This window comes from Ochotona princeps, chromosome 4 (genome assembly GCF_030435755.1).
Source record: "Ochotona princeps isolate mOchPri1 chromosome 4, mOchPri1.hap1, whole genome shotgun sequence".
NCBI classification, from domain to species: Eukaryota; Metazoa; Chordata; class Mammalia; order Lagomorpha; family Ochotonidae; genus Ochotona; species Ochotona princeps.
This window is the reverse complement of record NC_080835.1, coordinates 101,684,957-101,755,639: the sequence shown is the minus strand read 5'-3', so window position 1 is coordinate 101,755,639 and position 70,683 is coordinate 101,684,957.

The following is a 70,683-nucleotide window of genomic DNA, read 5'->3' as shown; positions in this document are numbered from 1 at the left end:
CGGTTTGTAAAGTTCATGACGCATGGGGAATTTTTTGGGACTGGAGGAGCTGTGCTGCTGCTTCAGGCATTTGCCATTCACCACTGCCCTGAGTTCCCTAGGTGTCATATACACTTTCAGACATATGTGGTGCCAGAGCACTTGGTTTCCATGGCAGCGGGAAATGGCTTGGGTGCTGAACTTGTGTTTGGCTGTGGAGTTTTGAGTGCCTTGAGTGAGGAGCTCCATGTTAGTTTAGTGTGGGTGCTCAACCTGCTTGATTCCATCCCACTGGGCTCAATGGGCATTGGACCGGAAGTGACCAAACAGGGTTTCCTAGATAGCTGCTAGCACAGCTGATGGTTTGTGAAGTTCATGAGGCAGGTGGAGTTGTTTTGGCACTGGAAGAGCTGTGCTGCTGCTTCAGGCAGTTGCCATTCACCAGCGCCCTGAGTTCCCTAGGTGTCATATCCACATTCAGACATATGTGGTGCCAGAGCACTTGGTTTCCATGGCAGCGGGAAATGGCTTGGGCGCTGAACTTGTGTTTGGCTGTGGAGTTTTGAGCGCCTTGAGTGAGGAGCTCCATGTTAGTTTAGTGTGGGTGCTCAACCTGCTTGATTCCATCCCCCTGGGCTCAATGGGCATTGGACCACAAGTGACCAAACAGGGTTTCTTAGATAGCTGCTAGCACAGCTGATGGTATGTGAAGTTCATGAGGCAGGTGGAGTTGTTTTGGCACTGGAAGAGCTGTGCTGCTGCTTCAGGCAGTTGCCATTCACCACCGCCCTGAGTTCCCTAGGTGTCATATCCACTTTCAGACATATGTGGTGCCAGAGCACTTGGTTTCCATGACAGCGGGAAATGGCTTGGGCGCTGAACTTGTGTTTGGCTGTGGAGTTTTGAGTGCCTTGAGTGAGGAGCTCCATGTTAGTTTAGTGTGGGTGCTCAACCTGCTTGATTCCATCCCACTGGGCTCAATGGGCATTGGACCGGAAGTGACCAAACAGGGTTTCTTAGATAGCTGCTAGCACAGCTGATGGTATGTGAAGTGAATGAGGCAGGTGGAGTTGTTTTGGCACTGAAAGAGCTGTGCTGCTGCTTTGGGCAGTTGCCATTCACCACCGCCCTGAGTTCCCTAGGTGTCATATCCACTTTCAGACATATGTGGTGCCAGAGCACTTGGTTTCCATGGCAGCGGGAAATGGCTTTTGCACTGAACTTGTGTTTGGCTGTGGAGTTTTGAGTGCCTTGAGTGAGGAGCTCCATGTTAGTTTAGTGTGGGTGCTCAACCTGCTTGATTCCATCCCACTGGGCTCAATGGGCATTGGACCGGAAGTGACCAAACAGGGTTTCTTAGATAGCTGCTAGCACAGCTGATGGTATGTGAAGTGAATGAGGCAGGTGGAGTTGTTTTGGCACTGGAAGAGCTGTGCTGCTGCTTCAGGTAGTTGCCATTCACCAGCGCCCTGAGTTCCCTAGGTGTCATATCCACTTTCAGACATATGTGGTGCCAGAGCACTTGGTTTCCATGGCAGCGGGAAATGGCTTGGGCGCTGAACTTGTGTTTGGCTGTGGAGTTTTGAGTGACTTGAGTGAGGAGCTCCATGTTAGTTTAGTGTGGGTGCTCAACCTGTTTGATTCCATCCCACTGGGCTCAAAGGGCATTGGACCGGAAGTGACCAAACAGGCTTTCCTAGATAGCTGCTAGCACAGCTGATGGTATGTGAAGTTCATGAGGCAGGTGGAGTTGTTTTGGCACTGGAAGAGCTGTGCTGCTGCTTCAGGCAGTTGCCATTCACCACTGCAATGAGTTCCCTAGGTGTCATAGCCACTTTCAGACATATGTGGTGCCAGAGCACTTGGTTTCCATGGCAGCGGGAAATGGCTTTTGCGTTGAACTTGTGTTTGGCTATGAAATTTTGAGTGCCTTGAGTTAGGAGCTCCTTGTGAGTTTAGTGTGGGTGCTCAACCTGCTTGATTCCATCCCACTGGGCTCAATGGGCATTGGACCGGAAGTGACTAAACAGGCTTTCCTAGATAGCTGCTAGCACAGCTGATGGTTTGTAAAGTTCATGACGCATGGGGAATTTTTTGGCACTGGAGGAGCTGTGCTGCTGCTTCAGGCATTTGCCATTCACCACTGCCCTGAGTTCCCTAGGTGTCATATACACTTTCAGACATATGTATTGGCAGAGCACTTGGTTTCCATGGCAGCGGGAAATGGCTTGGGCGCTGAACTTGTGTTTGGCTGTGGAGTTTTGAGTGCCTTGAGTGAGGAGCTCCATGTTACTTTAGTGTGGGTGCTCAACCTGCTTGATTCCATCCCACTGGGCTCAATGGGCATTGGACCGGAAGTGACCAAACAGGGTTTCCTAGATAGCTGCTAGCACAGCTGATGGTTTGTGAAGGTCATGAGGCAGGTGGAGTTGTTTTGGCACTGGAAGAGCTGTGCTGCTGCTTCGGGCAGTTGCCATTCACCACCGCCCTGAGTTCCCTAGGTGTCATATCCACTTTCAGACATATGTGGTGCCAGAGCACTTGGTTTCCATGGCAGCGGGAAATGGCTTGGGTGCTGAACTTGTGTTTGGCTGTGGAGTTTTGAGTGCCTTGAGTGAGGAGCTCCATGTTAGTTTAGTGTGGGTGCTCAACCTGCTTGATTCCATCCCACTGGGCTCAATGGGCATTGGACCGGAAGTGACCAAACAGGATTTCCTAGATAGCTGCTAGCACAGCTGATGGTATGTGAAGTTCATGAGGCAGGTGGAGTTGTTTTGGCACTGAAAGAGCTGTGCTGCTGCTTCAGGCAGTTGCCATTCACCAGCGCCCTGAGTTCCCTAGGTGTCATATCCACTTTCAGACATATGTGGTGCCAGAGCACTTGGTTTCCATGACAGCGGGAAATGGCTTGGGCGCTGAACTTGTGTTTGGCTGTTGAGTTTTGAGTGCCTTGAGTGAGGAGCTCCATGTTATTTTAGTGTGGGTGCTCAACCTGCTTGATTTCATCCCACTGGGCTCAATGGGCATTGGACCGGAAGTGACCAAACAGGCTTTCCTAGATAGCTGCTAGCACAGCTGATGGTATGTGAAGTTCATGAGGCAGGTGGAGTTGTTTTGGCACTGGAAGAGCTGTGCTGCTGCTTCAGGCAGTTGCCATTCACCACTGCCCTGAGTTCCCTAGGTGTCATATCCACTTTCAGACATATGTGGTGCCAGAGCACTTGGTTTCCATGGCAGCGGGAAATGGCTTGGGTGCTGAACTTGTGTTTGGCTGTGGAGTTTTGAGTGCCTTGAGTGAGAAGCTCCATGTTAGTTTAGTGTGGGTGCTCAACCTGCTTGATTCCATCCCACTGGGCTCAATGGGCATTGGACCGGAAGTGACCAAACAGGGTTTCCTAGATAGCTGCTAGCACAGCTGATGGTATGTGAAGTTCATGAGGCAGGTGGAGTTGTTTTGGCACTGAAAGAGCTGTGCTGCTGCTTCAGGCATTTGCCATTCACCAGCGCCCTGAGTTCCCTAGGTGTCATATCCATTTTCATACATATGTGGTGCCAGAGCACTTGGTTTCCATGACAGCGGGAAATGGCTTGGGCGCTGAACTTGTGTTTGGCTGTGGAGTTTTGAGCGCCTTGAGTGAGGAGCTCCATGTTAGTTTAGTGTGGGTGCTCAACTTGCTTGATTCCATCCCACTGGGCTCAATGGGCATTGGACCGGAAGTGACCAAACAGGGTTTCTTAGATAGCTGCTAGCACAGCTGATGGTATGTGAAGTTCATGAGGCAGGTGGAGTTGTTTTGGCACTGGAAGAGCTGTGCTGCTGCTTCGGGCACTTGCCATTCACCACCGCCCTGAGTTCCCTAGGTGTCATAGCCACTTTCAGACATATGTGGTGCCAGAGCACTTGGTTTCCATGGCAGCGGGAAATGGCTTGGACGCTGAACTTGTGTTTGGCTGTGGAGTTTTGAGCGCCTTGAGTGAGGAGCTCCATGTTAGTTTAGTGTGGGTGCTCAACCTGTTTGATTCCATCCCACTGGGCTCAATGGGCATTGCACCGGAAGTGACCAAACAGGCTTTCCTAGATAGCTGCTAGCACAGCTGATGGTATGTGAAGTTCATGAGGCAGGTGGAGTTGTTTTGGCACTGGAAGAGCTGTGCTGCTGCTTCAGGCAGTTGCCATTCACCACTGCCCTGAGTTCCCTAGGTGTCATATCCACTTTCAGACATATGTGGTGCCAGAGCACTTGGTTTCCATGGCAGCGGGAAATGGCTTGGGTGCTGAACTTGTGTTTGGCTGTGGAGTTTTGAGTGCCTTGAGTGAGGAGCTCCATGTTAGTTTAGTGAGGGTGCTCAACCTGCTTGATTCCATCCCACTGGGCTCAATGGGCATTGGACCGGAAGTGACCAAACAGGGTTTCCTAGATAGCTGCTAGCACAGCTGATGGTATGTGAAGTTCATGAGGCAGGTGGAGTTGTTTTGGCACTGGAAGAGCTGTGCTGCTACTTCTGGCAGTTGCCATTCACCAGCGCCCTGAGTTCCCTAGGTGTCATATCCACTTTCAAACATATGTGGTGCCAGAGCACTTGGTTTCCATGGCAGTGGGAAATGGCTTGGGCGCTGAACTTGTGTTTGGCCTTTGAGTTTTGAGAGCCTTGAGTGAGGAGCTCCATGTTAGTTTAGTGTGGGTGCTCAACCTGCTTGATTCCATCCCACTGGGCTCAATGGGCATTGGACCGGAAGTGACCAAACAGGGTTTCCTAGATAGCTGCTAGCACAGCTGATGGTATGTGGAGTGAATGAGGCAGGTGGAGTTGTTTTGGCACTGCAAGAGCTGTGCTGCTGCTTCAGGCAGTTGCCATTCGCCACCGCGTCTCTGAGTTCCCTAGGTGTCATATCCACTTTCAGACATATGTGGTGCCAGAGCACTTGGTTTCCATGGCAGCGGGAAATGGCTTGGGCGCTGAACTTGTGCTTGGCTGTGGAGTTTTGAGTGACTTGAGTGAGGAGCTCCATGTTAGTTTAGAGTGGGTGCTCAACCTGCTTGATTCCATCCTACTGGGCTCAATGGGCATTGGACCGGAAGTGACCAAACAGGGTTTCCTAGATAGCTGCTAGCACAGCTGATGGTATGTGAAGTTCATGAGGCAGGTGGAGTTGTTTTGGCACTGGAAGAGCTGTGCTGCTGCTTCGGGCAGTTGCCATTCACCACCGCCCTGAGTTCCCTAGGTGTCATATCCACTTTCAGACATATGTGGTGCCAGAGCACTTGGTTTCCATGGCAGCGGGAAATGGCATGGGCGCTGAACTTGTGTTTGGCTATGAAATTTTGAGTGCCTTGAGTGAGGAGCTCCTTGTTAGTTTAGAGTGGGTGCTCAACCTGCTTGATTCCATCCCACTGGGCTCAATGGGCATTGCACCGGAAGTGACCAAACAGGGTTTCCTAGATGGGTGCTAGCACAGCTGATGGTATGTGAAGTGAATGAGGCAGGTGGAGTTGTTTTGGCACTGGAAGAGCTGTGCTGCTGCTTCGGGCAGTTGCCATTCACCACCGCCCTGAGTTCCCTAGGTGTCATATCCACTTTCAGACATATGTGGTGCCAGAGCACTTGGTTTCCATGGCAGCGGGAAATGGCTTGGGTGCTGAACTTGTGTTTGGCTGTGGAGTTTTGAGTGCCTTGAGTGAGGAGCTCCATGTTAGTTTAGTGTGGGTGCTCAACCTGCTTGATTCCATCCCACTGGGCTCAATGGGCATTGGAGCGGAAGTGACCAAACAGGGTTTCCTAGATAGCTGCTAGCACAGCTGATGGTATGTGAAGTGAATGAGGCAGGTGGAGTTGTTTTGGCACTGGAAGAGCTGTGCTGCTGCTTCAGGCAGTTGCCATTCACCACCTCACTGATCCCTGTGTGTCATATTCACTTTCAGACATATGTGGTGCCAGAGCACTTGGTTTCCATGGCAGCGGGAAATGACTTGGGCGCTGAACTTGTGTTTGGCTGTGGAGTTTTGAGTGCCTTGAGTGAGGAGCTCCTTGTGAGTTTAGTGTGGGTGCTCAACCTGCTTGATTCCATCCCACTGCGCTCAATGGGCATTGGACCACAAGTGACCAAACAGGGTTTCCTAGATATCTGCTAACACAGCTGATGGTATATGATGTGAATGAGGCAGGTGGAGTTGTTTTGGCACTGGAAGAGCTGTGCTGCTGCTTCAGGCAGTTGCCACTCACCACCTCACTGATCCCTGTGTGTCATATTCACTTTCAGACATATGTGGTGCCAGAGCACTTGGTTTCCATGGCAGTGGGAAATGGCTTGGACGCTGAACTTGTGTTTGGCTGTGGAGTTTTGAGCGCCTTGAGTGAGGAGCTCCATGTTAGTTTAGTGTGGGTGCTCAACCTGCTTGATTCCATCCCACTGGGCTCAATGGGCATTGGACCGGAAGTGACCAAACAGGGTTTCCTAGATAGCTGCTAGCACAGCTGATGGTATGTGAAGTGAATGAGGCAGGTGGAGATGTTTTGGCACTGGAAGAGCTGTGCTGCTGCTTCGGGCAGTTGCCATTCACCACCGCCCTGAGTTCCCTAGGTGTCATATCCACTTTCAGACATATGTGGTGCCAGAGCACTTGGTTTCCATGGCAGCGGGAAATGGCTTTTGCACTGAACTTGTGTTTGGCTGTGGAGTTTTGAGTGCCTTGAGTGAGGAGCTCCATGTTAGTTTAGTGTGGGTGCTCAACCTGCTTGATTCCATCACACTGGGCTCAATGGGCATTGGTCCGGAAGTGAACAAACAGGGTTTCCTAGATAGCTGGTTGCACAGCTGATGGTTTGTGAAGGTCATGAGGCAGGTGGAGTTGTTTTGGCACTGGAAGAGCTGTGCTGCTGCTTCGGGCAGTTGCCATTCACCACCGCCCTGAGTTCCCTAGGTGTCATATCCACTTTCAGACATATGTGGTGCCAGAGCACTTGGTTTCCATGACAGCGGGAAATGGTTTGGGCGCTGAACTTGTATTTGGCTGTGGAGTTTTGAGTGCCTTGAGTCAGGAGCTCCATGTTAGTTTAGTGTGGGTGCTCCACCTGCTTGATTCCATCCCACTGGGCTCAATGGGCATTGGACCGGAAGTGACCAAACAGGGTTTCCTAGATAGCTGGTTGCACAGCTGATGGTTTGTGAAGGTCATGAGGCAGGTGGAGTTGTTTTGGCACTGGAAGAGCTGTGCTGCTGCTTCGGGCAGTTGCCATTCACCACCGCCCTGAGTTCCCTAGGTGTCATAGCCACTTTCAGACATATGTGGTGCCAGAGCACTTGGTTTCCATGGCAGCGGGAAAAGGCTTGGGCACTGAACTTGTGTTTGGCTGTGGAGTTTTGAGTGCCTTGCGTGAGGAGCTCCATGTTAGTTTAGTGTGGGTGCTCAGCCTGCTTGATTCCATCCCACTGGGCTCAATGGGCATTGGACCGGAAGTGACCAAACAGGGTTTCCTAGATAGCTGCTAGCACAGCTGATGGTATGTGAAGTTCATGAGGCAGGTGGAGATGTTTTGGCACTGGAAGAGCTGTGCTGCTGCTTCGGGCAGTTGCCATTCACCACCGCCCTGAGTTCCCTAGGTGTCATATCCACTTTCAGACATATGTGGTGCCAGAGCACTTGGTTTCCATGGCAGCGGGAAATGGCTTTTGCACTGAACTTGTGTTTGGCTGTGGAGTTTTGAGTGCCTTGAGTGAGGAGCTCCATGTTAGTTTAGTGTGGGTGCTCAACCTGCTTGATTCCATCACACTGGGCTCAATGGGCATTGGTCCGGAAGTGAACAAACAGGGTTTCCTAGATAGCTGGTTGCACAGCTGATGGTTTGTGAAGGTCATGAGGCAGGTGGAGTTGTTTTGGCACTGGAAGAGCTGTGCTGCTGCTTCGGGCAGTTGCCATTCACCACCGCCCTGAGTTCCCTAGGTGTCATATCCACTTTCAGACATATGTGGTGCCAGAGCACTTGGTTTCCATGACAGCGGGAAATGGTTTGGGCGCTGAACTTGTATTTGGCTGTGGAGTTTTGAGTGCCTTGAGTCAGGAGCTCCATGTTAGTTTAGTGTGGGTGCTCAACCTGCTTGATTCCATCCCACTGGGCTCAATGGGCATTGGACCGGAAGTGACCAAACAGGGTTTCCTAGATAGCTGCTAGCACAGCTGATGGTATGTGAAGTTCATGAGGCAGGTGGAGTTGTTTTGGCACTGGAAGAGCTGTGCTGCTGCTTCGGGCAGTTGCCATTCACCACCGCCGTGAGTTCCCTAGGTGTCATATCCACTTTCAGACATATGTGGTGCCAGAGCACTTGGTTTCCATGGCAGCGGGAAATGGCTTGGGCGCTGAACTTGTGTTTGGCTGTGGAGTTTTGAGCGCCTTGAGTGAGGAGCTCCATGTTAGTTTAGTGTGGGTGCTCAGCCTGCTTGATTCCATCCCACTGGGCTCAATGGGCATTGGACCGGAAGTGACCAAACAGGGTTTCCTAGATAGCTGCTAGCACAGCTGATGGTTTGTGAAGGTCATGAGGCAGGTGGAGTTGTTTTGGCACTGGAAGAGCTGTGCTGCTGCTTCAGGCAGTTGCCATTCACCACCGCCCTGAGTTCCCTAGGTGTCATATCCACTTTCAGACATATGTGGTGCCAGAGCACTTGGTTTCCATGGCAGCGGGAAATGGCTTGGGTGCTGAACTTGTGTTTGGCTGTGGAGTTTTGAGTGCCTTGAGTGAGGAGCTCCATGTTACTTTAGTGTGGGTGCTCAACCTGCTTGATTCCATCCCACTGGGCTCAATGGGCATTGGACCGGAAGTGACCAAACAGGCTTTCCTAGATAGCTGCTAGCACAGCTGATGGTATGTGAAGTTCATGAGGCAGGTGGAGTTGTTTTGGCACTGGAAGAGCTGTGCTGCTGCTTCGGGCAGTTGCCATTCACCACCGCCGTGAGTTCCCTAGGTGTCATATCCACTTTCAGACATATGTGGTGCCAGAGCACTTGGTTTCCATGGCAGCTGGAAATGGCTTGGGCACTGAACTTGTGTTTGGCTGTGGAGTTTTGAGTGCCTTGCGTGAGGAGCTCCATGTTAGTTTAGTGTGGGTGCTCAGCCTGCTTGATTCCATCCCACTGGGCTCAATGGGCATTGGACCGGAAGTGACCAAACAGGGTTTCCTAGATAGCTGCTAGCACAGCTGATGGTATGTGAAGTTCATGAGGCAGGTGGAGATGTTTTGGCACTGGAAGAGCTGTGCTGCTGCTTCGGGCAGTTGCCATTCACCACCGCCCTGAGTTCCCTAGGTGTCATATCCACTTTCAGACATATGTGGTGCCAGAGCACTTGGTTTCCATGGCAGCGGGAAATGGCTTTTGCACTGAACTTGTGTTTGGCTGTGGAGTTTTGAGTGCCTTGAGTGAGGAGCTCCATGTTAGTTTAGTGTGGGTGCTCAACCTGCTTGATTCCATCACACTGGGCTCAATGGGCATTGGTCCGGAAGTGAACAAACAGGGTTTCCTAGATAGCTCGTTGCACAGCTGATGGTTTGTGAAGGTCATGAGGCAGGTGGAGTTGTTTTGGCACTGGAAGAGCTGTGCTGCTGCTTCGGGCAGTTGCCATTCACCACCGCCCTGAGTTCCCTAGGTGTCATATCCACTTTCAGACATATGTGGTGCCAGAGCACTTGGTTTCCATGACAGCGGGAAATGGTTTGGGCGCTGAACTTGTATTTGGCTGTGGAGTTTTGAGTGCCTTGAGTCAGGAGCTCCATGTTAGTTTAGTGTGGGTGCTCCACCTGCTTGATTCCATCCCACTGGGCTCAATGGGCATTGGACCGGAAGTGACCAAACAGGGTTTCCTAGATAGCTGCTAGCACAGCTGATGGTATGTGAAGTTCATGAGGCAGGTGGAGTTGTTTTGGCACTGGAAGAGCTGTGCTGCTGCTTCAGGCAGTTGCCATTCACCACCGCCCTGAGTTCCCTAGGTGTCATATCCACTTTCAGACATATGTGGTGCCAGAGCACTTGGTTTCCATGGCAGCGGGAAATGGCTTGGGTGCTGAACTTGTGTTTGGCTGTGGAGTTTTGAGTGCCTTGAGTGAGGAGCTCCATGTTACTTTAGTGTGGGTGCTCAACCTGCTTGATTCCATCCCACTGGGCTCAATGGGCATTGGACCGGAAGTGACCAAACAGGCTTTCCTAGATAGCTGCTAGCACAGCTGATGGTATGTGAAGTGTATGAGGCAGGTGGAGTTGTTTTGGCACTGGAAGAGCTGTGCTGCTGCTTCGGGCAGTTGCCATTCACCACCGCCGTGAGTTCCCTAGGTGTCATATCCACTTTCAGACATATGTGGTGCCAGAGCACTTGGTTTCCATGGCAGCGGGAAATGGCTTGGGCACTGAACTTGTGTTTGGCTGTGGAGTTTTGAGTGCCTTGCGTGAGGAGCTCCATGTTAGTTTAGTGTGGGTGCTCAGCCTGCTTGATTCCATCCCACTGGGCTCAATGGGCATTGGACCGTAAGTGACCAAACAGGGTTTCCTAGATAGCTGCTAGCATAGCTGATGGTATGTGAAGTTCATGAGGCAGGTGGAGATGTTTTGGCACTGGAAGAGCTGTGCTGCTGCTTCGGGCAGTTGCCATTCACCACCGCCCTGAGTTCCCTAGGTGTCATATCCACTTTCAGACATATGTGGTGCCAGAGCACTTGGTTTCCATGGCAGCGGGAAATGGCTTTTGCACTGAACTTGTGTTTGGCTGTGGAGTTTTGAGTGCCTTGAGTGAGGAGCTCCATGTTAGTTTAGTGTGGGTGCTCAACCTGCTTGATTCCATCACACTGGGCTCAATGGGCATTGGTCCGGAAGTGAACAAACAGGGTTTCCTAGATAGCTGGTTGCACAGCTGATGGTTTGTGAAGGTCATGAGGCAGGTGGAGTTGTTTTGGCACTGGAAGAGCTGTGCTGCTGCTTCGGGCAGTTGCCATTCACCACCGCCGTGAGTTCCCTAGGTGTCATATCCACTTTCAGGAATATGTGGTGCCAGAGCACTTGGTTTCCATGACAGCGGGAAATGGTTTGGGCGCTGAACTTGTATTTGGCTGTGGAGTTTTGAGTGCCTTGAGTCAGGAGCTCCATGTTAGTTTAGTGTGGGTGCTCCACCTGCTTGATTCCATCCCACTGGGCTCAATGGGCATTGGACCGGAAGTGACCAAACAGGGTTTCCTAGATAGCTGCTAGCACAGCTAATGGTATGTGAAGTGAATGAGGCAGGTGGAGTTGTTTTGGCACTGGAAGAGCTGTGCTGCTGCTTCGGGCAGTTGCCATTCACCACCGCCGTGAGTTCCCTAGGTGTCATATCCACTTTCAGACATATGTGGTGCCAGAGCACTTGGTTTCCATGGCAGCGGGAAATGGCTTGGGCGCTGAACTTGTGTTTGGCTGTGGAGTTTTGAGCGCCTTGAGTGAGGAGCTCCATGTTAGTTTAGTGTGGGTGCTCAGCCTGCTTTATTCCATCCCACTGGGCTCAATGGGCATTGGACCGGAAGTGACCAAACAGGGTTTCCTAGATAGCTGCTAGCATAGCTGATGGTATGTGAAGTTCATGAGGCAGGTGGAGTTGTTTTGGCACTGGAAGAGCTGTGCTGCTGCTTCGGGCAGTTGCCATTCACCACCGCCCTGAGTTCCCTAGGTGTCATATCCACTTTCAGACATATGTGGTGCCAGAGCACTTGGTTTCCATGGCAGCGGGAAATGGCTTTTGCACTGAACTTGTGTTTGGCTGTGGAGTTTTGAGTGCCTTGAGTGAGGAGCTCCATGTTAGTTTCGTGTGGGTGCTCAACCTGCTTGATTCCATCCCACTGGGCTCAATGGGCATTGGACCGGAAGTGAACAAACAGGGTTTCCTAGATAGCTGCTAGCACAGCTGATGGTATGTGAAGTTCATGAGGCAGGTGGAGTTGTTTTGGCACTGGAAGAGCTGTGCTGCTGCTTCAGGCAGTTGCCATTCACCACCGCCCTGAGTTCCCTAGGTGTCATATCCACTTTCAGACATATGTGGTGCCAGAGCACTTGGTTTCCATGGCAGCGGGAAATGGCTTGGGCGCTGAACTTGTGTTTGGCTGTGGAGTTTTGAGCGCCTTGAGTGAGGAGCTCCATGTTAGTTTAGTGTGGGTGCTCCACCTGCTTGATTCCATCCCACTGGGCTCAATGGGCATTGGACCGGAAGTGACCAAACAGGGTTTCCTAGATAGCTGCTAGCACAGCTGATGGTATGTGAAGTTCATGAGGCAGGTGGAGTTGTTTTGGCACTGGAAGAGTTGTGCTGCTGCTTCGGGCAGTTGCCATTCACCACCGCCCTGAGTTCCCTAGGTGTCATATCCACTTTCAGACATATGTGGTGCCAGAGCACTTGGTTTCCATGGCAGCGGGAAATGGCTTTTGTGCTGAACTTGTGTTTGGCTGTGGAGTTTTGAGTGCCTTGAGTGAGGAGCTCCATGTTAGTTTAGTGTGGGTGCTCAACCTGCTTGATTCCATCACACTGGGCTCAATGGGCATTGGACCGGAAGTGACCAAACAGGGTTTCCTAGATAGCTGCTAGCACAGCTGACAGTTTGTGAAGTTCATGAGGCAGGTGGAATTGTTTTGGCACTGGAGGAGCTGTGCTGCTGCTTCGGGCATTTGCCATTCACCACTGCCCTGAGTTCCCTAGGTGTCATATACACTTTCAGACATATGTGATGCCAGAGCACTTGGTTTCCATGGCAGCGGGAAATGGCTTTTGCACTGAACTTGTGTTTGGCTGTGGAGTTTTGAGTGCCTTGAATGAGGAGCTCCATGTTAGTTTAGTGTGGGTGCTCAACCTGCTTGATTCCATCCCACTGGGCTCAATGGGCATTGGACCACAAGTGACCAAACAGGGTTTCCTAGATAGCTGCTAGCACAGCTGATGGTATGTGAAGTTCATGAGGCAGGTGGAGTTGTTTTTGCACTGAAAGAGCTGTGCTGCTGCTTCGGGCAGTTGCCATTCACCACCTCACTGATCCCTGTGTGTCATATCCACTTTCAGACATATGTGGTGCCAGAGCACTTGGTTTCCATGGCAGCGGGAAATGACTTGGGCGCTGAACTTGTGTTTGGCTGTGGAGTTTTGAGTGCCTTGAGTGAGGAGCTCCATGTTAGTTTAGTGTGGGTGTTCAACCTGCTTGATTCCATCCCACTGGGCTCAATGGGCATTGGACCGGAAGTAACGAAACAGGGTTTCCTAGATAGCTGCTAGCACAGCTGATGGTATGTGAAGTTCATGAGGCAGGTGGAGTTGTTTTGGCACTGCAAGAGCTGTGCTGCTGCTTCAGGCAGTTGCCATTCACCACCGCCCTGAGTTCCCTAGGTGTCATATCCACTTTCAGACATATGTGGTGCCAGAGCACTTGGTTTCCATGGCAGCGGGAAATGGCTTTTGCACTGAACTTGTGTTTGGCTGTGGAGTTTTGAGTGTCTTGAGTGAGGAGCTCCATGTTAGTTTAGTGTGGGTGCTCAACCTGCTTGATTCCATCCCACTGGGCTCAATGGGCATTGGACCGGAAGTGACCAAACAGGGTTTCCTAGATAGCTGCTAGCACAGCTGATGATATGTGAAGTTCATGAGGCAGGTGGAGTTGTTTTGGCACTGGAAGAGCTGTGCTGCTGCTTCGGGCACTTGCCATTCACCACCGCCCTGAGTTCCCTAGGTGTCATATCCACTTTCAGACATATGTGGTGCCAGAGCACTTGGTTTCCATGGCAGCGGGAAATGGCTTTTGCGCTGAACTTGTGTTTGGCTGTGGAGTTTTGAGTGCCTTGAGTGAGGAGCTCCATGTTAGTTTAGTGTGGGTGCTCAACCTGCTTGATTCCATCCCACTGGGCTCAATGGGCATTGGACCGGAAGTAACGAAACAGGGTTTACTAGATAGCTGCTAGCACAGCTGATGATATGTGAAGTTCATGAGGCAGGTGGAGTTGTTTTGGCACTGGAAGAGCTGTGCTGCTGCTTCGGGCACTTGCCATTCACCACCGCCCTGAGTTCCCTAGGTGTCATATCCACTTTCAGACATATGTGGTGCCAGAGCACTTGGTTTCCATGGCAGCGGGAAATGGCTTTTGCGCTGAACTTGTGTTTGGCTGTGGAGTTTTGAGTGCCTTGAGTGAGGAGCTCCATGTCAGTTTAGTGTGGGTGCTCAACCTGCTTGATTCCATCCCACTGGGCTCAATGGGCATTGGACCGGAAGTAACGAAACAGGGTTTACTAGATAGCTGCTAGCACAGCTGACGGTTTGTGAAGTTCATGACGCAAGTGGAATTGTTTTGGCATGAGGAGCTGTGCTGCTGCTTCAGGCATTTGCCATTCACCACTGCCCTGAGTTCCCTAGGTGTCATATACACTTTCAGACATATGTGGTGCCAGAGCACTTGGTTTCCATGGCAGCGGGAAATGGCTTGGGCGCTGAACTTGTGTTTGGCTGTGGAGTTTTGTGCGCCCTGAGTGACAAACTCCATGTTAGTTTAGTGTGGGTGCTCCACCTGCTTGATTCCATCCCACTGGGCTCAATGGGCATTGGACCGGAAGTAACGAAACAGGGTTTCCTAGATAGCTGCTAGCAAAGCTGGTGGTATGTGAAGTTCATGAGGCAGGTGGAGTTGTTTTGGCACTGGAAGAGCTGAGCTGCTGCTTCGGGCAGTTGCCAATCACCACTGCCCTGAGTTCCCTAGGTGTCATAGCCACTTTCAGACATATGTGGTGCCAGAGCACTTGGTTTCCATGGCAGCGGGAAATGGCTTGGGCGCTGAACTTGTGTTTGGCTGTGGAGTTTTGAGTGCCTTGAGTGAGGAGCCCATGTTAGTTTAGTGTGGGTGCTCAACCTGCTTGATTCCATCCCACTGGGCTCAATGGGCATTGGACCGGAAGTGACCAAACAGGGTTTCCTAGATAGCTGCTAGCACAGCTGATGGTATGTGAAGTTCATGAGGCAGATGGAGTTGTTTTGGCTCTGGAAGAGCTGTGCTGCTGCTTCGGGCAGTTGCCATTCACCACCGCCCTGAGTTCCCTAGGTGTCATAGCCACTTTCAGACATATGTGGTGCCAGAGCACTTGGTTTCCATGGCAGCGGGAAATGGCTTGGGCGCTGAACTTGTATTTGGCTGTGGAGTTTTGAGTGCCTTGAGTGAGGAGCTCCATGTTAGTTTAGTGTGGGTGCTCAACCTGCTTGATTCCATCCCACTGGGCTCAATGGGCATTGGACCGGAAGTGACCAAACAGGGTTTCCTAGATAGCTGCTAGCACAGCTGATGGTATGTGAAGTTCATGAGGCAGGTGGAGTTGTTTTGGCACTGGAAGAGCTGTGCTGCTGCTTCGGGCAGTTGCCATTCACCACTGCCCTGAGTTCCCTAGGTGTCATATCCACTTTCAGACATATGTGGTGCCAGAGCACTTGGTTTCCATGGCAGCGGGAAATGGCTTGGGCGCTGAACTTGTGTTTGGCTGTGGAGTTTTGTGCGCCTTGAGTGACAAACTCCATGTTAGTTTAGTGTGGGTGCTCAACCTGCTTGATTCCATCCCACTGGGCTCAATGGGCATTGGACCGGAAGTAACGAAACAGGGTTTCCTAGATAGCTGCTAGCACAGCTGATGGTATGTGAAGTTCATGAGGCAGGTGGAGTTGTTTTGGCACTGGAAGAGCTGTGCTGCTGCTTCGGGCAGTTGCCATTCACCACTGCCCTGGGTTTCCTAGGTGTCATATCCACTTTCAGACATATGTGGTGCCAGAGCACTTGGTTTCCATGGCAGCGGGAAATGGCTTGGGCGCTGAACTTGTGTTTGGCTGTGGAGTTTTGAGTGCCTTGAGTGAGGAGTCCATGTTAGTTTAGTGTGGGTGCTCAACCTGCTTGATTCCATCCCACTGGGCTCAATGGGCATTGGACCGGAAGTGACCAAACAGGGTTTCCTAGATAGCTGTTGGAACAGCTGATGGTATGTGAAGTTCATGAGGCAGGTGGAGTTGTTTTGGCACTGGAAGAGCTGTGCTGCTGCTTCAGGCAGTTGCCATTCACCACCGCGTCACTGAGTTTCCTAGGTGTCATAGCCACTTTCAGACATATGTGGTGCCAGAGCACTTGGTTTCCATGGCAGTGGGAAATGACTTGGGCGCTGAACTTGTGTTTGGCTGTGGAGTTTTGAGTGCCTTTGGGTGAGGAGCTCCTTGTGAGTTTAGTGTGGGTGCTCAACCTGCTTGATTCCATCCCACTGGGCTCAATGGGCATTGGACCGGAAGTGACCAAACAGGGTTTCCTAGATAGCTGCGAACACAGCTGATGGTATATGATGTGAATGAGGCAGGTGGAGTTGTTTTGGCACTGGAAGAGCTGTGCTGCTGCTTCGGACAGTTGCCATTCACCACCGCCCTGAGTTCCCTAGGTGTCATATCCACTTTCAGACATATGTGGTGCCAGAGCACTTGGTTTCCATGGCAGCGGGAAATGACTTGGGCGCTGAACTTGTGTTTGGCTGTGGAGTTTTGAGTGCCTTGAGTGAGGAGCTCCATGTTAGTTTAGTGTGGGTGCTCAACCTGCTTGATTCCTTCCCACTGGGCTCAATGGGCATTGGACCGGAAGTGACCAAACAGGTTTCCTAGATAGCTGCTAGCACAGCTGATGGTATGTGAAGTTCATGAGGCAGGTGGAGTTGTTTTGGCACTGGGAGAGCTGTGCTGCTGCTTCGGGCAGTTGCCATTCACCACCGCCCTGAGTTCCCTAGGTGTCATAGCCACTTTCAGACATATGTGGTGCCAGAGCACTTGGATTCCATGGCAGCGGGAAATGGCTTGGGCGCTGAACTTGTATTTGGCTGTGGAGTTTTGAGTGCCTTGAGTCAGGAGCTCCATGTTAGTTTAGTGTGGGTGCTCAACCTGCTTGATTCCATCCCACTGGGCTCAATGGGCATTGGACCGGATGTGACCAAACAGGGTTTCCTAGATAGCTGCTAGCACAGCTGATGGTATGTGAAGTTCATGAGGCAGGTGGAGTTGTTTTGGCACTGGGAGAGCTGTGCTGCTGCTTCGGGCAGTTGCCATTCACCACTGCCCTGAGTTCCCTAGGTGTCATAGCCACTTTCAGACATATGTGGTGCCAGAGCACTTGGTTTCCATGGCAGCGGGAAAAGGCTTGGGCGCTGAACTTGTGTTTGGCTGTGGAGTTTTGTGCGCCTTGAGTGACAAACTCCATGTTAGTTTAGTGTGGGTGCTCCACCTGCTTGATTCCATCCCACTGGGCTCAATGGGCATTGGACCGGAAGTGACCAAACAGGGTTTCCTAGATAGCTGCTAGCACAGCTGATGGTATGTGAAGTGAATGAGGCAGGTGGAGTTGTTTTGGCACTGGAAGAGCTGTGCTGCTGCTTCGGGCAGTTGCCATTCACCACTGCCCTGAGTTCCCTAGGTGTCATATCCACTTTCAGACATATGTGGTGCCAGAGCACTTGGTTTCCATGGCAGCGGGAAATGGCTTGGGCGCTGAACTTGTGTTTGGCTGTGGAGTTTTGAGCGCCTTGAGTGAGGATCCCATGTTAGTTTAGTGTGGGTGCTCAACCTGCTTGATTCCATCCCACTGGGCTCAATGGGCATTGGACCGGAAGTGACCAAACAGGGTTTCCCAGATAGCTGTTGGAACAGCTGATGGTATGTGAAGTTCATGAGGCAGGTGGAGTTGTTTTTTCACTGGAAGAGCTGTGCTGCTGCTTCAGGCAGTTGCCATTCACCACCGCGTCACTGAGTTCCCTACGTGTCATATCCACTTTCAGACATATGTGGTGCCAGAGCACTTGGTTTCCATGGCAGTGGGAAATGGCTTGGACGCTGAACTTGTGTTTGGCTGTGGAGTTTTGAGCGCCTTGAGTGAGGAGCTCCATGTTAGTTTAGTGTGGGTGCTCAACCTGCTTGATTCCATCCCACTGGGCTCAATGGGCATTGGACCGGAAGTGACCAAACAGGGTTTCCTAGATAGCTGCTAACACAGCTGATGGTATGTGAAGTTCATGAGGCAGGTGGAGTTGTTTTGGCACTGGAAGAGCTGTGCTGCTGCTTCGGGCAGTTGCCATTCACCACCGCGTCACTGAGTTCCCTAGGTGTCATAGCCACTTTCAGACATATGTGGTGCCAGAGCACTTGGTTTCCATGGCAGCGGGAAATGGCTTGGGCACTGAACTTGTGTTTGGCTGTGGAGTTTTGAGTGCCTTGAGTGAGGAGCTCCTTGTGAGTTCAGTGTGGGTGCTCAACCTGCTTGATTCCATCCCACTGGGCTCAATGGGCATTGGACCGGAAGTGACCAAGCAGGGTTTCCTAGATAGCTGCTAGCACAGCTGATGGTATGTGAAGTTCATGAGGCAGGTGGAGTTGTTTTGGCACTGGAAGAGCTGTGCTGCTGCTTCGGGCACTTGCCATTCACCACTACCCTGAGTTCCCTAGGTGTCATATTCACTTTCAGACATATGTGGTGCCAGAGCACTTGGTTTCCATGGCAGCGGGAAATGGCTTGGGCGCTGAACTTGTGTTTGGCTGTGGAGTTTTGAGCGCCTTGATTGAGGAGCCCATGTTAGTTTAGTGTGGGTGCTCAACCTGCTTGATTCCATCCCACTGGGCTCAATGGGCATTGGACCGGAAGTGACCAAAACGGGTTTCCTAGATAGCTGCTAGCACAGCTGATGGTATGTGAAGTTCATGAGGCAGGTGGAGTTGTTTTGGCACTGGAAGAGCTGTGCTGCTGCTTCGGGCAGTTGCCATTCACCACTGCCCTGAGTTCCCTAGGTGTCATATCCACTTTCAGACATATGTGGTGCCAGAGCACTTGGTTTCCATGGCAGCGGGAAATGGCTTTTGCACTGAACTTGTGTTTGGCTGTGGAGTTTTGAGTGCCTTGAGTGAGGAGCTCCATGTTAGTTTAGTGTGGGTGCTCAACCTGCTTGATTCCATCCCACTGGGCTCAATGGGCATTGGACCAGAAGTGACCAAACAGGGTTTCCTAGATAGCTGCTAGCACAGCTGATGGTATGTGAAGTTCATGAGGCAGGTGGAGTTGTTTTGGCACTGGAAGAGCGGTGCTGCTGCTTCGGGCAGTTGCCATTCACCACCTCACTGATCCCTGTGTGTCATATCCACTTTCAGACATATGTGGTGCCAGAGCACTTGGTTTCCATGGCAGCGGGAAATGGCTTGGGCGCTGAACTTGTATTTGGCTGTGGAGTTTTGAGCGCCTTGAGTGAGGAGCTCCATGTTAGTTTAGTGTGGGTGCTCAACCTGCTTGATTCCATCCCACTGGGCTCAATGGGCATTGGACCGGAAGTGACCAAACAGGTTTCCTAGATAGCTGCTAGCACAGCTGATGGTATGTGAAGTTCATGAGGCAGGTGGAGTTGTTTTGGCACTGGAAGAGCTGTGCTGCTGCTTCGGGCAGTTGCCATTCACCACCGCCCTGAGTTCCCTAGGTGTCATATCCAGTTTCAGACATATGTGGTGCCAGAGCACTTGGTTTCCATGGCAGCGGGAAATGGCTTGGGCGCTGAACTTGTGTTTGGCTGTGGAGTTTTGAGCGCCTTGAGTGAGGAGCCCATGTTAGTTTAGTGTGGGTGCTCAACCTGCTTGATTCCATCCCACTGGGCTCAATGGGCATTGGACCGGAAGTGACAAAACAGGGTTTCCTAGATGGGTGCTAGCACAGCTGATGGTATGTGAAGTTCATGAGGCAGGTGGAGTTGTTTTGGCACTGGAAGAGCTGTGCTGCTGCTTCAGGCAGTTGCCATTCACCACCGCGTCACTGACTTCCCTAGGTGTCATAGCCACTTTCAGACATATGTGGTGCCAGAGCACTTGGTTTCCATGGCAGCGGGAAAAGGCTTGGGCACTGAACTTGTGTTTGGCTGTGGAGTTTTGAGCACCTTGAGTGAGGAGCTCCATGTTAGTTTAGTGTGGGTGCTCAACCTGCTTGATTCCATCACACTGGGCTCAATGGGCATTGGACCGGAAGTGACCAAACAGGGTTTCTTAGAACGCTGCTAGCACAGCTGATGGTATGTGAAGTTCATGAGGCAGGTGGAGTTGTTTTGGCACTGGAAGAGCTGTGCTGCTGCTTCGGGCAGTTGCCATTCACCACCGCCCTGAGTTCCCTAGGTGTCATATCCACTTTCAGACATATGTGGTGCCAGAGCACTTGGTTTCCATGGCAGCGGGAAATGGCTTTTGCACTGAACTTGTGTTTGGCTGCGGAATTTTGAGTGCCTTGAGTGACGAACTCCATGTTAGTTTAGTGTGGGTGCTCAACCTGCTTGATTCCATCCCACTGGGCTCAATGGGCATTGGACCGGAAGTGACCAAACAGGGTTTCTTAGATAGCTGTTAGCACAGCTGATGGTATGTGAAGTGAATGAGGCAGGTGGAGTTGTTTTGGCACTGAAAGAGATGTGCTGCTGCTTCGGCAGTTGCCATTCACCACCGCCCTTAGTTCCCTAGGTGTCATATCCACTTTCAGACATATGTGGTGCCAGAGCACTTGGTTTCCATGGCAGCGGGAAATGGCTTGGGCGCTGAACTTGTGTTTGGCTGTGGAGTTTTGCGCGCCTTGAGTGAGGAGCTCCATGTTACTTTAGTGTGGGTGCTCAACCTGCTTGATTCCATCCCACTGGGCTCAATGGGCATTGGACCGGAACTGACCAAGCAGGGTTTCCTAGATAGCTGCTAGCACAGCTGATGGTATGTGAAGTTCATGAGGCAGGTGGAGTTGTTTTGGCACTGGAATAGCTGTGCTGCTGCTTCGGGCAGTTGCCATTCACCACCGCCCTGAGTTCCCTAGGTGTCATATCCACTTTCAGACATATGTGGTGCCAGAGCACTTGGTTTCCATGGCAGCGGGAAATGGCTTGGGCGCTGAACTTGTGTTTGGCTGTGGAGTTTTGAGCGCCTTGAGTGAGGAGCCCATGTTAGTTTAGTGTGGGTGCTCAACCTGCTTGATTCCACCCCACTGGGCTCAATGGGCATTGGACCGGAAGTGACAAAACAGGGTTTCCTAGATAGCTGCTGGAACAGCTGATGGTATGTGAAGTTCATGAGGCAGGTGGAGTTGTTTTGGCACTGGAAGAGCTGTGCTTCTGCTTCGGGCAGTTGCCATTCACCACCGCGTCACTGACTTCCCTAGGTGTCATAGCCACTTTCAGACATATGTGGTGCCAGAGCACTTGGTTTCCATGGCAGCGGGAAAAGGCTTGGGCACTGAACTTGTGTTTGGCTGTGGAGTTTTGAGCACCTTGAGTGAGGAGCTCCATGTTAGTTTAGTGTGGGTGCTCAACCTGCTTGATTCCATCACACTGGGCTCAATGGGCATTGGACCGGAAGTGACCAAACAGGGTTTCCTAGATAGCTGCTAACACAGCTGATGGTATGTGAAGTTCATGAGGCAGGTGGAGTTGTTTTGGCACTGGAAGAGCTGTGCTGCTTCGGGCAGTTTCCATTCACCACCGCCCTGAGTTCCCTAGGTGTCATAGCCACTTTCAGACATATGTGGTGCCAGAGCACTTGGTTTCCATGGCAGCGGGAAATGGCTTTTGCACTGAACTTGTGTTTGGCTGTGGAGTTTTGAGTGCCTTGAGTGAGGAGCTCCATGTTAGTTTAGTGTGGGTGCTCAACCTGCTTGATTCCATCCCACTGGGCTCAATGGGCATTGGACCGGAAGTGACCAAACAGGGTTTCTTAGAACGCTGCTAGCACAGCTGATGGTATGTGAAGTGAATGAGGCAGGTGGAGTTGTTTTGGCACTGGAAGAGCTGTGCTGCTGCTTCGGGCAGTTGCCATTCACCACCGCCCTGAGTTCCCCAGGTGTCATATCCACTTTCAGACATATGTGGTGCCAGAGCACTTGGTTTCCATGGCAGCGGGAAATGGCTTTTGCACTGAACTTGTGTTTGGCTGCGGAATTTTGAGTGCCTTGAGTGACGAACTCCATGTTAGTTTAGTGTGGGTGCTCAACCTGCTTGATTCCATCCCACTGGGCTCAATGGGCATTGGACCGGAAGTGACCAAACAGGTTTCCTAGATAGCTGCTAGCACAGCTGATGGTATGTGAAGTTCATGAGGCAGGTGGAGTTGTTTTGGCACTGGAAGAGATGTGCTGCTGCTTCGGCAGTTGCCATTCACCACCGCCCTGAGTTCTCTAGGTATCATATCCACTTTCAGACATATGTGGTGCCAGAGCACTTGGTTTCCATGGCAGCGGGAAATGGCTTGGGCGCTGAACTTGTGTTTGGCTGTGGAGTTTTGCGCGCCTTGAGTGAGGAGCTCCATGTTAGTTTAGTGTGGGTGCTCAACCTGCTTGATTCCATCCCACTGGGCTTAATGGGCATTGGACCGGAACTGACCAAGCAGGGTTTCCTAGATAGCTGCTAGCACAGCTGATGGTATGTGAAGTTCATGAGGCAGGTGGAGTTGTTTTGGCACTGGAAGAGCTGTGCTGCTGCTTCGGGCAGTTGCCATTCACCATTGCCCTGAGTTCCCTAGGTGTCATATCCACTTTAAGACATATGTGGTGCCAGAGCACTTGGTTTCCATGGCAGCGGGAAATGGCTTTTGCGCTGAACTTGTGTTTGGCTGTGGAGTTTTGAGCGCCTTGAGTGAGGAGCTCCATGTTAGTTTAGTGTGGGTGCTCAACCTGCTTGATTCCATCCCACTGGGCTCAATGGGCATTGGACCGTAAGTGACCAAACAGGGTTTCCTAGATAGCTGCTAGCACAGCTGATGGTATGTGAAGTTCATGAGGCAGGTGGAGTTGTTTTGGCACTGGAAGAGCTGTGCTGCTGCTTCAGGCAGTTGCCATTCACCACCGCGTCACTGAGTTCCCTAGGTGTCATATCCACTTTCAGACATATGTGGTGCCAGAGCACTTGGTTTCCATGGTAGCGGGAAATGGCTTGGGCACTGAACTTGTGTTTGGCTGTGGAGTTTTGAGTGCCTTGAGTGAGGAGCTCCTTGTGAGTTTAGTGTGGGTGCTCAACCTGCTTGATTCCATCCCACTGGGCTCAATGGGCATTGGACCGGAAGTGACCAAACAGGGTTTCCTAGATAGCTGCTAGCACAGCTGATGGTATGTGAAGTTCATGAGGCAGGTGGAGTTGTTTTGGCACTGGAAGAGCTGTGCTGCTGCTTCTGGCAGTTGCCATTCACCACCTCACTGATCCCTGTGTGTCATATCTACTTTCAGATATATGTGGTGCCAGAGCACTTGGTTTCCATGGCAGCGGGAAATGACTTGGGCGCTGAACTTGTGTTTGGCTGTGGAGTTTTGAGTGCCTTGAGTGAGGAGCTCCATGTTAGTTTAGTGTGGGTGCTCAACCTGCTTGATTCCATCCCACTGGGCTCAATGGGCATTGGACCGGAGGTAACGAAACAGGGTTTACTAGATAGCTGCTAGCACAGCTGACGGTTTGTGAAGTTCATGACGCAGGTGGAATTGTTTTGGCATGAGGAGCTGTGCTGCTGCTTCAGGCATTTGCCATTCACCACTGCCCGGAGTTCCCTAGGTGTCATATACACTTTCAGACATATGTGATGCCAGAGCACTTGGTTTCCATGGCAGTGGGAAATGGCTTGGGTGCTGAACTTGTGTTTGGCTGTGGAGTTTTGAGTGCCTTGAATGAGGAGCTCCATGTTAGTTTAGTGTGGGTGCTCAACCTGCTTGATTCCATCCCACTGGGCTCAATGGGCATTGGACCGGAAGTGACCAAACAGGGTTTCCTAGATAGCTGCTAGCACAGCTGATGGTATGTGAAGTTCATGAGGCAGGTGGAGTTGTTTTGGCACTGGAAGAGCTGTGCTGCTGCTTCGGGCAGTTGCCATTCACCACCTCACTGATCCCTGTGTGTCATATCCACTTTCAGACATATGTGGTGCCAGAGCACTTGGTTTCCATGGCAGCGGGAAATGACTTGGGCGCTGAACTTGTGTTTGGCTGTGGAGTTTTGAGCGCCTTGAATGAGGAGCCCATGTTAGTTTAGTGTGGGTGCTCAACCTGCTTGATTCCATCCCACTGGGCTCAATGGGCATTGGACCGGAAGTGACCAAACAGGGTTTCTTAGAACGCTGCTAGCACAGCTGATGGTATGTGAAGTGAATGAGGCAGGTGGAGTTGTTTTGGCACTGGAAGAGCTGTGCTGCTGCTTCGGGCAGTTGCCATTCACCACCGCCCTGAGTTCCCTAGGTGTCATATCCACTTTCAGACATATGTGGTGCCAGAGCACTTGGTTTCCATGGCAGCGGGAAATGGCTTTTGCACTGAACTTGTGTTTGGCTGCGGAATTTTGAGTGCCTTGAGTGACGAACTCCATGTTAGTTTAGTGTGGGTGCTCAACCTGCTTGATTCCATCACACTGGGCTCAATGGGCATTGGACCGGAAGTGACCAAACAGGGTTTCTTAGATAGCTGTTAGCACAGCTGATGGTATGTGAAGTGAATGAGGCAGGTGGAGTTGTTTTGGCACTGAAAGAGATGTGCTGCTGCTTCGGCAGTTGCCATTCACCACCGCCCTGAGTTCCCTAGGTGTCATAGCCACTTTCAGACATATGTGGTGCCAGAGCACTTGGTTTCCATGGCAGCGGGAAATGACTTGGGCGCTGAACTTGTATTTTGCTGTGGAGTTTTGAGTGCCTTGAGTGAGGAGCTCCATGTTAGTTTAGTGTGGGTGCTCAACCTGCTTGATTCCATCCCACTGGGCTCAATGGGCATTGGACCGGAAGTGACCAAACAGGTTTCCTAGATAGCTGCTAGCACAGCTGATGGTATGTGAAGTTCATGAGGCAGGTGGAGTTGTTTTGGCACTGGAAGAGATGTGCTGCTGCTTCGGCAGTTGCCATTCACCACCGCCCTGAGTTCTCTAGGTATCATATCCACTTTCAGACATATGTGGTGCCAGAGCACTTGGTTTCCATGGCAGCGGGAAATGGCTTGGGCGCTGAACTTGTGTTTGGCTGTGGAGTTTTGCGCGCCTTGAGTGAGGAGCTCCATGTTAGTTTAGTGTGGGTGCTCAACCTGCTTGATTCCATCCCACTGGGCTCAATGGGCATTGGACCGTAAGTGACCAAACAGGCTTTCCTAGATAGCTGCTAGCACAGCTGATGGTATGTGAAGTTCATGAGGCAGGTGGAGTTGTTTTGGCACTGGAAGAGCTGTGCTGCTGCTTCGGGCAGTTGCCATTCACCATTGCCCTGAGTTCCCTAGGTGTCATATCCACTTTCAGACATATGTGGTGCCAGAGCACTTGGTTTCCATGGCAGCGGGAAATGGCTTTTGCGCTGAACTTGTGTTTGGCTGTGGAGTTTTGAGCGCCTTGAGTGAGGAGCTCCATGTTAGTTTAGTGTGGGTGCTCAACCTGCTTGATTCCATCCCACTGGGCTCAATGGGCATTGGACCGGAAGTGACCAAACAGGGTTTCCTAGATAGCTGCTAGCACAGCTGATGGTATGTGAAGTTCATGAGGCAGGTGGAGTTGTTTTGGCACTGGAAGAGCTGTGCTTCTGCTTCAGGCAGTTGCCATTCACCACCGCGTCACTGAGTTCCCTAGGTGTCATAGCCACTTTCAGACATATGTGGTGCCAGAGCACTTGGTTTCCATGGCAGCGGGAAATGGCTTGGGCACTGAACTTGTGTTTGGCTGTGGAGTTTTGAGTGCCTTGAGTGAGGAGCTCCTTGTGAGTTTAGTGTGGGTGCTCAACCTGCTTGATTCCATCCCACTGGGCTCAATGGGCATTGGACCGGAAGTGACCAAACAGGGTTTCCTAGATGGGTGCTAGCACAGCTGATGGTATGTGAAGTTCATGAGGCAGGTGGAGTTGTTTTGGCACTGGAAGAGCTGTGCTGCTGCTTCTGGCAGTTGCCATTCACCACCTCACTGATCCCTGTGTGTCATATCTACTTTCAGATATATGTGGTGCCAGAGCACTTGGTTTCCATGGCAGCGGGAAATGACTTGGGCGCTGAACTTGTGTTTGGCTGTGGAGTTTTGAGTGCCTTGAGTGAGGAGCTCCATGTTAGTTTAGTGTGGGTGCTCAACCTGCTTGATTCCATCCCACTGGGCTCAATGGGCATTGGACCGGAGGTAACGAAACAGGGTTTACTAGATAGCTGCTAGCACAGCTGACGGTTTGTGAAGTTCATGACGCAGGTGGAATTGTTTTGGCATGAGGAGCTGTGCTGCTGCTTCAGGCATTTGCCATTCACCACTGCCCTGAGTTCCCTAGGTGTCATATACACTTTCAGACATATGTGATGCCAGAGCACTTGGTTTCCATGGCAGTGGGAAATGGCTTGGGTGCTGAACTTGTGTTTGGCTGTGGAGTTTTGAGTGCCTTGAGTGAGGAGCTCCATGTTAGTTTAGTGTGGGTGCTCAACCTGCTTGATTCCATCCCACTGGGCTCAATGGGCATTGGACCGGAAGTGACCAAACAGGGTTTCCTAGATAGCTGCTAGCACAGCTGATGGTATGTGAAGTTCATGAGGCAGGTGGAGTTGTTTTGGCACTGGAAGAGCTGTGCTGCTGCTTCGGGCAGTTGCCATTCACCAACTCACTGATCCCTGTGTGTCATATCCACTTTCAGACATATGTGGTGCCAGAGCACTTGGTTTCCATGGCAGCGGGAAATGACTTGGGCGCTGAACTTGTGTTTGGCTGTGGAGTTTTGAGCGCCTTGAGTGAGGAGCCCATGTTAGTTTAGTGTGGGTGCTCAACCTGCTTGATTCCATCCCACTGGGCTCAATAGGCATTGGACCGGAAGTGACCAAACAGGGTTTCCTAGATAGCTGCTAGCACAGCTGATGGTATGTGAAGTTCATGAGGCAGGTGGAGTTGTTTTGGCACTGGAAGAGCTGTGCTGCTGCTTCAGGCAGTTGCCATACACCACCGCGTCACTGAGTTCCCTAGGTGTCATAGCCACTTTCAGACATATGTGGTGCCAGAGCACTTGGTTTCCATGGCAGCGGGAAATGGCTTGGGCACTGAACTTGTGTTTGGCTGTGGAGTTTTGAGTGCCTTGAGTGAGGAGCTCCATGTTAGTTTAGTGTGGGTGCTCAACCTGCTTGATTCCATCCCACTGGGCTCAATGGGCATTGGACCGGAAGTGACCAAACAGGGTTTCTTAGAACGCTGCTAGCACAGCTGATGGTATGTGAAGTGAATGAGGCAGGTGGAGTTGTTTTGGCACTGGAAGAGCTGTGCTGCTGCTTCAGGCAGTTGCCATTCACCACCGCGTCACTGAGTTCCCTAGGTGTCATAGCCACTTTCAGACATATGTGGTGCCAGAGCACTTGGTTTCCATGGCAGCGGGAAATGGCTTGGGCACTGAACTTGTGTTTGGCTGTGGAGTTTTGAGCGCCTTGAGTGAGGAGCTCCTTGTGAGTTTAGTGTGGGTGCTCAACCTGCTTGATTCCATCCCACTGGGCTCAATGGGCATTGGACCGGAAGTGACCAAACAGGGTTTCCTAGATGGGTGCTAGCACAGCTGATGGTATGTGAAGTTCATGAGGCAGGTGGAGTTGTTTTGGCACTGGAAGAGCTGTGCTGCTGCTTCTGGCAGTTGCCATTCACCACCTCACTGATCCCTGTGTGTCATATCTACTTTCAGATATATGTGGTGCCAGAGCACTTGGTTTCCATGGCAGCGGGAAATGACTTGGGCGCTGAACTTGTGTTTGGCTGTGGAGTTTTGAGTGCCTTGAGTGAGGAGCTCCATGTTAGTTTAGTGTGGGTGCTCAACCTGCTTGATTCCATCCCACTGGGCTCAATGGGCTTTGGACCGGAAGTGACCAAGCAGGGTTTCCTAGATAGCTGCTAGCACAGCTGATGGTATGTGAAGTGAATGAGGCAGGTGGAGTTGTTTTGGCACTGGAAGAGCTGTGCTGCTGCTTCAGGCAGTTGCCATTCACCACCGCGTCACTGAGTTCCCTAGGTGTCATAGCCACTTTCAGACATATGTGGTGCCAGAGCACTTGGTTTCCATGGCAGCGGGAAATGACTTGGGCGCTGAACTTGTGTTTGGCTGTGGAGTTTTGAGTGCCTTGAGTGAGGAGCTCCATGTGAGTTTAGTGTGGGTGCTCAACCTGCTTGATTCCATCCCACTGGGCTCAATGGGCATTGGACCGGAGGTAACGAAACAGGGTTTACTAGATAGCTGCTAGCACAGCTGACGGCTTGTGAAGTTCATGACGCAGGTGGAATTGTTTTGGCATGAGGAGCTGTGCTGCTGCTTCAGGCATTTGCCATTCACCACTGCCCTGAGTTCCCTAGGTGTCATATACACTTTCAGACATATGTGATGCCAGAGCACTTGGTTTCCATGGCAGCGGGAAATGGCTTGGGTGCTGAACTTGTGTTTGGCTGTGGAGTTTTGAGTGCCTTGAGTGAGGAGCTCCATGTTAGTTTAGTGTGGGTGCTCAACCTGCTTGATTCCATCCCACTGGGCTCAATGGGCATTGGACCGGAAGTGACCAAACAGGGTTTCCTAGATAGCTGCTAGCACAGCTGATGGTATGTGAAGTTCATGAGGCAGGTGGAGTTGTTTTGGCACTGGAAGAGCTGTGCTGCTGCTTCGGGCAGTTGCCATTCACCACCGCGTCACTGAGTTCCCTAGGTGTCATAGCCACTTTCAGACATATGTGGTGCCAGAGCACTTGGTTTCCATGGCAGCGGGAAATGGCTTGGGCACTGAACTTGTGTTTGGCTGTGGAGTTTTGAGTGCCTTGAGTGAGGAGCTCCATGTTAGTTTAGTGTGGGTGCTCAACCTGCTTGATTCCATCCCACTGGGCTCAATGGGCATTGGACCGGAAGTGACCAAACAGGGTTTCTTAGAACGCTGCTAGCACAGCTGATGGTATGTGAAGTTCATGAGGCAGGTGGAGTTGTTTTGGCACTGGAAGAGCTGTGCTGCTGCTTCGGGCAGTTGCCATTCACCACCGCCCTGAGTTCCCTAGGTGTCATATCCACTTTCAGACATATGTGGTGCCAGAGCACTTGGTTTCCATGGCAGCGCGAAATGGCTTTTGCACTGAACTTGTGTTTGGCTGTGGAGTTTTGAGCGCCTTGAGTGAGGAGCTCCATGTTAGTTTAGTGTGGGTGCCCAACCTGCTTGATTCCATCCCACTGGGCTCAATGGGCATTGGACCAGAAGTGACCAAACAGGCTTTCCTAGATAGCTGCTAGCACAGCTGATGGTATGTGAAGTTCATGAGGCAAGTGGAGTTGTTTTGGCACTGGAAGAGCTGTGCTGCTGCTTCGGGCAGTTGCCATTCACCACCTCACTGATCCCTGTGTGTCATATCTACTTTCATACATATGTGGTGCCAGAGCACTTGGTTTCCATGGCAGCGGGAAATGACTTGGGCGGTGAACTTGTATTTGGCTGTGGAGTTTTGAGTGCCTTGAGTCAGGAGCTCCATGTTAGTTTAGTGTGGGTGCTCAACCTGCTTGATTCCATCCCACTGGGCTCAATGGGCATTGGACCGGATGTGACCAAACAGGGTTTCCTAGATAGCTGCTAGCACAGCTGATGGTATGTGAAGTTCATGAGGCAGGTGGAGTTGTTTTGGCACTGGAAGAGCTGTGCTGCTGCTTCAGGCAGTTGCCATTCACCACCGCGTCACTGAGTTCCCTAGGTGTCATAGCCACTTTCAGACATATGTGGTGCCAGAGCACTTGGTTTCCATGGCAGCGGGAAATGACTTGGGCGCTGAACTTGTGTTTGGCTGTGGAGTTTTGAGTGCCTTGAGTGAGGAGCTCCATGTTAGTTTAGTGTGGGTGCTCAACCTGCTTGATTCCATCCCACTGGGCTCAATGGGCATTGGACCGGAGGTAACAAAACAGGGTTTACTAGATAGCTGCTAGCACAGCTGACGGCTTGTGAAGTTCATGACGCAGGTGGAATTGTTTTGGCATGAGGAGCTGTGCTGCTGCTTCAGGCATTTGCCATTCACCACTGCCCTGAGTTCCCTAGGTGTCATATACACTTTCAGACATATGTGATGCCAGAGCACTTGGTTTCCATGGCAGCGGGAAATGGCTTGGGTGCTGAACTTGTGTTTGGCTGTGGAGTTTTGAGTGCCTTGAGTGAGGAGCTCCATGTTAGTTTAGTGTGGGTGCTCAACCTGCTTGATTCCATCCCACTGGGCTCAATGGGCATTGGACCGTAAGTGACCAAACAGGCTTTCCTAGATAGCTGCTAGCACAGCTGATGGTATGTGAAGTTCATGAGGCAGGTGGAGTTGTTTTGGCACTGGAAGAGCTGTGCTGCTGCTTCGGGCAGTTGCCATTCACCATTGCCCTGAGTTCCCTAGGTGTCATATCCACTTTCAGACATATGTGGTGCCAGAGCACTTGGTTTCCATGGCAGCGGGAAATGACTCGGGCGCTGAACTTGTGTTTGGCTGTGGAGTTTTGAGTGCCTTGAGTGAGGAGCTCCATGTGAGTTTAGTGTGGGTGCTCAACCTGCTTGATTCCATCCCACTGGGCTCAATGGGCATTGGACCGGAAGTGACCAAACAGGGTTTCCTAGATAGCTGCTAACACAGCTGATGGTATATGATGTGAATGAGGCAGGTGGAGTTGTTTTGGCACTGGAAGAGCTGTGCTGCTGCTTCGGGCAGTTGCCATTCAGCACTGCCCTGAGTTCCCTAGGTGTCATATCCACTTTCAGACATATGTGGTGCCAGAGCACTTGGTTTCCATGGCAGCGGGAAATGGCTTGGGCGCTGAACTTGTGTTTGGCTGTGGAGTTTTGAGCGCCTTGAGTGAGGAGCCCATGTTAGTTTAGTGTGGGTGCTCAACCTGCTTGATTCCATCCCACTGGGCTCAATGGGCATTGGACCGGAAGTGACCAAACAGGGTTTCCTAGATAGCTGTTGGAACAGCTGATGGTATGTGAAGTTCATGAGGCAGGTGGAGTTGTTTTGGCACTGGAAGAGCTGTGCTGCTGCTTCAGGCAGTTGCCATTCACCACCGCGTCACTGACTTCCCTAAGTGTCATAGCCACTTTCAGACATATGTGGTGCCAGAGCACTTGGTTTCCATGGCAGTGGGAAATGGCTTGGGCGCTGAACTTGTGTTTGGCTGTGGAGTTTTGAGCGCCTTGAGTGAGGAGCTCCATGTTAGTTTAGTGTGGGTGCTCAACCTGCTTGATTCCATCCCACTGGGCTCAATGGGCATTGGACCGGAAGTGACCAAACAGGGTTTCCTAGATAGCTGTTGGAACAGCTGATGGTATGTGAAGTTCATGAGGCAGGTGGAGTTGTTTTGGCACTGGAAGAGCTGTGCTGCTGCTTCAGGCAGTTGCCATTCACCACCGCGTCACTGACTTCCCTAAGTGTCATAGCCACTTTCAGACATATGTGGTGCCAGAGCACTTGGTTTCCATGGCAGCGGGAAATGGCTTTTGCACTGAACTTGTGTTTGGCTGTGGAGTTTTGAGTGCCTCGAGTGAGGAGCTCCTTGTGAGTTCAGTGTGGGTGCTCAACCTGCTTGATTCCATCCCACTGGGCTCAATGGGCATTGGACCGGAAGTGACCAAGCAGGGTTTCCTAGATAGCTGCTAGCACAGCTGATGGTATGTGAAGTTCATGAGGCAGGTGGAGTTGTTTTGGCACTGGAAGAGCTGTGCTGCTGCTTCAGGCAGTTGCCATTCACCACTGCCCTGAGTTCCCTAGGTGTCATATCCACTTTCAGACATATGTGGTGCCAGAGCACTTGGTTTCCATGGCAGCGGGAAATGGCTGTTGCACTGAACTTGTGTTTGGCTGTGGAGTTTTGAGCGCCTTGAGTGAGGAGCCCATGTTAGTTTAGTGTGGGTGCTCAACCTGCTTGATTCCATCCCACTGGGCTCAATGGGCATTGGACCGGAAGTGACCAAGCAGGGTTTCCTAGATAGCTGCTAGCACAGCTGATGGTATGTGAAGTTCATGAGGCAGGTGGAGTTGTTTTGGCACTGGAAGAGCTGTGCTGCTGCTTCGGGCAGTTGCCATTCACCACCGCCCTGAGTTCCCTAGGTGTCATATCCACTTTCAGACATATGTGGTGCCAGAGCACTTGGTTTCCATGGCAGCGGGAAATGGCTTTTGCACTGAACTTGTGTTTGGCTGTGGAGATTTGAGTGCCTCGAGTGAGGAGCTCCTTGTGAGTTCAGTTGGGTGCTCAACCTGCTTGATTCCATCCCACTGGGCTCAATGGGCATTGGACCGGAAGTGACCAAACAGGGTTTCCTAGATAGCTGCTAGCACAGCTGATGGTATGTGAAGTTCATGAGGCAGGTGGAGTTGTTTTGGCACTGGAAGAGCTGTGCTGCTGCTTCGGGCAGTTGCCATTCAGCACTGCCCTGAGTTCCCTAGGTGTCATATCCACTTTCAGACATATGTGGTGCCAGAGCACTTGGTTTCCATGGCAGCGGGAAATGGCTTGGGCGCTGAACTTGTGTTTGGCTGTGGAGTTTTGAGCGCCCTGAGTGAGGAGCCCATGTTAGTTTAGTGTGGGTGCTCAACCTCCTTGATTCCATCCCACTGGGCTCAATGGGCATTGGACCGGAAGTGACCAAACAGGGTTTCCTAGATAGCTGCTAGCACAGCTGATGGTATGTGAAGTGAATGAGGCAGGTGGAGTTGTTTTGGCACTGGAAGAGCTGTGCTGCTGCTTCGGGCAGTTGCCATTCACCACCTCACTGATCCCTGTGTGTCATATCCACTTTCAGACATATGTGGTGCCAGAGCACTTGGTTTCCATGGCAGCGGGAAATGGCTTGGACACTGAACTTGTGTTTGGCTGTGGAGTTTTGAGCGCCTTGAGTGAGGAGCCCATGTTAGTTTAGTGTGGGTGCTCAACCTGCTTGATTCCATCCCACTGGGCTCAATGGGCATTGGACCGGAAGTGACCAAACAGGGTTTCCTAGATAGCTGCTAGCACAGCTGATGGTATGTGAAGTTCATGAGGCAGGTGGAGTTGTTTTGGCACTGGAAGAGCTGTGCTGCTGCTTCAGGCAGTTGCCATTCACCACCGCGTCACTGAGTTCCCTAGGTGTCATAGCCACTTTCAGACATATGTGGTGCCAGAGCACTTGGTTTCCATTGCAGCGGGAAATGGCTTTTGCACTGAACTTGTGTTTGGCTGTGGAGATTTGAGTGCCTTGAGTGAGGAGCTCCATGTTAGTTTAGTGTGGGTGCTCAACCTGCTTGATTCCATCACACTGGGCTCAATGGGCATTGGACCGGAAGTGACCAAACAGGGTTTCCTAGATAGCTGCTAACACAGCTGATGGTATGTGAAGTGAATGAGGCAGGTGGAGTTGTTTTGGCACTGGAAGAGCTGTGCTGCTGCTTCAGGCAGTTGCCATTCACCACCGCCCTGAGTTCCCTAGGTGTCATAGCCACTTTCAGACATATGTGGTGCCAGAGCACTTGGTTTCCATGGCAGCGGGAAATGGCTTTTGCACTGAACTTGTGTTTGGCTGTGGAGTTTTGAGTGCCTTGAGTGAGGAGCCCATGTTAGTTTAGTGTGGGTGCTCAACCTGCTTGATTCCATCACACTGGGCTCAATGGGCATTGGACCAGAAGTGACCAAACAGGGTTTCCTAGATGGGTGCTAGCACAGCTGATGGTATGTGAAGTTCATGAGGCAAGTGGAGTTGTTTTGGCACTGGAAGAGCTGTGCTGCTGCTTCGGGCAGTTGCCATTCACCACCTCACTGATCCCTGTGTGTCATATCTACTTTCAGACATATGTGGTGCCAGAGCACTTGGTTTCCATGGCAGCGGGAAATGGCTTGGGCGCTGAACTTGTATTTGGCTGTGGAGTTTTGAGTGCCTTGAGTCAGGAGCTCCATGTTAGTTTAGTGTGGGTGCTCAACCTGCTTGATTCCTTCCCACTGGGCTCAATGGGCATTGGAACAGAAGTGACCAAACAGGTTTCCTAGATAGCTGCTAGCACAGCTGATGGTATGTGAAGTTCATGAGGCAGGTGGAGTTGTTTTGGCACTGGAAGAGATGTGCTGCTGCTTCGGCAGTTGCCATTCACCACCGCCCTGAGTTCCCTAGGTGTCATATCCACTTTCAGACATGTGGTGCCAGAGCACTTGGTTTCCATGGCAGCGGGAAATGGCTTGGGCGCTGAACTTGTGTTTGGCTGTGGAGTTTTGAGTGCCTTGAGTGAGGAGCTCCATGTTAGTTTAGTGTGGGTGCTCAACCTGCTTGATTCCATCCCAATGGGCTCAATGGGCATTGGACCGGAAGTGACCAAGCAGGGTTTCCTAGATAGCTGCTAGCACAGCTGATGGTATGTGAAGTGAATGAGGCAGGTGGAGTTGTTTTGGCACTGGAAGAGCTGTGCTGCTGCTTCAGGCAGTTGCCATTCACCACCGCGTCACTGAGTTCCCTAGGTGTCATAGCCACTTTCAGACATATGTGGTGCCAGAGCACTTGGTTTCCATGGCAGCGGGAAATGACTTGGGCGCTGAACTTGTGTTTGGCTGTGGAGTTTTGCGTGCCTTGAGTGAGGAGCTCCATGTTAGTTTAGTGTGGGTGCTCAACCTGCTTGATTCCATCCCACTGGGCTCAATGGGCATTGGACCGGAGGTAACGAAACAGGGTTTACTAGATAGCTGCTAGCACAGCTGACGGTTTGTGAAGTTCATGACGCAGGTGGAATTGTTTTGGCATGAGGAGCTGTGCTGCTGCTTCAGGCATTTGCCATTCACCACTGCCCTGAGTTCCCTAGGTGTCATATACATTTTCAGACATATGTGATGCCAGAGCACTTGGTTTCCATGGCAGCGGGAAATGGCTTTTGCACTGAACTTGTGTTTGGCTGTGGAGTTTTGATTGCCTTGAGTGAGGAGCTCCATGTTAGTTTAGTGTGGGTGCTCAACCTGCTTGATTCCATCCCACTGGGCTCAATGGGCATTGGACCGGAAGTGACCAAACAGGGTTTCCTAGATAGCTGCTAGCACAGCTGATGGTATGTGAAGTTCATGAGGCAGGTGGAGTTGTTTTGGCACTGGAAGAGCTGTGCTGCTGCTTCGGGCAGTTGCCATTCACCACCTCACTGATCCCTGTGTGTCATATCCACTTTCAGACATATGTGGTGTCAGAGCACTTGGTTTCCATGGCAGCGGGAAATGGCTTGGGCGCTGAACTTGTGTTTGGCTGTGGAGTTTTGAGTGCCTTGAGTGAGGAGCTCCTTGTGAGTTTAGTGTGGGTGCTCAACCTGCTTGATTCCATCCCACTGGGCTCAATGGGCATTGGACCGGAAGTGACCAAACAGGGTTTCCTAGATAGCTGCTAACACAGCTGATGGTATATGATGTGAATGAGGCAGGTGGAGTTGTTTTGGCACTGGAAGAGCTGTGCTGCTGCTTCGGGCAGTTGCCATTCAGCACTGCCCTGAGTTCCCTACGTGTCATATCCACTTTCAGACATATGTGGTGCCAGAGCACTTGGTTTCCATGGCAGCGGGAAATGGCTTGGGCGCTGTACTTGTGTTTGGCTGTGGAGTTTTGAGCGCCTTCAGTGAGGAGCCCATGTTAGTTTAGTGTGGGTGCTCAACCTGCTTGATTCCATCCCACTGGGCTCAATGGGCATTGGACCGGAAGTGACCAAACAGGGTTTCCTAGATAGCTGTTGGAACAGCTGATGGTATGTGAAGTTCATGAGGCAGGTGGAGTTGTTTTGGCACTGGAAGAGCTGTGCTGCTGCTTCAGGCAGTTGCCATTCACCACCGCGTCACTGACTTCCCTACGTGTCATATCCACTTTCAGACATATGTGGTGCCAGAGCACTTGGTTTCCATGGCAGTGGGAAATGGCTTGGACGCTGAACTTGTGTTTGGCTGTGGAGTTTTGAGCGCCTTGAGTGAGGAGCTCCATGTTAGTTTAGTGTGGGTGCTCAACCTGCTTGATTCCATCCCACTGGGCTCAATGGGCATTGGACCGGAAGTGACCAAACAGGGTTTCCTAGATAGCTGCTAACACAGCTGATGGTATGTGAAGTGAATGAGGCAGGTGGAGTTGTTTTGGCACTGGAAGAGCTGTGCTGCTGCTTCGGGCAGTTGCCATTCACCACTGCCCTGAGTTCCCTAGGTGTCATAGCCACTTTCAGACATATGTGGTCCCAGAGCACTTGGTTTCCATGGCAGCGGGAAATGGCTTGGGCGCTGAACTTGTGTTTGGCTGTGGAGTTTTGAGCGCCTTGAGTGAGGAGCCCATGTTAGTTTAGTGTGGGTGCTCAACCTGCTTGATTCCATCCCACTGGGCTCAATGGGCATTGGACCGGAAGTGACCAAGCAGGGTTTCCTAGATAGCTGCTAGCACAGCTGATGGTATGTGAAGTTCATGAGGCAGGTGGAGTTGTTTTGGCACTGGAAGAGCTGTGCTGCTGCTTCGGGCAGGTGCCATTCACCACCGCCCTGAGTTCCCTAGGTGTCATATCCACTTTCAGACATATGTGGTGCCAGAGCACTTGGTTTCCATGGCAGCGGGAAATGGCTTGGGCGCTGAACTTGTGTTTGGCTGTGGAGTTTTGAGCGCCTTGAGTGAGGAGCCCATGTTAGTTTAGTGTGGGTTCTCAACCTGCTTGATTCCATCCCACTGGGCTCAATGGGCATTGGACCGGAAGTGACCAAGCAGGGTTTCCTAGATAGCTGTTAGCACAGCTGATGGTATGTGAAGTGAATGAGGCAGGTGGAGTTGTTTTGGCACTGGAAGAGCTGTGCTGCTGCTTCGGGCAGTTGCCATTCACCACCGCCCTGAGTTCCCTAGGTGTCATATCCACTTTCAGACATATGTGGTGCCAGAGCACTTGGTTTCCATGGCAGCGGGAAATGGCTTGGGCGCTGAACTTGTGTTTGGCTGTGGAGTTTTGAGCGCCTTGAGTGAGGAGCCCATGTTAGTTTAGTGTGGGTGCTCAACCTGCTTGATTCCATCCCACTGGGCTCAATGGGCATTGGACCGGAAGTGACAAAACAGGGTTTCCTAGATAGCTGCTGGAACAGCTGATGGTATGTGAAGTGAATGAGGCAGGTGGAGTTGTTTTGGCACTGGAAGAGCTGTGCTGCTGCTTCAGGCAGTTGCCATTCACCATCGCGTCACTGAGTTCCCTAGGTGTCATAGCCACTTTCAGACATATGTGGTGCCAGAGCACTTGGTTTCCATGGCAGCGGGAAAAGGCTTCGGCACTGAACTTGTGTTTGGCTGTGGAGTTTTGAGCACCTTGAGTGAGGAGCTCCATGTTAGTTTAGTGTGGGTGCTCAACCTGCTTGATTCCATCCCACTGGGCTCAATGGGCATTGGACCGGAAGTGACCAAGCAGGGTTTCCTAGATAGCTGCTAACACAGCTGATGGTATGTGAAGTTCATGAGGCAGGTGGAGTTGTTTTGGCACTGGAAGAGCTGTGCTGCTTCGGGCAGTTGCCATTCACCACCGCCCTGAGTTCCCTAGGTGTCATAGCCACTTTCAGACATATGTGGTGCCAGAGCACTTGGTTTCCATGGCAGCGGGAAATGGCTTTTGCACTGAACTTGTGTTTGGCTGTGGAGTTTTGCGCGCCTTGAGTGAGGAGCTCCATGTTAGTTTAGTGTGGGTGCTCAACCTGCTTGATTCCATCCCACTGGGCTCAATGGGCATTGGACCGGAAGTGACCAAGCAGGGTTTCCTAGATAGCTGCTAGCACAGCTGATGGTATGTGAAGTGAATGACTGAGGTGGAGTTGTTTTGGCACTGGAAGAGCTGTGCTGCTGCTTCGGGCAGTTGCCATTCACCACTGCCCTGAGTTCCCTAGGTGTCATATCCACTTTCAGACATATGTGGTGCCAGAGCACTTGGTTTCCATGGCAGCGGGAAATGGCTGTTGCACTGAACTTGTGTTTGGCTGTGGAGTTTTGAGCGCCTTGAGTGAGGAGCCCATGTTAGTTTAGTGTGGGTGCTCAACCTGCTTGATTCCATCCCACTGGGCTCAATGGGCATTGGACCGGAAGTGACCAAGCAGGGTTTCCTAGATAGCTGCTAGCACAGCTGATGGTATGTGAAGTTCATGAGGCAGGTGGAGTTGTTTTGGCACTGGAAGAGCTGTGCTGCTGCTTCGGGCAGTTGCCATTCACCACCGCCCTGAGTTCCCTAGGTGTCATATCCACTTTCAGACATATGTGGTGCCAGAGCACTTGGTTTCCATGGCAGCGGGAAATGGCTTTTGCACTGAACTTGTGTTTGGCTGTGGAGATTTGAGTGCCTCGAGTGAGGAGCTCCTTGTGAGTTCAGTGTGGGTGCTCAACCTGCTTGATTCCATCCCACTGGGCTCAATGGGCATTGGACCGGAAGTGACCAAGCAGGGTTTCCTAGATAGCTGCTAGCACAGCTGATGGTATGTGAAGTGAATGAGGCAGGTGGAGTTGTTTTGGCACTGGAAGAGCTGTGCTGCTGCTTCGGGCAGTTGCCATTCAGCACTGCCCTGAGTTCCCTAGGTGTCATATCCACTTTCAGACATATGTGGTGCCAGAGCACTTGGTTTCCATGGCAGCGGGAAATGGCTTGGGCGCTGAACTTGTGTTTGGCTGTGGAGTTTTGAGCGCCCTGAGTGAGGAGCCCATGTTAGTTTAGTGTGGGTGCTCAACCTCCTTGATTCCATCCCACTGGGCTCAATGGGCATTGGACCGGAAGTGACCAAACAGGGTTTCCTAGATAGCTGCTAGCACAGCTGATGGTATGTGAAGTTCATGAGGCAGGTGGAGTTGTTTTGGCACTGGAAGAGCTGTGCTGCTGCTTCGGGCAGTTGCCATTCACCACCTCACTGATCCCTGTGTGTCATATCCACTTTCAGACATATGTGGTGCCAGAGCACTTGGTTTCCATGGCAGCGGGAAATGGCTTGGACACTGAACTTGTGTTTGGCTGTGGAGTTTTGAGCGCCTTGAGTGAGGAGCCCATGTTAGTTTAGTGTGGGTGCTCAACCTGCTTGATTCCATCCCATTGGGCTCAATGGGCATTGGACCGGAAGTGACCAAACAGGGTTTCCTAGATAGCTGCTAACACAGCTGATGGTATGTGAAGTTCATGAGGCAGGTGGAGTTGTTTTGGCACTGGAAGAGCTGTGCTGCTGCTTCGGGCAGTTGCCATTCTCCACCGCCCTGAGTTCCCTAGGTGTCATAGCCACTTTCAGACATATGTGGTGCCAGAGCACTTGGTTTCCATGGCAGCGGGAAATGGCTTTTGCACTGAACTTGTGTTTGGCTGTGGAGTTTTGAGTGCCTTGAGTGAGGAGCTCCTTGTGAGTTTAGTGTGGGTGCTCAACCTGCTTGATTCCATCCCACTGGGCTCAATGGGCATTGGACCGGAAGTGACCAAACAGGGTTTCTTAGAACGGTGCTAGCACAGCTGATGGTATGTGAAGTGAATGAGGCAGGTGGAGTTGTTTTGGCACTGGAAGAGCTGTGCTGCTGCTTCGGGCAGTTGCCATTCACCACCGCCCTGAGTTCCCTAGGTGTCATATCCACTTTCAGACATATGTGGTGCCAGAGCACTTGGTTTCCATGGCAGCGGGAAATGGCTTTTGCACTGAACTTGTGTTTGGCTGTGGAGTTTTGCGCGCCTTGAGTGAGGAGCTCCATGTTAGTTTAGTGTGGGTGCTCAACCTGCTTGATTCCATCCCACTGGGCTCAATGGGCATTGGACCGGAAGTGACCAAGCAGGGTTTCCTAGATAGCTGCTAGCACAGCTGATGGTATGTGAAGTGAATGACTGAGGTGGAGTTGTTTTGGCACTGGAAGAGCTGTGCTGCTGCTTCGGGCAGTTGCCATTCACCACCGCCCTGAGTTCCCTAGGTGTCATATCCACTTTCAGACATATGTGGTGCCAGAGCACTTGGTTTCCATGGCAGCGGGAAATGGCTTTTGCACTGAACTTGTGTTTGGCTGTGGAGATTTGAGTGCCTCGAGTGAGGAGCTCCTTGTGAGTTCAGTGTGGGTGCTCAACCTGCTTGATTCCATCCCACTGGGCTCAATGGGCATTGGACCGGAAGTGACCAAGCAGGGTTTCCTAGATAGCTGCTAGCACAGCTGATGGTATGTGAAGTGAATGAGGCAGGTGGAGTTGTTTTGGCACTGGAAGAGCTGTGCTGCTGCTTCGGGCAGTTGCCATTCAGCACTGCCCTGAGTTCCCTAGGTGTCATATCCACTTTCAGACATATGTGGTGCCAGAGCACTTGGTTTCCATGGCAGCGGGAAATGGCTTGGGCGCTGAACTTGTGTTTGGCTGTGGAGTTTTGAGCGCCCTGAGTGAGGAGCCCATGTTAGTTTAGTGTGGGTGCTCAACCTCCTTGATTCCATCCCACTGGGCTCAATGGGCATTGGACCGGAAGTGACCAAACAGGGTTTCCTAGATAGCTGCTAGCACAGCTGATGGTATGTGAAGTTCATGAGGCAGGTGGAGTTGTTTTGGCACTGGAAGAGCTGTGCTGCTGCTTCGGGCAGTTGCCATTCACCACCTCACTGATCCCTGTGTGTCATATCCACTTTCAGACATATGTGGTGCCAGAGCACTTGGTTTCCATGGCAGCGGGAAATGGCTTGGACACTGAACTTGTGTTTGGCTGTGGAGTTTTGAGCGCCTTGAGTGAGGAGCCCATGTTAGTTTAGTGTGGGTGCTCAACCTGCTTGATTCCATCCCATTGGGCTCAATGGGCATTGGACCGGAAGTGACCAAACAGGGTTTCCTAGATAGCTGCTAACACAGCTGATGGTATGTGAAGTTCATGAGGCAGGTGGAGTTGTTTTGGCACTGGAAGAGCTGTGCTGCTGCTTCGGGCAGTTGCCATTCACCACCGCCCTGAGTTCCCTAGGTGTCATAGCCACTTTCAGACATATGTGGTGCCAGAGCACTTGGTTTCCATGGCAGCGGGAAATGGCTTTTGCACTGAACTTGTGTTTGGCTGTGAAGTTTTGAGTGCCTTGAGTGAGGAGCTCCTTGTGAGTTTAGTGTGGGTGCTCAACCTGCTTGATTCCATCCCACTGGGCTCAATGGGCATTGGACCAGAAGTGACCAAACAGGGTTTCCTAGATGGGTGCTAGCACAGCTGATGGTATGTGAAGTTCATGAGGCAAGTGGAGTTGTTTTGGCACTGGAAGAGCTGTGCTGCTGCTTCGGGCAGTTGCCATTCACCACCTCACTGATCCCTAGGTGTCATATCTACTTTCAGACATATGTGGTGCCAGAGCACTTGGTTTCCATGGCAGCGGGAAATGACTTGGGCGCTGAACTTGTATTTGGCTGTGGAGTTTTGAGTGCCTTGAGTCAGGAGCTCCATGTTAGTTTAGTGTGGGTGCTCAACCTGCTTGATTCCTTCCCACTGGACTCAATGGGCATTGGAACAGAAGTGACCAAACAGGTTTCCTAGATAGCTGCTAGCACAGCTGATGGTATGTGAAGTTCATGACTGAGGTTACGTTGTTTTGGCACTGGAAGAGCTGTGCTGCTGCTTCTGCTTTAGGCAGTTGCCATTCACCTCCGCCCTGAGTTCCCTAGGTGTCATATCCACTTTCAGACATGTGGTGCCAGAGCACTTGGTTTCCATGGCAGCGGGAAATGGCTTGGGTGCTGAACTTGTGTTTGGCTGTGGAGTTTTGAGTGCCTTGAGTGAGGAGCTCCATGTTAGTTTAGTGTGGGTGCTCAACCTGCTTGATTCCATCCCACTGGGCTCAATGGGCATTGGACCGGAAGTGACCAAGCAGGGTTTCCTAGATAGCTGCTAGCACAGCTGATGGTATGTGAAGTGAATGAGGCAGGTGGAGTTGTTTTGGCACTGGAAGAGCTGTGCTGCTGCTTCAGGCAGTTGCCATTCACCACCGCGTCACTGAGTTCCCTAGGTGTCATAGCCACTTTCAGACATATGTGGTGCCAGAGCACTTGGTTTCCATGGCAGCGGGAAATGACTTGGGCGCTGAACTTGTGTTTGGCTGTGGAGTTTTGCGTGCCTTGAGTGAGGAGCTCCATGTTAGTTTAGTGTGGGTGCTCAACCTGCTTGATTCCATCCCACTGGGCTCAATGGGCATTGGACCGGAGGTAACGAAACAGGGTTTACTAGATAGCTGCTAGCACAGCTGACGGTTTGTGAAGTTCATGACGCAGGTGGAATTGTTTTGGCATGAGGAGCTGTGCTGCTGCTTCAGGCATTTGCCATTCACCACTGCCCTGAGTTCCCTAGGTGTCATATACATTTTCAGACATATGTGATGCCAGAGCACTTGGTTTCCATGGCAGCGGGAAATGGCTTTTGCACTGAACTTGTGTTTGGCTGTGGAGTTTTGATTGCCTTGAGTGAGGAGCTCCATGTTAGTTTAGTGTGGGTGCTCAACCTGCTTGATTCCATCCCACTGGGCTCAATGGGCATTGGACCGGAAGTGACCAAACAGGGTTTCCTAGATAGCTGCTAGCACAGCTGATGGTATGTGAAGTTCATGAGGCAGGTGGAGTTGTTTTGGCACTGGAAGAGCTGTGCTGCTGCTTCGGGCAGTTGCCATTCACCACCTCACTGATCCCTGTGTGTCATATCCACTTTCAGACATATGTGGTGTCAGAGCACTTGGTTTCCATGGCAGCGGGAAATGACTTGGGCGCTGAACTTGTGTTTGGCTGTGGAGTTTTGAGTGCCTTGAGTGAGGAGCTCCTTGTGAGTTTAGTGTGGGTGCTCAACCTGCTTGATTCCATCCCACTGGGCTCAATGGGCATTGGACCGGAAGTGACCAAACTGGGTTTCCTAGATAGCTGCTAACACAGCTGATGGTATATGATGTGAATGAGGCAGGTGGAGTTGTTTTGGCACTGGAAGAGCTGTGCTGCTGCTTCGGGCAGTTGCCATTCAGCACTGCCCTGAGTTCCCTACGTGTCATATCCACTTTCAGACATATGTGGTGCCAGAGCACTTGGTTTCCATGGCAGCGGGAAATGGCTTGGGTGCTGAACTTGTGTTTGGCTGTGGAGTTTTGAGCGCCTTCAGTGAGGAGCCCATGTTAGTTTAGTGTGGGTGCTCAACCTGCTTGATTCCATCCCACTGGGCTCAATGGGCATTGGACCGGAAGTGACCAAACAGGGTTTCCTAGATAGCTGTTGGAACAGCTGATGGTATGTGAAGTTCATGAGGCAGGTGGAGTTGTTTTGGCACTGGAAGAGCTGTGCTGCTGCTTCAGGCAGTTGCCATTCACCACCGCGTCACTGACTTCCCTACGTGTCATATCCACTTTCAGACATATGTGGTGCCAGAGCACTTGGTTTCCATGGCAGTGGGAAATGGCTTGGACGCTGAACTTGTGTTTGGCTGTGGAGTTTTGAGCGCCTTGAGTGAGGAGCTCCATGTTAGTTTAGTGTGGGTGCTCAACCTGCTTGATTCCATCCCACTGGGCTCAATGGGCATTGGACCGGAAGTGACCAAACAGGGTTTCCTAGATAGCTGCTAACACAGCTGATGGTATGTGAAGTGAATGAGGCAGGTGGAGTTGTTTTGGCACTGGAAGAGCTGTGCTGCTGCTTCGGGCAGTTGCCATTCACCACCGCCCTGAGTTCCCTAGGTGTCATATCCACTTTCAGACATATGTGGTGCCAGAGCACTTGGTTTCCATGGCAGCGGGAAATGGCTTTTGCACTGAACTTGTGTTTGGCTGTGAAGTTTTGAGTGCCTCGAGTGAGGAGCTCCTTGTGAGTTCAGTGTGGGTGCTCAACCTGCTTGATTCCATCCCACTGGGCTCAATGGGCATTGGACCGGAAGTGACCAAGCAGGGTTTCCTAGATAGCTGCTAGCACAGCTGATGGTATGTGAAGTTCATGAGGCAGGTGGAGTTGTTTTGGCACTGGAAGAGCTGTGCTGCTGCTTCGGGCAGTTGCCATTCACCACTGCCCTGAGTTCCCTAGGTGTCATATCCACTTTCAGACATATGTGGTGCCAGAGCACTTGGTTTCCATGGCAGCGGGAAATGGCTTGGGCGCTGAACTTGTGTTTGGCTGTGGAGTTTTGAGCGCCTTGAGTGAGGAGCCCATGTTAGTTTAGTGTGGGTGCTCAACCTGCTTGATTCCATCCCACTGGGCTCAATGGGCATTGGACCGGAAGTGACCAAGCAGGGTTTCCTAGATAGCTGCTAACACAGCTGATGGTATGTGAAGTTCATGAGGCAGGTGGAGTTGTTTTGGCACTGGAAGAGCTGTGCTGCTGCTTCGGGCAGTTGCCATTCACCACTGCCCTGAGTTCCCTAGGTGTCATAGCCACTTTCAGACATATGTGGTGCCAGAGCACTTGGTTTCCATGGCAGCGGGAAATGGCTTTTGCACTGAACTTGTGTTTGGCTGTGGAGATTTGAGTGCCTCGAGTGAGGAGCTCCTTGTGAGTTCAGTGTGGGTGCTCAACCTGCTTGATTCCATCCCACTGGGCTCAATGGGCATTGGACCGGAAGTGACCTAGCAGGGTTTCCTAGATAGCTGCTAGCACAGCTGATGGTTTGTGAAGTGAATGAGGCAGGTGGAGTTGTTTTGGCACTGGAAGAGCTGTGCTGTGCTTCGGGCAGGTGCCATTCACCACTGCCCTGAGTTCCCTAGGTGTCATATACACTTTCAGACATATGTGGTGCCAGAGCACTTGGTTTCCATGGCAGCGGGAAATGGCTTGGGCGCTGAACTTGTGTTTGGCTGTGGAGTTTTGAGCGCCTTGAGTGAGGAGCCCATGTTAGTTTAGTGTGGGTGCTCAACCTGCTTGATTCCATCCCACTGGGCTCAATGGGCATTGGACCGGAAGTGACCAAGCAGGGTTTCCTAGATAGCTGTTAGCACAGCTGATGGTATGTGAAGTGAATGAGGCAGGTGGAGTTGTTTTGGCACTGGAAGAGCTGTGCTGCTGCTTCGGGCAGTTGCCATTCACCACTGCCCTGAGTTCCCTAGGTGTCATATCCACTTTCAGACATATGTGGTGCCAGAGCACTTGGTTTCCATGGCAGCGGGAAATGGCTTGGGCGCTGAACTTGTGTTTGGCTGTGGAGTTTTGAGCGCCTTGAGTCAGGAGCCCATGTTAGTTTAGTGTGGGTGCTCAACCTGCTTGATTCCATCCCACTGGGCTCAATGGGCATTGGACCGGAAGTGACAAAACAGGGTTTCCTAGATAGCTGCTGGAACAGCTGATGGTATGTGAAGTGAATGAGGCAGGTGGAGTTGTTTTGGCACTGGAAGAGCTGTGCTGCTGCTTCAGGCAGTTGCCATTCACCATCGCGTCACTGAGTTCCCTAGGTGTCATAGCCACTTTCAGACATATGTGGTGCCAGAGCACTTGGTTTCCATGGCAGCGGGAAAAGGCTTCGGCACTGAACTTGTGTTTGGCTGTGGAGTTTTGAGCACCTTGAGTGAGGAGCTCCATGTTAGTTTAGTGTGGGTGCTCAACCTGCTTGATTCCATCACACTGGGCTCAATGGGCATTGGACCGGAAGTGACCAAGCAGGGTTTCCTAGATAGCTGCTAACACAGCTGATGGTATGTGAAGTTCATGAGGCAGGTGGAGTTGTTTTGGCACTGGAAGAGCTGTGCTGCTTCGGGCAGTTGCCATTCACCACCGCCCTGAGTTCCCTAGGTGTCATAGCCACTTTCAGACATATGTGGTGCCAGAGCTCTTGGTTTCCATGGCAGCGGGAAATGGCTTTTGCACTGAACTTGTGTTTGGCTGTGGAGTTTTGAGTGCCTTGAGTGAGGAGCTCCATGTTAGTTTAGTGTGGGTGCTCAACCTGCTTGATTCCATCCCACTGGGCTCAATGGGCATTGGACCGGAAGTGACCAAACAGGGTTTCTTAGAACGCTGCTAGCACAGCTGATGGTATGTGAAGTTCATGAGGCAGGTGGAGTTGTTTTGGCACTGGAAGAGCTGTGCTGCTGCTTCAGGCACTTGCCATTCACCACTGCGTCACTGAGTTCCCTAGGTGTCATATCCACTTTCAGACATATGTGGTGCCAGAGCACTTGGTTTCCATGGCAGCGGGAAATGGCTTTTGCACTGAACTTGTGTTTGGCTGTGGAGTTTTGAGCGCCTTGAGTCAGGAGCTCCATGTGAGTTTAGTGTGGGTGCTCAACCTGCTTGATTCCATCCCACTGGGCTCAATGGGCATTGGACAGGAAGTGACCAAACAGGGTTTCCTAGATAGCTGCTAGCACAGCTGATGGTATGTGAAGTTCATGAGGCAGGTGGAGTTGTTTTGGCACTGGAAGAGCTGTGCTGCTGCTTCGGGCAGTTGCCATTCACCACCGCCCTGAGTTCCCTAGGTGTCATATCCACTTTCAGACATATGTGGTGCCAGAGCACTTGGTTTCCATGGCAGCGGGAAATGGCTTTTGCGCTGAACTTGTGTTTGGCTGTGGAGTTTTGAGCGCCTTGAGTGAGGAGCTCCGTGTTAGTTTAGTGTGGGTGCTCAACCTGCTTGATTCCATCCCACTGGGCTCAATGGGCATTGGACCGGAAGTGACCAAACAGGGTTTCCTAGATAGCTGCTAGCACAGCTGATGGTATGTGAAGTTCATGAGGCAGGTGGAGTTGTTTTGGCACTGGAAGAGCTGTGCTGCTGCTTCAGGCACTTGCCATTCACCACTACGTCACTGAGTTCCCTAGGTGTCATATCCACTTTCAGACATATGTGGTGCCAGAGCACTTGGTTTCCATGGCAGCGGGAAATGGCTTTTGCACTGAACTTGTGTTTGGCTGTGGAGTTTTGAGTGCCTTGAGTCAGGAGCTCCATGTGAGTTTAGTGTGGTTGCTCAACCTGCTTGATTCCATCCCACTGGGCTCAATGGGCATTGGACAGGAAGTGACCAAACAGGGTTTCCTAGATAGCTGCTAGCACAGCTGATGGTATGTGAAGTTCATGAGGCAGGTGGAGTTGTTTTGGCACTGGAAGAGCTGTGCTGCTGCTTCGGGCAGTTGGCATTCACCACCGCCCTGAGTTCCCTAGGTGTCATATCCACTTTCAGACATATGTGGTGCCAGAGCACTTGGTTTCCATGGCAGCGGGAAATGGCTTGGGCGCTGAACTTGTGTTTGGCTGTGGAGTTTTGAGCGCCTTGAGTGAGGAGCTCCATGTTAGTTTAGTGTGGGTGCTCAACCTGCTTGATTCCATAACACTGGGCTCAATGGGCATTGGACCGGAAGTGACCAAACAGGGTTTCCTAGATAGCTGCTAGCACAGCTGATGGTATGTGAAGTTCATGAGGCAGGTGGAGTTGTTTTGGCACTGGAAGAGCTGTGCTGCTGCTGCGGGCACTTGCCATTCACCACCGCCTTGAGTTCCCTAAGTGTCATAGCCACTTTCAGACATATGTGGTGCCAGAGCACTTGGTTTCCATGGCAGCGGGAAATGGCTTGGGCGCTGAACTTGTGTTTGGCTGTGGAGTTTTGAGTGCCTTGAGTCAGGAGCTCCATGTTAGTTTAGTGTGGGTGCTCAACCTGCTTGATTCCATCCCACTGGGCTCAATGGGCATTGGACCGGAAGTGACCAAACAGGGTTTCCTAGATAGCTGCTAGCACAGCTGATGGTATGTGAAGTTCATGAGGCAGGTGGAGTTGTTTTGGCACTGGAAGAGCTGTGCTGCTGCTTCGGGCAGTTGCCATTCACCACCGCCCTGAGTTCCCTAGGTGTCATATCCACTTTCAGACATATGTGGTGCCAGAGCACTTGGTTTCCATGGCAGCGGGAAATGGCTTGGGCGCTGAACTTGTGTTTGGCTGTGGAGTTTTGAGCGCCTTGAGTGAGGAGCTCCATGTTAGTTTAGTGTGGGTGCTCAACCTGCTTGATTCCATAACACTGGGCTCAATGGGCATTGGACCGGAAGTGACCAAACAGGGTTTCCTAGATAGCTGCTAGCACAGCTGATGGTATGTGAAGTTCATGAGGCAGGTGGAGTTGTTTTGGCACTGGAAGAGCTGTGCTGCTGCTTCGGGCAGTTGCCATTCACCACCGCCCTGAGTTCCCTAGGTGTCATATCCACTTTCAGACATATGTGGTGCCAGAGCACTTGGTTTCCATGGCAGCGGGAAATGGCTTGGGCGCTGAACTTGTGTTTGGCTGTGGAGTTTTGAGCGCCTTGAGTGAGGAGCTCCATGTGAGTTTAGTGTGGGTGCTCAACCTGCTTGATTCCATAACACTGGGCTCAATGGGCATTGGACCGGAAGTGACAAAACAGGGTTTCCTAGATAGCTGCTAGCACAGCTGATGGTATGTGAAGTTCATGAGGCAGGTGGAGTTGTTTTGGCACTGGAAGAGCTGTGCTGCTGCTTCGGGCACTTGCCATTCACCACCGCCCTGAGTTCCCTAAGTGTCATAGCCACTTTCAGACATATGTGGTGCCAGAGCACTTGGTTTCCATGGCAGCGGGAAATGGCTTGGGCGCTGAACTTGTGTTTGGCTGTGGAGTTTTGAGTGCCTTGAGTGAGGAGCTCCATGTGAGTTTAGTGTGGGTGCTCAACCTGCTTGATTCCATCCCACTGGGCTCAATGGGCATTGGACCGGAAGTGACCAAACAGGGTTTCCTAGATAGCTGCTAGCACAGCTGATGGTATGTGAAGTTCATGAGGCAGGTGGAGTTGTTTTGGCACTGGAAGAGCTGTGCTGCTGCTTCGGGCAGTTGCCATTCACCACCGCCCTGAGTTCCCTAGGTGTCATATCCACTTTCAGACATATGTGGTGCCAGAGCACTTGGTTTCCATGGCAGCGGGAAATGGCTTGGGCGCTGAACTTGTGTTTGGCTGTGGAGTTTTGAGCGCCTTGAGTGAGGAGCTCCATGTTAGTTTAGTGTGGGTGCTCAACCTGCTTGATTCCATCCTCCTGGGCTCAATGGGCATTAGACAGGAAGTGACCAAACAGGGTTTCCTAGATAGCTGCTAGCACAGCTGATGGTATGTGAAGTTCATGAGGCAGGTGGAGTTGTTTTGGCACTGGAAGAGCTGTGCTGCTGCTTCGGGCACTTGCCATTCACCACCGCCCTGAGTTCCCTAGGTGTCATATCCACTTTCAGACATATGTGGTGCCAGAGCACTTGGTTTCCATGGCAGCGGGAAATGGCTTTTGCGCTGAACTTGTGTTTGGCTGTGGAGTTTTGAGTGCCTTGAGTGAGGAGCTCCATGTTAGTTTAGTGTGGGTGCTCAACCTGCTTGATTCCATCCCACTGGGCTCAATGGGCATTGGACCGGAAGTGACCAAACAGGGTTTCCTAGATAGCTGCTAGCACAGCTGATGGTATGTGAAGTGTATGAGGCAGGTGGAGTTGTTTTGGCACTGGAAGAGCTGTGCTGCTGCTTCGGGCAGTTGCCATTCACCACCGCCCTGAGTTCCCTAGGTGTCATATCCACTTTCAGACATATGTGGTGCCAGAGCACTTGGTTTCTATGGCAGCGGGAAATGGCTTGGGCGCTGAACTTGTGTTTGGCTGTGGAGTTTTGAGTGCCTTGAGTGAGGAGCTCCATGTTAGTTTAGTGTGGGTGCTCAACCTGCTTGATTCCATCCCACTGGGCTCAATGGGCATTGGACCGGAAGTGACCAAACAGGGTTTCCTAGATAGCTGCTAGCACAGCTGATGGTATGTGAAGTTCATGAGGCAGGTGGAGTTGTTTTGGCACTGGAAGAGCTGTGCTGCTGCTTCGGGCAGTTGCCATTCACCACCGCCCTGAGTTCCCTAGGTGTCATATCCACTTTCAGACATATGTGGTGCCAGAGCACTTGGTTTCCATGGCAGCGGGAAATGGCTTGGGCGCTGAACTTGTGTTTGGCTGTGGAGTTTTGAGTGCCTTGAGTGAGGAGCTCCATGTTAGTTTAGTGTGGGTGCTCAACCTGCTTGATTCCATAACACTGGGCTCAATGGGCATTGGACCGGAAGTGACAAAACAGGGTTTCCTAGATAGCTGCTAGCACAGCTGATGGTATGTGAAGTTCATGAGGCAGGTGGAGTTGTTTTGGCACTGGAAAAGCTGTGCTGCTGCTTCAGGCAGTTGCCATTCTCCACCGCCCTGAGTTCCCTAGGTGTCATATCCACTTTCAGACATATGTGGTGCCAGAGCACTTTGTTTCCATGGCAGCGGGAAATGGCTTGGGCGCTGAACTTGTGTTTGGCTGTGGAGTTTTGAGGGCCTTGAGTGAGGAGCCCATGTTAGTTTAGTGTGGGTGCTCAACCTGCTTGATTCCATCCCACTGAGCTCAATGGGCATTGGACCGGAAGTGACCAAACAGGGTTTCCTAGATAGCTGCTAGCACAGCTGATGGTATGTGAAGTTCATGAGGCAGGTGGAGTTGTTTTGGCACTGGAAGAGCTGTGCTGCTGCTTCGGGCAGTTGCCATTCACCACCGCCGTGAGTTCCCTAGGTGTCATAGCCACTTTCAGACATATGTGGTGCCAGAGCACTTGGTTTCCATGGCAGCGGGAAATGGCTTGGGCACTGAACTTGTGTTTGGCTGTGGAGTTTTGAGTGCCTTGAGAGACGAACTCCATGTTAGTTTAGTGTGGGTACTCAACCTGCTTGATTCCATCCCACTGGGCTCAATGGGCATTGGACCGGAAGTGACCAAACAGGGTTTCCTAGATAGCTGCTAGCACAGCTGATGGTATGTGAAGTTCATGAGGCAGGTGGAGTTGTTTTGGCACTGGAAGAGCTGTGCTGCTGCTTCAGGCAGTTGCCATTCACCACTGCGTTACTGAGTTCCCTAGGTGTCATATCCACTTTCAGACATATGTGGTGCCAGAGCACTTGGTTTCCATGGCAGCGGGAAATGGCTTGGGCGCTGAACTTGTGTTAGGCTGTGGAGTTTTGAGCGCCTTGAGTGAGGAGCTCCATGTGAGTTTAGTGTGGGTGCTCAACCTGCTAGATTCCACCCCACTGGGCTCAATGGGCATTGGACCGGAAGTGACCAAACAGGGTTTCCTAGATAGCTGCTAGCACAGCTGATGGTATGTGAAGTTCATGAGGCAGGTGGAGTTGTTTTGGCACTGGAAGAGCTGTGCTGCTGCTTCGGGCAGTTGCCATTCACCACCGCCCTGAGTTCCCTAGGTGTCATATCCACTTTCAGACATATGTGGTGCCAGAGCACTTGGTTTCCATGGCAGCGGGAAATGGCTTGGGCGCTGAACTTGTGTTTGGCTGTGGAGTTTTGAGTGCCTTGAGTGAGGAGCTCCATGTTAGTTTAGTGTGGGTGCTCAACCTGCTTGATTCCATCCCACTGGGCTCAATGGGCATTGGACCGGAAGTGACCAAACAGGGTTTCCTATATAGCTGCTAGCACAGCTGATGGTATGTGAAGTTCATGAGGCAGGTGGAGTTGTTTTGGCACTGGAAGAGCTGTGCTGCTGCTTTGGGTAGTTGCCATTCACCATCGCCGTGAGTTCCCTAGGTGTCATAGCCACTTCCAGACATATGTGGTGCCAGAGCACTTGGTTTCCATGGCAGCGGGAAATGGCTTTTGCGCTGAACTTGTGTTTGGCTGTGGAGTTTTGAGCGCCTTGAGTGAGGAGCTCCATGTTAGTTTAGTGTGGGTGCTCAACCTGCTTGATTCCATCCCACTGGGCTCAATGGGCATTGGACCGGAAGTGACCAAACAGGGTTTCCTAGATAGCTGCTAGCACAGCTGATGGTATGTGAAGTTCATGAGGCAGGTGGAGTTGTTTTGGCACTGGAAGAGCTGTGCTGCTGCTTCGGGCACTTGCCATTCACCACCGCCCTGAGTTCCCTAGGTGTCATAGCCACTTTCAGACATATGTGGTGCCAGAGCACTTGGTTTCCATGGCAGCGGGAAATGGCTTGGGCACTGAACTTGTGTTTGGCTGTGGAGTTTTGAGTGCCTTGAGAGACGAACTCCATGTTAGTTTAGTGTGGGTACTCAACCTGCTTGATTCCATAACACTGGGCTCAATGGGCATTGGACCGGAAGTGACCAAACAGGGTTTCCTAGATAGCTGCTAGCACAGCTGATGGTATGTGAAGTTCATGAGGCAGGTGGAGTTGTTTTGGCACTGGAAGAGCTGTGCTGCTGCTTCAGGCAGTTGCCATTCACCACTGCGTTACTGAGTTCCCTAGGTGTCATATCCACTTTCAGACATATGTGGTGCCAGAGCACTTGGTTTCCATGGCAGCGGGAAATGGCTTGGGCGCTGAACTTGTGTTTGGCTGTGGAGTTTTGAGCGCCTTGAGTGAGGAGCTCCATGTGAGTTTAGTGTGGGTGCTCAACCTGCTAGATTCCACCCCACTGGGCTCAATGGGCATTGGACCGGAAGTGACCAAACAGGGTTTCCTAGATAGCTGCTAGCACAGCTGATGGTATGTGAAGTTCATGAGGCAGGTGGAGTTGTTTTGGCACTGGAAGAGCTGTGCTGCTGCTTCAGGCAGTTGCCATTCACCACCGCCCTGAGTTCCCTAGGTGTCATAGCCACTTTCAGACATATGTGGTGCCAGAGCACTTGGTTTCCATGGCAGCGGGAAATGGCTTGGGCGCTGAACTTGTGTTTGGCTGTGGAGTTTTGAGTGCCTTGAGTGAGGAGCTCCATGTTAGTTTAGTGTGGGTGCTCAACCTGCTTGATTCCATCCCACTGGGCTCAAAGGGCATTGGACCGGAAGTGACAAAACAGGGTTTCCTAGATAGCTGCTAGCACAGCTGATGGTATGTGAAGTTCATGAGGCAGGTGGAGTTGTTTTGGCACTGGAAGAGCTGTGCTGCTGCTTTGGGTAGTTGCCATTCACCACCGCCGTGAGTTCCCTAGGTGTCATAGCCACTTCCAGACATATGTGGTGCCAGAGCACTTGGTTTCCATGGCAGCGGGAAATGGCTTGGGCGCTGAACTTGTGTTTGGCTGTGGAGTTTTGAGCGCCTTGAGTGAGGAGCTCCATGTTAGTTTAGTGTGGGTGCTCAACCTGCTTGATTCCATCCCACTGGGCTCAATGGGCATTGGACCCGAAGTGACCAAACAGGGTTTCCTAGATAGCTGCTAGCACAGCTGATGGTATGTGAAGTTCATGAGGCAGGTGGAGTTGTTTTGGCACTGGAAGAGCTGTGCTGCTGCTTCAGGCAGTTGCCATTCACCACTGCGTTACTGAGTTCCCTAGGTGTCATATCCACTTTCAGACATATGTGGTGCCAGAGCACTTGGTTTCCATGGCAGCGGGAAATGGCTTGGGTGCTGAACTTGTGTTAGGCTGTGGAGTTTTGAGCGCCTTGAGTGAGGAGCTCCATGTGAGTTTAGTGTGGGTGCTCAACCTGCTAGATTCCACCCCACTGGGCTCAATGGGCATTGGACCGGAAGTGACCAAACAGGGTTTCCTAGATAGCTGCTAGCACAGCTGATGGTATGTGAAGTTCATGAGGCAGGTGGAGTTGTTTTGGCACTGGAAGAGCTGTGCTGCTGCTTCGGGCAGTTGCCATTCACCACCGCCCTGAGTTCCCTAGGTGTCATATCCACTTTCAGACATATGTGGTGCCAGAGCACTTGGTTTCCATGGCAGCGGGAAATGGCTTGGGCGCTGAACTTGTGTTTGGCTGTGGAGTTTTGAGTGCCTTGAGTGAGGAGCTCCATGTTAGTTTAGTGTGGGTGCTCAACCTGCTTGATTCCATCCCACTGGGCTCAATGGGCATTGGACCGGAAGTGACCAAACAGGGTTTCCTAGATAGCTGCTAGCACAGCTGATGGTATGTGAAGTTCATGAGGCAGGTGGAGTTGTTTTGGCACTGGAAGAGCTGTGCTGCTGCTTTGGGTAGTTGCCATTCACCACCGCCGTGAGTTCCCTAGGTGTCATAGCCACTTCCAGACATATGTGGTGCCAGAGCACTTGGTTTCCATGGCAGCGGGAAATGGCTTGGGCGCTGAACTTGTGTTTGGCTGTGGAGTTTTGAGCGCCTTGAGTGAGGAGCTCCATGTTAGTTTAGTGTGGGTGCTCAACCTGCTTGATTCCATCCCACTGGGCTCAATGGGCATTGGACCGGAAGTGACCAAACAGGGTTTCCTAGATAGCTGCTAGCACAGCTGATGGTATGTGAAGTTCATGAGGCAGGTGGAGTTGTTTTGGCACTGGAAGAGCTGTGCTGCTGCTTCGGGCAGTTGCCATTCACCACCGCCCTGAGTTCCCTAGGTGTCATATCCACTTTCAGACATATGTGGTGCCAGAGCACTTGGTTTCCATGGCAGCGGGAAATGGCTTGGGCACTGAACTTGTGTTTGGCTGTGGAGTTTTGAGTGCCTTGAGAGACGAACTCCATGTTAGTTTAGTGTGGGTACTCAACCTGCTTGATTCCATCCCACTGGGCTCAATGGGCATTGGACCGGAAGTGACCAAACAGGGTTTCCTAGATAGCTGCTAGCACAGCTGATGGTATGTGAAGTTCATGAGGCAGGTGGAGTTGTTTTGGCACTGGAAGAGCTGTGCTGCTGCTTCAGGCAGTTGCCATTCACCACTGCGTTACTGAGTTCCCTAGGTGTCATATCCACTTTCAGACATATGTGGTGCCAGAGCACTTGGTTTCCATGGCAGCGGGAAATGGCTTGGGCGCTGAACTTGTGTTTGGCTGTGGAGTTTTGAGCGCCTTGAGTGAGGAGCTCCATGTGAGTTTAGTGTGGGTGCTCAACCTGCTAGATTCCACCCCACTGGGCTCAATGGGCATTGGACCGGAAGTGACCAAACAGGGTTTCCTAGATAGCTGCTAGCACAGCTGATGGTATGTGAAGTTCATGAGGCAGGTGGAGTTGTTTTGGCACTGGAAGAGCTGTGCTGCTGCTTCAGGCAGTTGCCATTCACCACCGCCCTGAGTTCCCTAGGTGTCATAGCCACTTTCAGACATATGTGGTGCCAGAGCACTTGGTTTCCATGGCAGCGGGAAATGGCTTGGGCGCTGAACTTGTGTTTGGCTGTGGAGTTTTGAGTGCCTTGAGTGAGGAGCTCCATGTTAGTTTAGTGTGGGTGCTCAACCTGCTTGTTTCCATCCCACTGGGCTCAATGGGCATTGGACCCGAAGTGACCAAACAGGGTTTCCTATATAGCTGCTAGCACAGCTGATGGTATGTGAAGTTCATGAGGCAGGTGGAGTTGTTTTGGCACTGGAAGAGCTGTGCTGCTGCTTCGGGCAGTTGCCATTCACCACCGCCCTGAGTTCCCTAGGTGTCATATCCACTTTCAGACATATGTGGTGCCAGAGCACTTGGTTTCCATGGCAGCGGGAAATGGCTTGGGCGCTGAACTTGTGTTTGGCTGTGGAGTTTTGAGCGCCTTGAGTGAGGAGCTCCATGTTAGTTTAGTGTGGGTGCTCAACCTGCTTGATTCCATCCCACTGGGCTCAATGGGCATTGGACCGGAAGTGACCAAACAGGGTTTCCTAGAACGCTGCTAGCACAGCTGATGGTATGTGAAGTTCATGAGGCAGGTGGAGTTGTTTTGGCACTGGAAGAGCTGTGCTGCTGCTTCGGGCAGTTGCCATTCACCACCGCCCTGAGTTCCCTAGGTGTCATATCCACTTTCAGACATATGTGGTGCCAGAGCACTTGGTTTCCATGGCAGCGGGAAATGGTTTGGGCGCTGAACTTGTGTTTGGCTGTGGAGTTTTGAGCGCCTTGAGTGAGGAGCTCCATGTTAGTTTAGTGTGGGTGCTCAACCTGCTTGTTTCCATCCCACTGGGCTCAATGGGCATTGGACCGGAAGTGACCAAACAGGGTTTCCTAGAACGCTGCTAGCACAGCTGATGGTATGTGAAGTTCATGAGGCAGGTGGAGTTGTTTTGGCACTGGAAGAGCTGTGCTGCTGCTTCGGGCAGTTGCCATTCACCACCGCCCTGAGTTCCCTAGGTGTCATAGCCACTTTCAGACATATGTGGTGCCAGAGCACTTGGTTTCCATGGCAGCGGGAAATGGCTTGGGCGCTGAACTTGTGCTTGGCTGTGGAGTTTTGAGCGCCTTGAGTGAGGAGCTCCATGTGAGTTTAGTGTGGGTGCTCAACCTGCTTGATTCCATCCCACTGGGCTCAATGTTCATTGGACCGGAAGTGACCAAACAGGGTTTCCTAGATAACTGGTTGCACAGCTGATGGTATGTGAAGTTCATGAGGCAGGTGGAGTTGTTTTGGCACTGGAAGAGCTGTGCTGCTGCTTCGGGCAGTTGCCATTCACCACCGCCCTGAGTTCCCTAGGTGTCATAGCCACTTTCAGACATATGTGGTGCCAGAGCACTTGGTTTCCATGGCAGCGGGAAATGGCTTGGGCGCTGAACTTGTGTTTGGCTGTGGAGTTTTGAGAGCCTTGAGTGAGGAGCTCCATGTTAGTTTAGTGTGGGTGCTCAACCTGCTTGATTCCATCCCACTGGGCTCAATGGGCATTGGACCGGAAGTGACCAAACAGGGTTTCCTAGATAGCTGCTAGCACAGCTGATGGTATGTGAAGTTCATGAGGCAGGTGGAGTTGTTTTGGCACTGGAAGAGCTGTGCTGCTGCTTTGGGTAGTTGCCATTCACCACCGCCGTGAGTTCCCTAGGTGTCATAGCCACTTCCAGACATATGTGGTGCCAGAGCACTTGGTTTCCATGGCAGCGGGAAATGGCTTGGGCGCTGAACTTGTGTTTGGCTGTGGAGTTTTGAGCGCCTTGAGTGAGGAGCTCCATGTTAGTTTAGTGTGGGTGCTCAACCTGCTTGATTCCATCCCACTGGGCTCAATGGGCATTGGACCGGAAGTGACCAAACAGGGTTTCCTAGATAGCTGCTAGCACAGCTGATGGTATGTGAAGTTCATGAGGCAGGTGGAGTTGTTTTGGCACTGGAAGAGCTGTGCTGCTGCTTCGGGCAGTTGCCATTCACCACCGCCCTGAGTTCCCTAGGTGTCATATCCACTTTCAGACATATGTGGTGCCAGAGCACTTGGTTTCCATGGCAGCGGGAAATGGTTTGGGCGCTGAACTTGTGTTTGGCTGTGGAGTTTTGAGCGCCTTGAGTGAGGAGCTCCATGTTAGTTTAGTGTGGGTGCTCAACCTGCTTGTTTCCATCCCACTGGGCTCAATGGGCATTGGACCGGAAGTGACCAAACAGGGTTTCCTAGAACGCTGCTAGCACAGCTGATGGTATGTGAAGTTCATGAGGCAGGTGGAGTTGTTTTGGCACTGGAAGAGCTGTGCTGCTGCTTCGGGCAGTTGCCATTCACCACCGCCCTGAGTTCCCTAGGTGTCATAGCCACTTCCAGACATATGTGGTGCCAGAGCACTTGGTTTCCATGGCAGCGGGAAATGGCTTGGGCGCTGAACTTGTGTTTGGCTGTGGAGTTTTGAGGGCCTTGAGTGAGGAGCCCATGTTAGTTTAGTGTGGGTGCTCAACCTGCTTGATTCCATCCCACTGAGCTCAATGGGCATTGGACCGGAAGTGACCAAACAGGGTTTCCTAGATAGCTGCTAGCACAGCTGATGGTATGTGAAGTTCATGAGGCAGGTGGAGTTGTTTTGGCACTGGAAGAGCTGTGCTGCTGCTTCAGGCAGTTGCCATTCACCACCGCCCTGAGTTCCCTAGGTGTCATATCCACTTTCAGACATATGTGGTGCCAGAGCACTTGGTTTCCATGGCAGCGGGAAATGGCTTGGGCACTGAACTTGTGTTTGGCTGTGGAGTTTTGAGTGCCTTGAGAGACGAACTCCATGTGAGTTTAGTGTGGGTACTCAACCTGCTTGATTCCATCCCACTGGGCTCAATGGGCATTGGACCGGAAGTGACCAAACAGGGTTTCCTAGATAGCTGCTAGCACAGCTGATGGTATGTGAAGTTCATGAGGCAGGTGGAGTTGTTTTGGCACTGGAAGAGCTGTGCTGCTGCTTCAGGCAGTTGCCATTCACCACTGCGTTACTGAGTTCCCTAGGTGTCATATCCACTTTCAGACATATGTGGTGCCAGAGCACTTGGTTTCCATGGCAGCGGGAAATGGCTTGGGCGCTGAACTTGTGTTAGGCTGTGGAGTTTTGAGCGCCTTGAGTGAGGAGCTCCATGTGAGTTTAGTGTGGGTGCTCAACCTGCTAGATTCCACCCCACTGGGCTCAATGGGCATTGGACCGGAAGTGACCAAACAGGGTTTCCTAGATAGCTGCTAGCACAGCTGATGGTATGTGAAGTTCATGAGGCAGGTGGAGTTGTTTTGGCACTGGAAGAGCTGTGCTGCTGCTTCGGGCAGTTGCCATTCACCACCGCCCTGAGTTCCCTAGGTGTCATAGCCACTTTCAGCCATATGTGGTGCCAGAGCACTTGGTTTCCATGGCAGCGGGAAATGGCTTGGGCGCTGAACTTGTGTTTGGCTGTGGAGTTTTGAGTGCCTTGAGTGAGGAGCTCCATGTTAGTTTAGTGTGGGTGCTCAACCTGCTTGATTCCATCCCACTGGGCTCAATGGGCATTGGACCGGAAGTGACCAAACAGGGTTTCCTAGATAGCTGCTAGCACAGCTGATGGTATGTGAAGTTCATGAGGCAGGTGGAGTTGTTTTGGCACTGGAAGAGCTGTGCTGCTGCTTTGGGTAGTTGCCATTCACCACCGCCGTGAGTTCCCTAGGTGTCATAGCCACTTCCAGACATATGTGGTGCCAGAGCACTTGGTTTCCATGGCAGCGGGAAATGGCTTGGGCGCTGAACTTGTGTTTGGCTGTGGAGTTTTGAGCGCCTTGAGTGAGGAGCTCCATGTTAGTTTAGTGTGGGTGCTCAACCTGCTTGATTCCATCCCACTGGGCTCAATGGGCATTGGACCCGAAGTGACCAAACAGGGTTTCCTAGATAGCTGCTAGCACAGCTGATGGTATGTGAAGTTCATGAGGCAGGTGGAGTTGTTTTGGCACTGGAAGAGCTGTGCTGCTGCTTCGAGCAGTTGCCATTCACCACCGCCCTGAGTTCCCTAGGTGTCATATCCACTTTCAGACATATGTGGTGCCAGAGCACTTGGTTTCCATGGCAGCGGGAAATGGTTTGGGCGCTGAACTTGTGTTTGGCTGTGGAGTTTTGAGCGCCTTGAGTGAGGAGCTCCATGTTAGTTTAGTGTGGGTGCTCAACCTGCTTGTTTCCATCCCACTGGGCTCAATGGGCATTGGACCGGAAGTGACCAAACAGGGTTTCCTAGAACGCTGCTAGCACAGCTGATGGTATGTGAAGTTCATGAGGCAGGTGGAGTTGTTTTGGCACTGGAAGAGCTGTGCTGCTGCTTCGGGCAGTTGCCATTCACCACCGCCCTGAGTTCCCTAGGTGTCATAGCCACTTTCAGACATATGTGGTGCCAGAGCACTTGGTTTCCATGGCAGCGGGAAATGGCTTGGGCGCTGAACTTGTGTTAGGCTGTGGAGTTTTGAGCGCCTTGAGTGAGGAGCTCCATGTGAGTTTAGTGTGGGTGCTCAACCTGCTTGATTCCATCCCACTGGGCTCAATGGGCATTGGACCGGAAGTGACCAAACAGGGTTTCCTAGATAACTGGTTGCACAGCTGATGGTATGTGAAGTTCATGAGGCAGGTGGAGTTGTTTTGGCACTGGAAGAGCTGTGCTGCTACTTCGGGCAGTTGCCATTCACCACCGCCCTGAGTTCCCTAGGTGTCATAGCCACTTTCAGACATATGTGGTGCCAGAGCACTTGGTTTCCATGGCAGCGGGAAATGGCTTGGGCGCTGAACTTGTGTTTGGCTGTGGAGTTTTGAGTGCCTTGAGTGAGGAGCTCCATGTTAGTTTAGTGTGGGTGCTCAACCTGCTTGATTCCATCCCACTGGGCTCAATGGGCATTGGACCGGATGTGACCAAACAGGGTTTCCTAGATAGCTGCTAGCACAGCTGATGGTATGTGAAGTTCATGAGGCAGGTGGAGTTGTTTTGGCACTGGAAGAGCTGTGCTTCTGCTTCGGGCAGTTGCCATTCACCACCGCCCTGAGATCCCTAGGTGTCATAGCCACTTCCAGACATATGTGGTGCCAGAGCACTTGGTTTCCATGGCAGCGGGAAATGGCTTGGGCGCTGAACTTGTGTTTGGCTGTGGAGTTTTGAGCGCCTTGAGTGAGGAGCTCCATGTTAGTTTAGTGTGGGTGCTCAACCTGCTTGATTCCATCCCACTGGGCTCAATGGGCATTGGACCGGAAGTGACCAAACAGGGTTTCCTAGATAGCTGCTAGCACAGCTGATGGTATGTGAAGTTCATGAGGCAGGTGGAGTTGTTTTGGCACTGGAAGAGCTGTGCTTCTGCTTCGGGCAGTTGCCATTCACCACCGCCCTGAGTTCCCTAGGTGTCATAGCCACTTTCAGACATATGTGGTGCCAGAGCACTTGGTTTCCATGGCAGCGGGAAATGGCTTGGGCGCTGAACTTGTGTTTGGCTGTGGAGTTTTGAGTGCCTTGAGTGAGGAGCTCCATGTTAGTTTAGTGTGGGTGCTCAACCTGCTTGATTCCATCCCACTGGGCTCAATGGGCATTGGACCGGAAGTGACCAAACAGGGTTTCCTAGATAGCTGCTAGCACAGCTGATGGTATGTGAAGTTCATGAGGCAGGTGGAGTTGTTTTGGCACTGGAAGAGCTGTGCTTCTGCTTCGGGCAGTTGCCATTCACCACCGCCCTGAGTTCCCTAGGTGTCATATCCACTTTCAGACATATGTGGTGCCAGAGCACTTGGTTTCCATGGCAGCGGGAAATGGTTTGGGTGCTGAACTTGTGTTTGGCTGTGCAGTTTTGAGCGCCTTGAGTGAGGAGCTCCATGTTAGTTTAGTGTGGGTGCTCATCCTGCTTGATTCCATCCCACTGGGCTCAATGGGCATTGGACCCGAAGTGACCAAACAGGGTTTCCTAGATAGCTGCTAGCACAGCTGATGGTATGTGAAGTTCATGAGGCAGGTGGAGTTGTTTTGGCACTGGAAGAGCTGTGCTGCTGCTTCGGGCAGTTGCCATTCACCACCGCCCTGAGTTCCCTAGGTGTCATAGCCACTTTCAGACATATGTGGTGCCAGAGCACTTGGTTTCCATGGCAGCGGGAAATGGCTTGGGCGCTGAACTTGTGTTAGGCTGTGGAGTTTTGAGCGCCTTGAGTGAGGAGCTCCATGTGAGTTTAGTGTGGGTGCTCAACCTGCTTGATTCCATCCCACTGGGCTCAATGGGCATTGGACCGGAAGTGACCAAACAGGGTTTCCTAGATAACTGGTTGCACAGCTGATGGTATGTGAAGTTCATGAGGCAGGTGGAGTTGTTTTGGCACTGGAAGAGCTGTGCTGCTACTTCGGGCAGTTGCCATTCACCACCGCCCTGAGTTCCCTAGGTGTCATAGCCACTTTCAGACATATGTGGTGCCAGAGCACTTGGTTTCCATGGCAGCGGGAAATGGCTTGGGCGCTGAACTTGTGTTTGGCTGTGGAGTTTTGAGTGCCTTGAGTGAGGAGCTCCATGTTAGTTTAGTGTGGGTGCTCAACCTGCTTGATTCCATCCTACTGGGCTCAATGGGCATTGGACCGGATGTGACCAAACAGGGTTTCCTAGATAGCTGCTAGCACAGCTGATGGTATGTGAAGTTCATGAGGCAGGTGGAGTTGTTTTGGCACTGGAAGAGCTGTGCTTCTGCTTCGGGCAGTTGCCATTCACCACCGCCCTGAGATCCCTAGGTGTCATAGCCACTTCCAGACATATGTGGTGCCAGAGCACTTGGTTTCCATGGCAGCGGGAAATGGCTTGGGCGCTGAACTTGTGTTTGGCTGTGGAGTTTTGAGCGCCTTGAGTGAGGAGCTCCATGTTAGTTTAGTGTGGGTGCTCATCCTGCTTGATTCCATCCCACTGGGCTCAATGGGCATTGGACCCGAAGTGACCAAACAGGGTTTCCTAGATAGCTGCTAGCACAGCTGATGGTATGTGAAGTTCATGATTGAGGTGGAGTTGTTTTGGCACTGGAAGAGCTGTGCTGCTGCTTCGAGCAGTTGCCATTCACCACCGCCCTGAGTTCCCTAGGTGTCATATCCACTTTCAGACATATGTGGTGCCAGAGCACTTGGTTTCCATGGCAGCGGGAAATGGTTTGGGCGCTGAACTTGTGTTAGGCTGTGGAGTTTTGAGCGCCTTGAGTGAGGAGCTCCATGTTAGTTTAGTGCGGGTGCTCAACCTGCTTGATTCCATCCCACTGGGCTCAATGGGCATTGGACCGGAAGTGACCAAACAGGGTTTCCTAGATAGCTGCTAGCACAGCTGATGGTATGTGAAGTTCATGAGGCAGGTGGAGTTGTTTTGGCACTGGAAGAGCTGTGCTGCTGCTTCGGGCAGTTGCCATTCACCACCGCCCTGAGTTCCCTAGGTGTCATATCCACTTTCAGACATATGTGGTGCCAGAGCACTTGGTTTCCATGGCAGCGGGAAATGGCTTGGGCGCTGAACTTGTGTTTGGCTGTGGAGTTTTGAGCGCCTTGAGTGAGGAGCTCCATGTTAGTTTAGTGTGGGTGCTCAACCTGCTTGATTCCATCCCACTGGGCTCAATGGGCATTGGACCGGAAGTGACCAAACACGGTTTCCTAGATAGCTGCTAGCACAGCTGATGGTATGTGAAGCTCATGAGGCAGGTGGAGTTGTTTTGGCACTGGAAGAGCTGTGCTGCTGCTTCGAGCAGTTGCCATTCACCACCGGATAGAGGTCCCTAGGTGTCATAGCCACTTTCAAACATATGTGGTGCCAGAGCACTTGGTTTCCATGGCAGCGGGAAATGGTTTGGGCGCTGAACTTGTGTTAGGCTGTGGAGTTTTGAGCGCCTTGAGTGAGGAGCTCCATGTTAGTTTAGTGCAGGTGCTCAACCTGCTTGATTCCATCCCACTGGGCTCAATGGGCATTGGACCGGAAGTGACCAAAACAGGGTTTCCTAGACAGCTGCTAGCACAGCTGATGGTATGTGAAGTTCATGAGGCAGGTGGAGTTGTTTTGGCACTGGAAGAGCTGTGCTGCTGCTTCAGGCAGTTGCCATTCACCACCGCCTTGAGTTCCCTAGGTGTCATAGCCACTTTCAGACATATGTGGTGCCAGAGCACTTGGTTTCCATGGCAGCGGGAAATGGCTTGGGCGCTGAACTTGTGTTTGGCTGTGGAGTTTTGAGCGCCTTGAGTGAGGAGCTCCATGTTAGTTTAGTGTGGGTGCTCAACCTGCTTGATTCCATCCCACTGGGCTCAATGGGCATTGGACCGGAAGTGACCAAACAGGGTTTCCTAGAACGCTGCTAGCACAGCTGATGGTATGTGAAGTTCATGAGGCAGGTGGAGTTGTTTTGGCACTGGAAGAGCTGTGCTGCTGCTTCGGGCAGTTGCCATTCACCACCGCCCTGAGTTCCCTAGGTGTCATAGCCACTTTCAGACATATGTGGTGCCAGAGCACTTGGTTTCCATGGCAGCGGGAAATGGCTTGGGCGCTGAACTTGTGTTTGGCTGTGGAGTTTTGAGCGCCTTGAGTGAGGAGCTCCATGTTAGTTTAGTGTGGGTGCTCAACCTGCTTGATTCCATCCCACTGGGCTCAATGGGCATTGGACCGGATGTGACCAAACAGGGTTTCCTAGATAGCTGCTAGCACAGCTGATGGTATGTGAAGTTCATGAGGCAGGTGGAGTTGTTTTGGCACTGGAAGAGCTGTGCTGCTGCTTTGGGTAGTTGCCATTCACCACCGCCCTGAGTTCCCTAGGTGTCATAGCCACTTTCAGACATATGTGGTGCCAGAGCACTTGGTTTCCATGCCAGCGGGAAATGGCTTGGGCGCTGAACTTGTGTTTGGCTGTGGAGTTTTGAGCGCCTTGAGTGAGGAGCTCCATGTGAGTTTAGTGCGGGTGCTCAACCTGCTTGATTCCATCCCACTGGGCTCAATGGGCATTGGACCCGAAGTGACCAAACAGGGTTTCCTAGATAGCTGCTAGCACAGCTGATGGTATGTGAAGTTCATGAGGCAGGTGGAGTTGTTTTGGCACTGGAAGAGCTGTGCTGCTGCTTCGGGCAGTTGCCATTCACCACCGCCCTGAGTTCCCTAGGTGTCATAGCCACTTTCAGACTTATGTGCTGGCAGAGCACTTGGTTTCCATGGCAGCGGGAAATGGCTTGGGCGCTGAACTTGTGTTTGGCTGTGGAGTTTTGAGCGCCTTGAGTGAGGAGCTCCATGTTAGTTTAGTGTGGGTGCTCAACCTGCTTGATTCCATTCCACTGGGCTCAATGGGCATTGGACAGGAAGTGACCAAACAGGGTTTCCTAGATAGCTGCTAGCACAGCTGATGGTATGTGAAGTTCATGAGGCAGGTGGAGTTGTTTTGGCACTGGAAGAGCTGTGCTGCTGCTTTGGGTAGTTGCCATTCACCACCGCCGTGAGTTCCCTAGGTGTCATAGCCACTTTCAGACATATGTGGTGCCAGAGCACTTGGTTTCCATGGCAGCGGGAAATGGCTTGGGCGCTGAACTTGTGTTAGGCTGTGGAGTTTTGAGCGCCTTGAGTGAGGAGCTCCATGTGAGTTTAGTGTGGGTGCTCAACCTGCTTGATTCCATCCCACTGGGCTCAATGGGCATTGGACCGGAAGTGACCAAACAGGGTTTCCTAGATAGCTGCTAGCACAGCTGATGGTATGTGAAGTTCATGAGGCAGGTGGAGTTGTTTTGGCACTGGAAGAGCTGTGCTGCTGCTTCGGGCAGTTGCCATTCACCACCGCCCTGAGTTCCCTAGGTGTCATATCCACTTTCAGACATATGTGGTGCCAGAGCACTTGGTTTCCATGGCAGCGGGAAATGGTTTGGGCGCTGAACTTGTGTTAGGCTGTGGAGGTTTGAGCGCCTTGAGTGAGGAGCTCCATGTTAGTTTAGTGTGGGTGCTCAACCTGCTTGATTCCATCCCACTGGGCTCAATGGGCATTGGACCGGAAGTGACCAAACAGGGTTTCCTAGATAGCTGCTAGCACAGCTGATGGTATGTGAAGTTCATGAGGCAGGTGGAGTTGTTTTGGCACTGGAAGAGCTGTGCTGCTGCTTCGAGCAGTTGCCATTCACCACCGCCCTGAGTTCCCTAGGTGTCATATCCACTTTCAGACATATGTGGTGCCAGAGCACTTGGTTTCCATGGCAGCGGGAAATGGTTTGGGCGCTGAACTTGTGTTAGGCTGTGGAGTTTTGAGCGCCTTGAGTGAGGAGCTCCATGTTAGTTTAGTGTGGGTGCTCAACCTGCTTGATTCCATCCCACTGGGCTCAATGGGCATTGGACCGGAAGTGACCAAACAGGGTTTCCTAGAACGCTGCTAGCACAGCTGATGGTATGTGAAGTTCATGAGGCAGGTGGAGTTGTTTTGGCACTGGAAGAGCTGTGCTGCTGCTTCGGGCAGTTGCCATTCACCACCGCCTTGAGTTCCCTAGGTGTCATATCCACTTTCAGACATATGTGGTGCCAGAGCACTTGGTTTCCATGGCAGCGGGAAATGGCTTGGGCGCTGCACTTGTGTTAGGCTGTGGAGTTTTGAGCGCCTTGAGTGAGGAGCTCCATGTTAGTTTAGTGTGGGTGCTCAACCTGCTTGATTCCATCCCACTGGGCTCAATGGGCATTGGACCCGAAGTGACCAAACAGGGTTTCCTAGATAGCTGCTAGCACAGCTGATGGTATGTGAAGTTCATGAGGCAGGTGGAGTTGTTTTGGCACTGGAAGAGCTGTGCTGCTGCTTCGAGCAGTTGCCATTCACCACCGGATAGAGGTCCCTAGGTGTCATAGCCACTTTCAAACATATGTGGTGCCAGAGCACTTGGTTTCCATGGCAGCGGGAAATGGTTTGGGCGCTGAACTTGTGTTAGGCTGTGGAGTTTTGAGCGCCTTGAGTGAGGAGCTCCATGTTAGTTTAGTGCAGGTGCTCAACCTGCTTGATTCCATCCCACTGGTCTCAATGGGCATTGGACCGGAAGTGACCAAACAGGGTTTCCTAGATAGCTGCTAGCACAGCTGATGGTATGTGAAGTTCATGAGGCAGGTGGAGTTGTTTTGGCACTGGAAGAGCTGTGCTGCTGCTTCGGGCAGTTGCCATTCACCACCGCCCTGAGTTCCCTAGGTGTCATATCCACTTTCAGACATATGTGGTGCCAGAGCACTTGGTTTCCATGGCAGCGGGAAATGGTTTGGGCGCTGAACTTGTGTTTGGCTGTGGAGTTTTGAGCGCCTTGAGTGAGGAGCTCCATGTGAGTTTAGTGTGGGTGCTCAACCTGCTTGATTCCATCCCAATGGGCTCAATGGGCATTGGACCGGAAGTGACCAAACAGGGTTTCCTAGAACGCTGCTAGCACAGCTGATGGTATGTGAAGTTCATGAGGCAGGTGGAGTTGTTTTGGCACTGGAAGAGCTGTGCTGCTGCTTCGGGCAGTTGCCATTCACCACTGCCGTGAGTTCCCTAGGTGTCATATCCACTTTCAGACATATGTGGTGCCAGAGCACTTGGTTTCCATGGCAGCGGGAAATGGCTTGAGCGCTGAACTTGTGTTTGGCTGTGGAGTTTTGAGCGCCTTGAGTGAGGAGCTCCATGTGAGTTTAGTGCGGGTGCTCAACCTGCTTGATTCCATCCCACTGGGCTCAATGGGCATTGGACCGGAAGTGACCAAACAGGGTTTCCTAGATAGCTGCTAGCACAGCTGATGGTATGTGAAGTGAATGAGGCAGGTGGAGTTGTTTTGGCACTGGAAGAGCTGTGCTGCTGCTTTGTGTATTTGCCATTCAGCACCGCCCTGAGTTCCCTAGGTGTCATATCCACTTTCAGACATATGTGGTGCCAGAGCACTTGGTTTCCATGGCAGCGGGAAATGGCTTGGGCGCTGAACTTGTGTTTGGCTGTGGAGTTTTGAGCGCCTTGAGTGAGGAGCTCCATGTGAGTTTAGTGTGGGTGCTCAACCTGCTTGATTCCATCCCACTGGGCTCAATGGGCATTGGTCTGGATGTGACTAAACAGGGTTTCCTAGAACGCTGCTAGCACAGCTGATGGTATGTGAAGTTCATGAGGCAGGTGGAGTTGTTTTGGCACTGGAAGAGCTGTGCTGCTGCTTCGGGCAGTTGCCATTCACCACCGCCCTGAGTTCCCTAGGTGTCATAGCCACTTTCAGACTTATGTGCTGGCAGAGCACTTGGTTTCCATGGCAGCGGGAAATGGCTTGGGCGCTGAACTTGCATTTGGCTGTGGAGTTTTGTGCGCCTTGAGTGAGGAGCTCCATGTGAGTTTAGTGTGGGTGCTCAACCTGCTTGATTCCATCCCACTGGGCTCAATGGGCATTGGACCGGAAGTGACCAAACAGGGTTTCCTAGATAGCTGCTAGCACAGCTGATGGTATGTGAAGTTCATGAGGCAGGTGGAGTTGTTTTGGCACTGGAAGAGCTGTGCTGCTGCTTCGGGCAGTTGCCATTCACCACCTTCCTGAGTTCCCTAGGTGTCATATCCACTTTCAGACATATGTGGTGCCAGAGCACTTGGTTTCCATGGCAGCGGGAAATGGCTTGGGCGCTGAACTTGTGTTTGGCTGTGGAGTTTTGAGCGCCTTGAGTGAGGAGCTCCATGTGAGTTTAGTGTGTGTGTTCAACCTGCTTGATTCCATCCCACTGGGCTCAATGGGCATTGGACTGGAAGTGACCAAACAGGGTTTCCTAGAACGCTGCTAGCACAGCTGATGGTATGTGAAGTTCATGAGGCAGGTGGAGTTGTTTTGGCACTGGAAGAGCTGTGGTGCTTCTGCTTTGGGCAGTTGCCATTCACCACTGCCGTGAGTTCCCTAGGTGTCATATCCACTTTCAGACATATGTGGTGCCAGAGCACTTGGTTTCCATGGCAGCGGGAAATGGCTTGGACGCTAAACTTGTGTTTGGCTGTGGAGTTTTGAGCGCCTTGAGTGAGGAGCTCCATGTTAGTTTAGTGTGGGTGCTCAGCCTGCTTGATTCCATCCCACTGGGCTCAATGGGCATTGGACCGGAAGTGACCAAACAGGCTTTCCTAGATAGCTGCTAGCACAGCTGATGGTATGTGAAGTTCATGACTGAGGTGGAGTTGTTTTGGCACTGGAAGAGCTGTGCTGCTGCTTCGGGCAGTTGCCATTCACCACCGCTCTGAGTTCCCTAGGTGTCACAGCCACTCTCAGCCATATGTGGTGCCAGAGCACTTGGTTTCCATGGCAGCGGGAAATGGCTTGGGCGCTGAACTTGTGTTAGGCTGTGGAGTTTTGAGCGCCTTGAGTGAGGAGCTCCATGTGAGTTTAGTGTGTGTGTTCAACCTGCTTGATTCCATCCCACTGGGCTCAATGGGCATTGGACCGGAAGTGACCAAACAGGGTTTCCTAGATAGCTGCTAGCACAGCTGATGGTATGTGAAGTTCATGAGGCAGGTGGAGTTGTTTTGGCACTGGAAGAGCTGTGCTGCTGTTTCGGGCAGTTGCCATTCACCACTGCCGAGAGTTCCCTAGGTGTCATATCCACTTTCAGACATATGTGGTGCCAGAGCACTTGGTTTCCATGGCAGCGGGAAATGGCTTTTGCGCTGAACTTGTGTTTGGCTGTGGAGTTTTGAGCGCCTTGAGTGAGGAGCTCCATGTGAGTTTAGTGTGTGTGTTCAACCTGCTTGATTCCATCCCACTGGGCTCAATGGGCATTGGACCGGAAGTGACCAGACAGGGTTTCCTAGAACGCTGCTAGCACAGCTGATGGTATGTGAAGTTCATGAGGCAGGTGGAGTTGTTTTGGCACTGGAAGAGCTGTGCTGCTGCTTCGGGCAGTTGCCATTCACAACCGCCCTGAGTTCCCTAGGTGTCACAGCCACATTCAGCCATATGTGGTGCCAGAGCACTTGGTTTCCATGGCAGCGGGAAATGGCTTGGGCGCTGAACTTGTGTTTGGCTGTGGAGTTTTGAGCGCCTTGAGTGAGGAGCTCCATGTGAGTTTAGTGTGGGTGCTCAACCTGCTTGATTCCATCCCACTGGGCTCAATGGGCATTGGACCGGAAGTGACCAAACAGGGTTTCCTAGAACGCTGCTAGCACAGCTGATGGTATGTGAAGTTCATGAGGCAGGTGGAGTTGTTTTGGCACTGGAAGAGCTGTGCTGCTGCTTCGGTTAGTTGCCATTCACCAGTGTCGAGAGTTACCTAGGTGTCATATCCACTTTCAGACATATGTGGTGCCAGAGCACTTGGTTTCCATGGCAGCGGGAAATGGCTTGGGCGCTGAACTTGTGTTAGGCTGTGGAGTTTTGAGCGCCTTGAGTGAGGAGCTCCATGTGAGTTTAGTGTGGGTGCTCAACCTGCTTGATTCCATCCCACTGGGCTCAATGGGCATTGGACCGGAAGTGACCAAAACGGGTTTCCTAGATAGCTGCTAGCACAGCTGATGGTATGTGAAGTTCATGAGGCAGGTGGAGTTGTTTTGGCACTGGAAGAGCTGTGCTGCTACTTCGGGCAGTTACCATTCACCACCGCCGTGAGTTCCCTAGGTGTCATAGCCACTTTCAGACATATGTGGTGCCAGAGCACTTGGTTTCCATGGCAGCGGGAAATGGCTTGGGCGCTGAACTTGTGTTTGGCTGTGGAGTTTTGAGCGCCTTGAGTGAGGAGCTCCATGTGAGTTTAGTGTGGGTGCTCAACCTGCTTGATTCCATCCCACTGGGCTCAATGGGCATTGGACCGGAAGTGACCAAACAGGTTTCCTAGATAGCTGCTAGCACAGCTGATGGTATGTGAAGTTCATGACTGAGGTGGAGTTGTTTTGGCACTGGAAGAGCTGTGCTGCTGCTTCGGGCAGTTGCCATTCACCACCGCCCTGAGTTCCCTAGGTGTCACAGCCACTTTGAGACATATGTGGTGCCAGAGCACTTGGTTTCCATGGCAGCGGGAAATGGCTTGGGCGCTGAACTTGTGTTAGGCTGTGGAGTTTTGAGCGCCTTGAGTGAGGAGCTCCATGTTAGTTTAGTGTGGGTGCTCAACCTGCTTGATTCCATCCCACTGGGCTCAATGGGCATTGGACCCGAAGTGACCAAACAGGGTTTCCTAGAACGCTGCTAGCACAGCTGATGGTATGTGAAGTTCATGAGGCAGGTGGAGTTGTTTTGGCACTGGAAGAGCTGTGCTGCTGCTTCGGGCAGTTGCCATTCAAACCACCCTGTGTTCCCTAGGTGTCATAGTCACTTTCAGACATATGTGGTGCCAGAGCACTTGGTTTCCATGGCAGCGGGAAATGGCTTGGGCGCTGAACTTGTGTTTGGCTGTGGAGTTTTGAGCGCCTTGAGTGTGGAGCTCCATGTTAGTTTAGTGTGGGTGCTCAACCTGCTTGATTCCATCCCACTGGGCTCAATGGGCATTGGATCGGAAGTGACCAAACAGGGTTTCCTAGATAGCTGCTAGCACAGCTGATGGTATGTGAAGTTCATGACTGAGGTGGCGTTTTTTTGGCACTGAAAGAGCTGTGCTGCTGCTTTGGGTAGTTGCCATTCACCACTGCCGAGAGTTCCCTAGGTGTCATATCCACTTTCAGACATATGTGGTGCCAGAGCACTTGGTTTCCATGGCAGCGGGAAATGGCTTTTGCGCTGAACTTGTGTTTGGCTGTGGAGTTTTGAGCGCCTTGAGTGAGGAGCTCCATGTGAGTTTAGTGTGGGTGCTCAACCTGCTTGATTCCATCCCACTGGGCTCAATGGGCATTGGACCGGAAGTGACCAAAACGG